The 69,726-nt window shown below is 57.6% G+C and overlaps 1 protein-coding gene across 1 annotated transcript; it reads right to left on the bottom strand.

Moving 5' to 3' along the window:
- Positions 1 to 9,503: 9,503 nt before the first annotated feature.
- SLC6A17 (solute carrier family 6 member 17) lies at positions 9,504 to 45,883 on the bottom strand. The gene is made up of 12 exons (XM_079761474.1): positions 45,582 to 45,883; positions 30,706 to 31,076; positions 27,389 to 27,546; positions 25,636 to 25,762; positions 24,779 to 24,960; positions 23,350 to 23,460; positions 14,342 to 14,583; positions 13,911 to 14,103; positions 12,969 to 13,161; positions 12,578 to 12,737; positions 10,683 to 10,845; positions 9,504 to 10,254 (listed from the first exon to the last, which is right to left on the bottom strand). The coding sequence occupies exons 2-12, from the start codon at positions 30,989 to 30,991 to the stop codon at positions 9,886 to 9,888; spliced, it is 2,184 nt and encodes a 727-aa protein (XP_079617600.1). The 5' UTR covers positions 30,992 to 31,076; positions 45,582 to 45,883; the 3' UTR covers positions 9,504 to 9,885.
- Between the last annotated feature and the right edge of the window lie 23,843 nt (positions 45,884 to 69,726).

Genomic DNA, 69,726 nt, shown 5'->3' with positions numbered 1-69,726 from the left:
GAGGCGTGGCCCTGCCTTGGGACCCCCTCCTGGTCCTGCTGAGGTGATGTGACCTCGCCCTTTGTTATGTCTTACCCACCTCCGGACCCCGAGCTCTGCAGGCGCTGCCTGTCACCTCGATCCCCCCCCCCCCCCCCCCCCAGCGCCTGCCCCTGAGAACTTGTTTGCTAAGTGACTGCGAAGCTGCCCTGCCCAAAACATTGGGCACTAACAGCTTTGACTGGCCTCATCCCAATAGCAATTCCCAGATTCGTTTGTGTTTAGGTCCAGAACCTCTTAATCTTTAAATTAAGCCTCTCTTTTTTTTTTAAAGCAGTTTCAGGCAGCCTCCATATATCCGTCTGGATGAGGTAAGGAGGATCTTAAGGCAGAAATGCAAGTGAGGGACGCACCTGCCCTGGACACCTGTGCACCGGCCGATCTCCAGGTCAGGAGTGCCTGGCTATCCTGGGACAACCAAGACTAGGGCCCGAGGCAAAGGGAAAAGCCCAGTGCAAGTTCAAGGGATTCTTATAAGCAAAAGTCTCATTAAGAATGAAACCAGGAAAAAAAAAGAAAAGAAAAAGAATGAAGGCAGAGCTCAGCCAGCGTGGCTCAGTGGTTGAGCATCAACCTATGAACCAGGAGGTCATGGTCCAGTTCCCAGTTAGAGCCCATGCCCAGGTTGTGGGCTCGATCCCCAGTGTGGGGCATGCAGGAGGCAGCCGATCAGTGATTCTCATCATTGATGTTTCTATCTCTCTCTCTCCCTCTCCCTTCCTCTCTGAAATCAATAAAAAAATGTGTGTTTTTTTAAAAAAAGAATGAAGTCAGAAAACCAAAATGACAATGATCTTTGATGATCTATACTGATATATGCAGAGGAGGTGGGTACCATCTGGACTGTAGTCAGAAACACACACTCACTGGCACCCCTTTTGCATCTAGTCCCCCCACCCCTCCGACGTGATGTCTGCATTTGAGAGTTCAGTTGGCTCTGAGTTTGCTGCGGCAAAAAAAGAAAAACCCCAAACGTGACTGGGAAGAGAAGACCCGGGCCTGGCCGGAAGCTGGAGCGAGGAAGGAAGAGCCACAGCGAGGAAGGCAATGAGCCGACGGTGATGAGTGGCTGTTACGGTCCTATCTGGTCGGGTACCTCTCCCCCACACCCCGTTCTTCACGCTGCCTGAACTCAGTCATCCCAGAAGGAGAGGTGAAAGCCCACCCTACTCCTGAGTCACTTGCTCATTCAATTAGCATTTCTTGAGTGCCTACTATGTGCCCGAAGCTGTTCCAATAAAACAAAGACCCCCTCCTCCCCTAATACTTGCCCTAGTAAACCTCTGCCTCTTGGAGTTTGCATTCTGCGGTGTTTGCAGATGGTGTTGCACTCCTCCAAGACCTTGGCATGTGGGGAGCTGGGTGGAGGGAGAAAGCTGCCCGGGGAAAGGGAGACCGGGAGGGGAGGTCAGAGAGCTGGGGTTGGGGTGAGGGAAACCTGGAAGAGCCAAGGAAACCAGAAGGCCCAGCCTGGGAGACGCAGCAGGAAAAGGCGCCCTGGGTGGGAGGACCCCGACTCCGCGCACTGATGGGCTCCTGGCTCCTGGCTGGACTGGGGAGCTCAGCCGCAGGTCACGGGCCTGCAGAGAAGGCCCCACCATTTGCTAAAGGTTTTATGCTAGAGCTCTGGGCTCACCTGTCACTGGGTCTTTCTGGAATTTTCTGGGGCACTGAGTATGCCGCAGTTGGCATCCTAGGGCTTGTCCCCCATCAGTTCTGTGCTTATGAATGAGGTCATGCTATTTCCCCAAAGCCCGGAACCCACGGAGGGCGGAGAGCCCCCTGCCTGCCTGCGGTGTGAGTCTACTGTGGATGGGTGGGTGCTGCCCCCTCGTGGTGCTAGGAGACCCTGCACCAGACCGCACATCCGCTGATTCTGGATTTCCTGTCAATCCCAGGACCTCAGGCAGCCCTGGCAGCATAACCCCCAGCTGGGACTCTGCCTGCTCCCTCCCTTTCCCATCCCTCCAGGACCTCGATAACTGACAGGCGTGCGCAAGACTGCGAAGCAGTCAAGTTGGGCGTTCCTAAATCTGTGTTTCTTTCCCTCCTTTACCCCCGTTTCTCCACCTTTGTCCCTGGTGCTGTGGTACATTCCGGTGGTCAGGAAGGAACACCTGTCTAGGAGCCAGGTCAGGCGGAAGTGTCAGCCACAGGGCCCCCCTCGCCAGGAGTCAGAGTGTGGCCAACGACCGGGGAAACCAGGTTTGCTTCCCGAGTGACCCGGATGGGGCTTTTAAACCTGTAGCGTTTCTAGAACCCATCAACCCCGGCCCTTGTTCTCAGAGCTGAGGCTGATCCCACTGGGGCGGGGCTCAGCTGCTTTGGGGTGACAGGAGCCGTCCAGTCTCTTCTTTGGGCTCTGCTGGTTTCGAGGGGCTCCAGGCCTAGAAGCAGGTCCCACAGCTGTCAAGGCAAGGTCCTGTCCATGGCTCCTCACGCCTCCCCCTGTGGGCTTTCGAGCTCCTGCCGGGAGCCACCCCCTTCTCCCTCAGGCCCCGGTCAAGGAGCCAGTGTCTTTCCCGGCCTGCCCTGCTCCAGCCCAGGTAATGGAGTTGCTTTATCAGCCATCACCACTGAGGGGAGGGCGATAGGGTCCCCCCACCCCCGTGGAAGGAGAAGGGAAGGAAGGGTGAGAGGAGGCTGCCTCCAGATTGCTTATTGGTTGATTTAACCCCACCCCCACCCCCAACCTCACCCCCACCCCTAGTCCCACCCCACCCCTGGAAACCGGCAGAGACCTGCAGGCTCCAACCCAAATGCTGAGAGCCTTCCCAGACCGGGTCTGGGGAGGACCCAGCGTGGAGCACAGCCCACGGCCCCGTGGAGGTCGGCTGAACGGCTCTGCACAGGGCTGAAGGCAGGGTTTGGGTTGCTGTGAAAACCCTAGTGAAGGTGCATTTGGGGCTCTGGGGAGCTCCAAAGATGGCCCTGATGGCCCAGCTCTTAAAGGGAAAGGACCAGAAGGGTGCAGGCCGCGCGCTCAGGCCTGGCCAGGACTCGGAGCCTTGCAAAGCGTGGACTTGGAATCCAGGGGCTGTGAGGGGCCCGAGTGCCTGCTCCCAGGCACATCCTCCTTGAGAGGTTTCGGCCGCAGGCGCAGCAGTGAGCTCTGGGGACTGAGCTGCGCCTGGGATTGGGCCAAGGGCAGCGAGGGACACAGGGGCCCACGTGGCCTCTGGTTCATGGGAGCCACAGGGCCAGGGCCAGCTACGTGGCCCCAGAGCCCTCCTTGCTCGGGGCTGCTGGGGTAGAGACCCAGCCTCCGTCCAGAGCGCACGCACGTACCTTCGCTCGGGGCCCAGCTGGCGAGACTCAGCACTCAGCACGTCTCCATCCCCATTCCTCCCACCTGGGCTCAATTCCAGCGGAACTGGTTCATTCCATTAGAACAGGTCATCGGTCCTGATGGGCCGGTCCCCTCCCGCAGTGTCCTGGGGACAGGGGGGCATCGACTGGAGAGGCGGCCGAACCCCGGCTCCTCGTAGGGGCTCACGAAGCCCAGGGGCAGCGTGGGGAGAACAGAGACCCAGCACCCAACCGGCTCCAGTCCAGGGCTGGAGTAGCCCTAACAAGGGTGCGTTGGTTGAGGGACAGACGCCGTCTCCTCACGTCCCAGGTTCCTTCCCACGGAAGACGATGTAAGTAAAGGACGCGATGGTGTGCCTGGCCCCGTGGCTGAGGGGCAGGACGTTCCAGGTCGGGTTATGAGGCCTGTGCAAGGCAGGCCCTGCCTCGTCCTTCTTTGTATGTGGTTCTTCTCCGTGCTGGGCACAGTACTCAGAGCACTCAGAGCGCTCCAGGCATGGACCCGATGAGGCAGTGGGATGGGGGGGCAGAGGGAGGGGGGCACCTCTCGTCCCTGGAAATGGCCTCTCGGGCACCCGGAGCCATCACAGAAGGAGTCTGCCACCCGGAGGGGAGCGACGCGCCCGAGGCCAGTGCGGACGCCCCTCTGGTGACACCCTGAGCCCCGCCTTGCAGCCGTTGTCCCGAGGTGCCAGCCATCCGGATGAGCAGGAGCGAGGCTGCCGTGGGCCCTCGGAACCAGTGCGCCTGGCCTCAGTTGATACCAGAAGAACCACTCAGACAAGCCCTGCCTGAACCCCTGACCCTCGACACCATGGGACGGAATAAAACGGTGTGTTAAGCCACTAAGATTTGGGGTAACCTGAACACAGCAATGTGCTTGTCTCGTTTCAATCCATTCATTTTTCCTTGTTTTACAAACTAGGAAATGTAAGCGCCGAGGCCTCGGTCTCCCAGGGAGCAGGAGGCCTAGCTGGCATTTGAACTTAAACTTGGGAAGTCTGGCTCCGCACTCCCTCAAACCCAAGCCCGTGTTAGACTGCCTCTCAGGGGGTTTGTGTGTCTCTCCTGACAGGAGGGTTGACATTTCAACCAAACACATTACCTTCAACCACGGGGTTGAATACATTTCCAAGGCGTGACATTTCCAGCACCAAGATGTTCCCCTGTTTGAGAGACATATGGGGACACTTGGGGTTGGAGGGGGGAGTGGGGGGAGAAGGGGTTCCCTTCCCTTCCCCCAACTCAGGACAATGGGAATGACTTATTTATCCTTGTGTAGCCATCGCGGGCACAGAGCCTGTTACAGTGGATGCTTAATAAATGTTTGTTCAGCCCTGGCTGGGTAGCTCAGTTGGTTAGGGCGTAGTCCCACGAGGCCAAGGTTGCTGGGTTCAATCCCCGCCCCCCCCCCCAGGGCACATCCAAGAATCAACCAAAAAATGCATAAGTAAATGGAACAACAAATCGATGTTCCTCTCTATCTCCCTCCCTTCCTCTCTCTAAAAACAAAACCAATTACAAAAATAAGTGTTTGTCCAATGAATAGTCTAATCCACAAAGGAGGAAGTCCGTGGTCGGCAAACTGCGGCTTGCGAGCCACATGCGGCGGCTCTTTGGCCCCTTGAGTGTGGCTCTTCCACAAAATACCACGGCCTGGGCGAGTCTATGTTGAAGAAGTGGCGTTAGAAGAAGTTTAAGTTGAAAAAACTTGGCTCTCAAAAGAAATGTCAATCGTTGTACTGTTGATATTTGGCTCTGCTGACTAATGAGTTTGCCGACCACTGGGGAAAGTGATGGAGGACAAAGGGACCAGGCTCTGGATAGAAAGGTTTTCCTGCCATCTGCTGGCCGTTCCTGGAACAACACTGTCTCCTCTGGCGGGAGAAAGAAATGGAGTCCCTGCGGGGACCTTGGCTGGCAGCTCATTCCAGGCTGGAGAGGGGTGCCGTGGGGGGTGGGGGGCCTTCCCCCTCCCCCGGAGACAGTCTGTGCTCCTTGAGGGCGAGGCACGAAGCAGCACTTGCCCCTACCCGCAGCTCCTTAGGTGCTTAATGAACACTTGAGATTGAAATTTGAGAAAATACATAATGACCAATTCCCCATTTCATCTGTACCTTCTGTTTGAAGAGAGGGGCCGCTCTCTCACGACTTAGAACATGGCTTGCTCCAAGGAGCCCTGCTACCCCTTACCTGGCTCTCACCCTGCCAGCCCCAGCCCTTCCCCGAGGCGGGTCTCCCCCCTCTCCCCCCCCCCGCCCCCCCCCACACACACAGCTGGCAGGCAGAGCTCTTCCTGGCAACAAGGCTCAAAGCCCCCGCAAAGCCCCGGAAATGGACACCAAGCACCGTCCTCACATCAATGGAGCCTCATGTTCCTCAAATGAACAACCTGGACAACAAAACCCTGGCCACCAAGCCGACCCTCGAACAGGGCAGTCAAAACCCCTGTAGAGCCAGGTCCCTTATAGAAAGGGACACAGAACAGTGCGCCAGGCTTCCCAGCTGCAGATGTCGACCTAGGAACCAGGAGGTCACGGTTTGATGCCCGGTCAGGGCACATGCCCGGGTTGTAGGCTTGATCTCCAGTGTGGGGCGTGCAGGAGGCAGCCAATCAATGATTCTCTCTCATCACTGATGTTTCTCTCTCTCTCCCTCTCCCTTCCTCTCTGAAATCAATAAAAAAATATTTTTAAAAAATTCTGTCTTCGGTTGGCTGAATTCATAGATGGGAAACCCATGGGTATGAAGGGCCAGCTGTATATTTCTTGGGGAAAACCCACGTATAAGTGGTGCCGTCCAGTTCAAACCCATGTTGTTTAAAGGCCAACTGTCTTCCTCAGACAGCTGTTGTGAACATCCAATGGGAGTGGACGTGTAGAGTCCTTGGAGGCCAATAGGCCTGCTACAAGGACACCCAGACAATTCTTGGAGAATAAATACAAGTCCCTCCTCCTCCCCCCCAAGCCCCAGCCAGCCACACCCACAGCTCCCACAGCATCCCATCCAAGCTTTTACCCCAACACTGCCCCATCCCGTCCCTGATCCTGGCAGGTCAGAAAGGCAAGAGGGGGTTGGTAAGAACAGACACTTTATTGCACACCATGGGGGGAGTAGAGGGGAAGGGGGCTCCAGGGTGACAATGCCTCGTCCCCTCCCCTGGGCTGAGTGGTCTTGACCTACCCAGGGCTCTGCTAGCCATGAACTTGCGCCAGGACCTAAAGTGATGCTCGCTGTATGCACTTGGGCCTGTACCAAGCGGCGCGCGGGGTGAGGCGGGACCCTGGGCCCCCCTCCCCAGCCCGTCATTAGGCCTCAGGGAAGAGACAGTAGGTCCCGTTTTGGGGCCTCGTGGATGCTCAGGGCGTCAGGTGCCTTCCAACAGGTTCAGTCTCCTCTGTGGGAGGCAGTGGGAGGGGTGCGGCTGTGAGGACGGGCAGAGGGGCAGCCCCTGCCCGCAATACTGCAGCCCTGCTGGCCTGGGACCACACAGCTCCCGGCCCCCAGCCCCACGGCCGCGCAGGCTGGCCCAGGAGGCGCCTCCCGGCACAAGGAAAGCAACAGTCTCCGCAGGTTTATTGCTGGAGGGCAAAGCCAAGCTCACTGGTATCAACGTGTGTGCCCACTGTCGGCCCGCTCCGGGCCTGGGCTTCAAGCTGCCTCAGCGGAGTCGGCTCCCTGAGCAAGAAGCTGGTGATCAGGCTGAGGGGCAGGGACGGGGACTCTCTCAGGCACACCCCGCCCGCCCCGGAGTCGCTGTCTCCTGCGGTGCTAGTGGGGGTTGGAGACCCTGTGCAGGGATGTAGGCCCACTTCCGGCTCCCCCAGGAAACCTAGGGCTGGCTCTTACCTCATCAGAGGCCCCACCTGCCCCAGCCTCGCCCCACTGAGGAGTGAGCAAAGGTGTGCGTGTCAATAGCGCAGGCGACAGGCAGCGGGTCCCTTCTGAACACGGTCAGGACCGTCTCAGAGACAAATGCAGGGCAGGGCGCTGTGAGGGTCCCTCCTGGGGGTCTCACCCGCTTAAGAAGCCCGGACTTCTGTCAGGATGAAGAGCTTGTGACTCCCGTGGAGACAGCAAGAAGGTGACCGGAAAATGAATTGGGGGGCTCCTTCCCCAAGCCCCTCCTTCCCCGTTTCTGGGAGCCCAGTGGTGTCACCAGCAAGATGGGCTGCTTTCCCCACAGCAGGGGCTTGCTGCAGCCCTGGAGGCCTGGCTGAGAGGAGGAGGGGGAGGCAGGGAGGGCAGAGGGGTCTTCAGGACATGGGGGACACTGGGGTTCACGAATCAGCACCCACACACACCCACACCCACGTATGTGCACACATCACACACGTACACGCACGCACACCAAGCTCTGGGCCCTACGACTAACAGCAGAGATAGTGCCGGCCAGGCCCGGCCGCAGCGAAAGGCTAGGAGCGCACCAGCCCGCAGGGACCACGCCCCTGTCCCAGGCTGGCGGGCTGGGGCCTGGCCCGGCCACAAGCTACAAAATTAAAAATATATCAAATATACAATGAAAATAGATCTGTGCAGCACTGAGGGTGAAAATAGTCCAGCAGCCACAGTATATTGGGTTGTCCTTTAACAGCATTTACACCCACATGTACAGATTGCATATACAATAGAAATAGAATACACAGAGGAGTATATATAGGATGTCTCTCCCGGGCCTTGCTCTTCCTGCTGCGGAGTTGGAGGGACTAGGCCCGGGGCCCGGGAGGAGGTGTTGTCAGGGGAGGGGCCTAAGGCGGCCTGTTATGCCCCAAAGGCTCATGTCTCTGGGGAGATGTGGGCCTCCCTCCCCCCTCACAGGAAGGGCAGGAGGGCTGAGAGGCCAGAAAGGGGAGGAGGGAGGAGCGAGTAAGGGAGATTGTGGGGCGGGGAGGGGGGGATGGATCCCCAGGCAAGGGGGGGCGGTGGCGCGCAAGAAACTAAGGGGCAAAGGAGGGAACCTGGGCCTAGCCTGTCCTCCCATTGCCCCCCAGTGCTGAGAGCAGTCAGAGTCACTAGTGACTCAGGACCTTCTGTCATGGCGCCCAGGCCTGGGCCCTCCCTGCCCACCACAGCTCTCATAGAGGTTTGCTGTCCCAGCCAGTTTTCCTTCCTTCCTACCTTCCATCCATCCATCCTCCTATTGGTGCATCCATCCATCCACTCAGCCACCCACCCATCATCCATCCATCCATTCACCCATCCATCATCCATCTATCTACTCACCCATCCATCCACCCATCATCTATCCATCCATCATCTATCCATCCATCCATCCTTCCATTGGCCCATCCATCCATCCATCCATCCATCCTTCCATTGGCCCATCCATCCATCCATCCATCCATCCTTCCATTGGCCCATCCTTCCTTCCATCCATCCATCCATCCATCCATCATCCATCCATCCATCCTTCCATTGGCCCATCCATCATCCATCCATCCATCCATCCTTCCATTGGCCCATCCTTCCTTCCTTCCATCCATCCATCCATCCATCCATCCATCCATCCATCCATCCATCATTCATCCCCCCATCCTTCCATTGGCCCACCCATCACTCTGCAGACATTTGTTCTCTGGTCAGGTCCTATTCCAGGGTAGGCGGAAGGGAAGAGTGGGGGTGGGACACAGACACCCAGCTCCTCCCCTTGGCAGCCTTCAGCGTCCACAGCACTGCCTGTGGCCCCGACCGCCATGGACGGGGTAGCTGTGCTTACATAACAGAGGCGGAGTGGCGGCCCCAAAGGGCAGTGGGATGACCTCTTTCCCAGGTGCCAGGCTCCCTGGACGAGGGCCCCGAACTCCAGGAACCCCGTTCCAGGGAGAAGCTGCCACTAGAGAGAAAGTTGGGTCCCAGGTGAGAGGAGGGGATGTGCTTTGCAATTGTGCTCCAAACCACCCGGATTGTGCTGTGGACAAGTGTGCTCTGGGACTCGAGGAAAAGGCAGAGGCCACCACTCGGCTCCAGGATGGGGCTGGGGCGGGGAGGGGACAAGGAGACGCTAAGCCCCAGTGGAAGCATGAGGGGTTCGGACCTAGCCATGGCCCTCCCAGGCAAGATGCAGGAGCACCGCCCCACCCCCACCCCAGGCATGGCCTAGGACATCGGAGATCCCACCGAGAGCCCCACCCTAAGCTGAGCCCCGGGTCCTGGCACATCTGTCCCATTCCCCGCCTTCAGCCAGGCAGCCTCTGGGATCCCCCGCCCCACCCCATGGCTGTCACCACCCCACCACCTGGCAGCACGAGGGCTCTGAGACCAAGATCTGCAGGCAGCAGGCTGGGGAGAGAAGGGAGGGGTGACCCTGAAAGTGGCCCCTGGGCGCCTCCCCTAAGTGGGAGTCAGAACTTGCAGACTGTTCCCCGTACTCGGCTGCCACGTGGTGAGAGGAACTCGGAGGGTTAGATGGCGCAGCCCCCACTCAGGTCTGGGGTGCGGCACGGGCTGGGGGATGAGGCCCTCTCCTGGAGGAGGGGGGGCCAGGCGGGGCGGGGCCGGCTGGGTGTGGGCGAGGGGCGGGCGTGGTGGGGGCCGCGGTCACAGCTCCGATTCCGGGGTGCTGGCCAGGAGGTAGCCGCTCCCGTAGCGTCCGTTGGGGTTGCCGCTGGGCTCCAGGGGCGACGCGCTGCCGGGCCCCAGGTAGGAGCGGTGGGTGGGCATGGGGGAGGGCGCCTCGCTGGGCACCTTGCTGAGGATGAAGCGGGTCTCGTCGTTCTCCTCCAGGTTGGAGATGTCCTTCATCATGCGGCCCTTCTTGTAGGACACGGACAGGGTGTTGGAGCCGTCGGACAGCAGGTGGAAGTGCCTCAGCACGAACACCACGGGGATGGGCAGCGTCGCCACGACGATGAGGAGGATCAGGAGCGCCATGGCCCAGTCCGGGAAGTACAGGTAGTGCTCGGCGGCCTGGGGGCGGGCGGGGGTGAGGGCCGGTGCCGGGCACTGCCACGCCTCACCCGCTCAGGGCCCCTCTTCCGCCCTCTCCCCACCCCACCCACCGTCTGGCACCAGCAGAGATGAGGGGCAGCAGGGACTGCTACTGGAGTGAGCCAGTCATCTGCACCCCAGTTTCTACACTCGCACAAAGGGTGGGTGATTCCATCCACACCAGGGCGAGAAAACATGGGTTGGAAAGATGGACAAGTGCGTTAGCCTTTGGGATAATGCCACCTCTAATGCCCTGGGTTGTTGGAAAGGTTACAGTCAGGTGTGCAATGCCCCCCGCAGGGCCTGGCACACAGCAATTGCCCCACCAGGATGGATCTCTATCACCTGTTGCATTAACGGCCTGGGAAGGTCCCCATGTCCCCAGACCCCGGGCTGCCACCCCTCACCTCCTCTTTGATCCAGGCGCTGTACCCTGGGGGCGTGACCCCCAGCTGGATGACGCTGGCTGTGGTGAGCACAGCCATGCACAGGGGAGACACGAACTTCCACATGTAGAAGTAGAAGCGGTAGGGCCGGAAGCCCAGCATCTCCGTCAGCTCCTGCATGAACCTGCCAGGGGCAGCAGAGGGCGGGAAGCTGGCACCCCCACTGTGCCTGCGTATTCCTCCACAGCCTCCTCCTCCAGGAAGCCTTCTCTGACCACCCCGCCCATTCTTCACATTCAACGCTCCTGGTATATCACCTGTGGCCGGCTGGCCTCTGGGCAGGCTCTGCTGTCTTCCTCTAAGATCCTCTGACTACATCAATTCACACCCCACCCAGTACATAATACAACCCGCAGGACACGCTCTGCCTGGCAGGCGGGCACCAGAGGGCTTTGTGCTCTGGGCAGCTCCCCCCCCCCCCCCCCCCCCCGCCCCTCTCACTGGCCTGGCTCTAGACTCCCCCTGCTGGAAAAGAGGGGGAAGTGCACTTCCCTAGTGTCCAGAAGGCTGCCCTGACTAGGGGGTTCTAACTACCCTGCCTGTGGGTGGAATTCTGGGGGGAGGGGGGGGGGGGACTAGAAGACTGTGCCCACGAATGGCATTTAAAAAATCATCTCTACCTTCATAACACCTAACCTAAATCTTGCATTTCTTCTATTATAAACGCAAACAACCACAGTAGTGTTAGTTCCTGTGACTGCCAGCAACTGATTAAATCTCAGATATGTTCCTATCACATTACAACTGAAGATACCTACTAATATCACTTGTGCTCATAGCTGCTTTGAAGTTACCATTGTTATTAAACCCTCAGCTAGATCTTGTAATGTAAGGCAGTAAAAATAAAGTAAGAGCCCGGCTGGTATGAACCAGGAGGTCACGGTTCAATTCCTGGTCAGGGCACATGTCCAGGCTGCAGGCTTGATCCTCAGTAGGGGGGCTGCAGGAGGCAGCCGATCAATGATTCTCTCTCATCACTGATGTTTCTATCTCCCTCTCCCTTCCTCTCTGAAATCAATAAAAACATATTTAAAAAAATAAAGTACACAGATATCACTACATCTCAGATTTGAAACAGTGTTTTGCTAATTGTCAATGTAACGAGTCGCCTGTACACTACTATCTATTTTATCATACGCATTTAAAAATAACATTCCGAGAAGGGGCACGGGGCTTCCCCAGGCTGCCGAGGTCAGCACCCCCAAGCAGCGTGTCCCAGCCCTGCTCACGGCTGCCCCCTGCCCTGTCCCAGGAAGTGGGTGGCTGGATCAGTGACAGGGAGAGAGCCCGATTCTAAGGCCAGGCCCAGACATCGGGGAGGGGAGGGCTGAGCCAGTGAGAGGGACCTGGTCGCGGGGCTTTCTGGGAGTACAGATTGGCTCTCAGGTGAGCGATGAGGCCAGGGGACCTGTCCTGGGCTCAGGCCACGAGACCTAATCCCTCCTTATTATTGCTGAATTCTCTTACTCACCGGACCCCAAACAGAGGGCCCAAACCACGCCCTGCCTCACACCCTGTGTAAATAGCCTTAACGCTGAGTAGGGCTGCTGAAGTCCATGAGTTCAGAGGGCTGGCACACACACTAGGTGCTTAAGCTTCACTGAATTCTGAGGAGCTGGTACCCGGGAAAGGTGCTGTGAGCATGAAGGCAGTTTAGGGTGACGGCGGGGCCTGAACCCAGGAGGCTCGCGCCCGCAGCCCGAGCAGCGCTGCCCTCCCTGAGTCTCAGTCTCTGCATGATCTGTGGGAGCGCCTCCGGCTCTGGTTCCTGACTCTGGGCCCCGGGCCCCCCTCGGGGCCGTGGGAAACAGCGCTCCCAGGGGAGCCACTCCTGCCCCCACCCCCACGCCCCTTACTTCTTGGTCCCGTAGATCCAGGCCACAGCGATGTTCTCGAGGATGACGATGACGGTGAGCGGCAGGGTGGCCGAGTAGTCGTCAAACATGGTGACAAAGTAGTTTCCCGAGCGCTGGACGAACAACAGCCCCACGAAGAATGCAAAGACACAGCAGCCCACTACAGAGAGCCGGAGGCCGGTGTGGGGGCAGGGGTGCGGTGGGCGGGCCCGGGGCTCTTGGGGGCACCCAGGCCCCTTCCGCCCCCCCCCCCCAGACCTACAGCCCACCCTGCAGCAGGCCCAGCTGTGTGCGTCAGGAGTGACTCAGCCAGAACCCAGGGTCTCTCCGTCAGAGCCACACCCCGTCGTCCCCAAGGGCGCCCGCAGGCGGGGAGGCTGCCGGGAGGTACCTGTGAACATCTCCTTGGGCACCTTGAAGGTGTCGATGATGGGCGTGGTGATGCCCGCCATGGTCCCGATCATGCTGCCCAGGCCCAGGTTGATGAGCATCAGGAAGAACATGACAGACCAGAACGGGGAGGCGGGGAAGTGCGTCATGGCCTCCGTGAAGGCGATGAAGGCCAGGCCTGTGCCCTGCACGGACTGCGGGCGCGGGCGGAGGGCCGGGCCTCAGTGAGGGCCCTCGCCCACCCTGGGAGCCCCTGGCTTCGTTATCTCTGCCCTCAGAGCTTTAGGATCCATTCCTCCCTCTTCCCAGGGGTCCCCACCCCCACCTCCATCCCACTGCTTTGGCCAACGGGGCTCAGGTTTGAGTTTGCATCAGAATCCTTCCCCCACAAGGCAGTAAACCGCCAGCCAGGTCAGGAGTTCAGCGGTGGGGTGTGGAATCTGCAAGGTGTACAAGGACCCCAGGTGATTCAGACGAAGACGCTCCCTTTTAGCAACGCACCCGGCTCATGACTCCCCTCCTCTGAGAAGCCTGCCCTGATTGCTCCCAGCTCTGAACTCCAGACCTGAATGTGGTGATCTCAGCCCAGCAGCCCCATGATCACAGTGGAGCCTTTAAACACACCGATGCCTGGCTCAGCCCAGGGACAATGATTTGATCGGTCAGGAGGTAAAGCTGGGTATCAGGGTTTTATAAAACCCCAGGTGATGCTGATGGGCAGGCGAGGAAGAGGACAACTGCAGTAATGCTGGGCCCCTGCTCACCAGGGCTCAACCGACCTCAGGGCAGGGGTTTGGGCTGATACCTTTCCTCTCACTCTCTGGACACATGAAAATAAGGTCCTTGCTTATCAAGTAAATGAATGGGTCTCTGGTGGCTTTCTGGAGCCCGCACCCAAGCTCCAGCCACCCCTGGCCTGTCCGCCTCCCAGCCCGACGCACACCTTGTCCAGCTCGTCCTCCAGCAGGCAGGGGTCAAGGCCCAGGGCTGAGAAATGGTCCTCCTTCACGGTCATGATGACCTTGTACATCTCCGCGTAGTCCTTGGTGGTCAGGTGGGAGAAGTTGACGTGGGGAGGGATGAGGTCCTGGCTCAGGACGTTGGTGTGGAGGTACCCCAGGATTTTCTCAGCATTCCTGCAGCGTGAAGGGGAGAAGACGAGGTAAAAAGGCCGCGGTGGGCACCTCCCCGGCACCCAGGCGGGACCCGCTGGTCATCAGCAGAGCATCTGCCCTTGTGGTCCAGGCTGGGGATAGAGACCTCCCCTGATGTCCATCCTCCAGCCCAGGGACAGGGCCTCCCCATCCACGGCCCGCCTGCCCCTGCTGGTCGGGGGGACAGGGAGGAGAAAGGGCAGGAGGAGGGGCCACCTACTCCACCACGCATTTCTCGTTCATGATGTTGGCCTTGAAGCCCAGCACAGCAAACACCACGAGGGTGGCCAGCACCGAGGTGAAGAAGTTGATCAAGGCCACCAGGGCGGCGTCGAAGTGGCAGTTGTTGTCCTGCTTGTTGTAGCTGGAGAAGGCGATGACGCCCCCGAAGCCCAGCCCCAGGGCGAAGAAGACCTGCGTGGCCGCCTCCCGCCACACCTGCGGGTCCAGCATCTTGTCCAGCTGTGCGGGAGGGGTGGGGCGGGGGACGAAGAGAGACACAGGAACAGTTTCATTCACGTGCAATGGAGTTCCCACCAACCCCCCTTTCCTCAGCCTCAACGGACTTCAGAGGCATCAGGCACAGTGGGAAAGAGCGGTGGCTGTGTGACCTGGGGCATGTGCCCTAACCCCTGGAACTGTGTCCCCCGGTAAAACGCAGATACCAAGAGCATCCTGGGAGAGGATCCCTGTCAGGCGGAGGTACGACAGAACAGACACACACACGTGCACAGGAAGTTCCCTGATCGTTTAACTGCGGTCACTGCCTACCACGGGGCTATCTCGCGAGGGAGCATCTCCGGGGCCATCAGACACGACGTGCAGTGCACAACTCTAGGGCCTGCCACTCACTTAGACTAGAGTGTGAATGGCGCCTCCTAGAGTCGTCCAGCGTGCAGCCTGAGAACTGAGAGCATCAAGGTCTCCCTGAGACCTCCTCCACCTCAAACCATAAACAAGGACACCACCCTCTTCCCTCCTGCCCACCTGCTCTCTCTTGTCCCGGAAATAAAAGGTTCACTCCTACACACCTACGTGTCCCAGGTCACAGAGGAACCCCACCTCGCTCACCCAGCCTGAAGCACAGATCCAAGACCCGTCCAGAGGGGGAGCCCCTGCCTGACCCGTCTGCTCTCAGGCCCCTCAGGAGGCTGAGCCACACAGTATCTATATGGCCTGGGGCAACTTCCCAAGCCTTTTCACATCCCGTCTCCTCTTACTGTTTGTTACACAGAGCGGGGACCACATGTGCCCAGCACAGGGCTTTAGAGTCAGACAGACCCAGCTCTAAATCTGACTTCCACCTTCACTGGGCTGAGAGGACTTGGCAAGTGGTAGTGCCTGTTTTATGAGCCTCAGTTTTCTTATCTGAAAAGTGGGAATAATAGTCGAGTCTCCCTCCCAGAGTGACTGTGAGAGTCAAATGTATAGCCAGCAGTCATGCCTGGCACGTAGCAGCATGTAATCCAGCAAATACCTCTGACCTGGTAGAGACAGCGAAGTCTGGGGGGCGGGGCAGGGGCAGGGATTGCTGAAAGAGTAAACTGAGGCCCAAAGGGGAAATGAGTTGCTCACAGTACTGGAGCTCGCTAGTCGGGGGCAGGGGAGTTTCTAAAATATAGATCACCACCTGCCAGGCCATGGTGCCCTCCTACCACTGTCTCCCGACTCAGGTGGCTGTAGAGCAGGAGGCGAAATCACCTGCTGGGGGCCAGGGGGGCAGGGAGGGAGGTCTGAGCGTGCAGACAGGTGAACACGGTTTCTGTTGGTCCCATCATGGAGAGCGAGGCCACCAGAGAAATGGAGCAGGCGCCTTCATTCCAACAATGATCCCGGCTTCCTTATTCAAACGCCCGGGGCCAGGCTGGTTTGGGAAATCGGGGTTCGTTTCTAATTTTATTGTCAAAAGGTAATATGGTGCGCATGCCACAGAGCTACATACTACCCTGAGCGGGGCTGGGGCAAACCTGTCATCAAACGCATTCTCGTTTTTTTCGCAGAATATGGCAGTTCACACCAGCACATCAATGAGGACTATAAATAGCCTCACAGCTGTTCAGGTCGTTTTGCCACAAAATGAGTTCCCTCCCAGAGAAAGAAAACCACTTTTATTTTTCAGGGCTGTGTGGGTTCGGGCATGGGGAATAAGGAACTGGGGCCTATCCATGCCCCTAACAGAAATGTGAAGATTAAAAAAAAGGAAAATCACCGTCATCCTCCCTGCTCTGTGGTTTTGCTGTCCATGGTTTTAGCTGCCTATGGGCAACTGCAGTTCGAAAATATTAAAGGGAAAATTCCAGAAATAAACGATTCCTACGTTTTAAATTGTGCGCCAGCCAAGCCAGTGTGACTCAGCGATTGAGCGGCAACCTATGAACCAGGTCACGGTTTGACACCCGGTCAGGGCACATGCCCGGGTTGTGGGCTCCAACCAGATCAATGATTCTCTCTCACTATTGATGTTTCTATCTCCTCTTCCTTCCTCTCTTAAGTCAATAAAAAATATATTTAAAATAATAATAATAATAAATAAGGAAAGTAAATTGTGCGCCATTCTTCAAAAGCATCATGATCTCCTACCTGTGGTCTTTGCCCAGGCTGTTCTCTCTGCCTGGAATTTCCTTCCTCCTACTCACTGTTTGAGATATAAACTCCTATTGATATCTCAAAACCCAGCACAAATATCGCCTCCGCTCTGAAGCTTTTCCTGACGGCCTCTAGCAGAGCTAGTCATGGTCCTGGCTCTCACCGCCCTCGGTAACACCAGAGTTATTGGTGTGTGTGCCATCTTCCTGTCTATACTTTGTGCTTCTGAGGGATGGAGCCCACTTGCTATCTTTGCATGAGCAGTGCCTGGCACATGAAAGAGAAGGACAGAGTTGGGGGCGGGGGAGGGGGAGATGCGGGCAGACAGGCAAAGCTGACCTGAGCTGAAGGCTTGCTGTTCCTGGACTTAAAGGGGCTCTTTCAGGATTGCTGGGTGATGGCACATGACATCAACAAGGTCCTGATCACAGTGTCAACAGAGAATGAACCCAAGGCCCGACCTTAGGAAGCTCAGTGTCCTTTTGGGACATCAGAGTGTGACTGCATGAGGGGAGGTGGGAACTGGCTTCCCCACCGAAGACGAGGCTCACACCCTTTTCGGGGTGCCCGCCCCCCCCCCCCCCCTAAACAGAGCAACAGCTTCCCGTCACTTCCTTGGCACCACGGCTGAGTCACTGCCTGGTGCAGGGAACAAGGTGTTCGTGGCATTTGGCTCAGTGGCACGAAGATGCTTTTTGAATCCACAAGCAGCTGCCGAGCACCCAGCCCGAGCGGCTCGTGACGGGAGCACACGCCCTTGTTGCCTGGCCCTGCGAGGCCCCAGCCGGTGCGAGAGCCAGACAGACTGCGGGACACCAGGTGGCACCGGAGCACCGGGCTCCCACTGCCTACGGGCGGTGTCACCTTCACGAGGGACAGAGCAATACTCGCCAACGCTCACAGCGCACTCTGTACACAGCAGCAGTCCTACACTCCCCCGACAACTGTGATGGAGCCACCATGCTCACCCATCTAGCAGCTGAGGAAACTGAGGCCCTGAGGGGGCAGGAACCTGCCCTCCAGCTGCTGAGCCATGAGCTGGGATCTGGCCCCATTACCTGGCTGAGCCCGCCCGTGGTGGCGAGGCTGGGCTGCCTGGTCCTGCTCAGAGCCGCTCTAGCTGTGGGAGCCTGCAAGTCCCACCACGAACTTCCTCTGGGACTTGCAGGGAGCCACCCCTCTTCTCTAACAATCCTTGCACACCCTGGACCCTGTGGCCAGTCCGCTGTCAGGACCGCCCGCATGCCCAGACCCAAGGTGGTGATGCCCGGAGCTCAGCTTGTGCTGATCCCAACCCAGAGGCTGGCGTGGCTCCTTCCATGGTGACTGCTTATAGGTAACACAGTCGTGTGGTTCAAAACCAACAGGCGGAAAAGGGTCCACAGTAAGGTCTCCCTCTCCTCACCTCAGTATCCCAGACGCCCTGCTCCCTCCCTAGACGTAACCATGACATGAGTTTTTGCATACCCTTCCAGTGATGTTTAATGCATATGCCAGCGTGTTTATACACACACTAGAGGCCTGTTGCACGAAGGTTCGTGCAATAGGCCTTCCTTCCCCTGGCTGCCAGCATCGGTTTTCCTCTGGCACCCGGGACCCAGGCCTTCACTCCGGCCGCAGCGGAGAAGCCAAGACTCTTCAGTCTTTGCTCCACAACTGTGCATGCAAATTAACCCACCAGCTTTGTTGGGTTAATTTGCATACTCACTCCTGATTGGCTGGTGGACATCACAGAGGTACAGTCAATTTGCATATTTCTCTTTTATTAGTGTAGGTATCTGTGTGTATTTCTCCCCTTTCCTCCCCTACTGTCCACACCGGAGATGTCCATGGAGGTAACAGCAATGCCTACCTCTAGGGCTGGTATGAGCTTAAAGAGCGAATGCATGGGAGGTGCATGTCACAGCGCCAGCACATAGGAAGCACTGCGCATTGCACAACACGCGATCATTCTAAGCACACGCTGGCCCAGCCCACTGCACGCTCCCGACCCTTGACCTCCAGGAGCCCTGTGTGCCGCACACATTCCCCACCTCATGCAGTTCCTCACACTCACTCCTGAGGCTCCAGCCCTCCTCCCTCATTCTAACTCAGCTGGTGACCTTGCTGCTACCTCTCAGAAAAATGGCACCACAGACGCCCACCATGAGCAGCTCCTCGCCACAGCCCCTCAGCTGCCAGTGTCTGTGCCCGCAGGCTGGCCCGTCCCTCCTGCTCCTACGGGGACAGGGTGTGCTCCCCACTAAGATCCATTTCCCCCCTGGGGCACGGGGTCCCATCTCCCCTGCTTATTCAAGGACACTGGTCGCCTTCTCTCTGACGGCATGGACTTCCCCTTTCCCGGATTTGTGTGGTGTGTGATCCAGTGGTTTCTAGCACATCTCAGAGCTGTGCGCTGCGGTACTATGATGATGAGACACTTGGTCTTCACCCACAGTCCCCTCCCAGCTCCTGCAACCCTCGCGTGTCCTAAGTGTGGAGAGAGATAGAGGTGCCTTGTGTTAGGTGAGTGAGGTGGCTTTTGGACCCAACTAAGGAGGGGGGCTGGTTGCCAGGAGAACGCACCAGTGATTAGAAGGTTGGAACTTTCACCCCCACCCTGACATCAGGGAGGGGAGAGGGACTAGAAGATGAATCCGTCCTCAGTGGCCAATGATTCCATCCATCATGTCTACGTAATGAATTCTCCACAGAAACCAAGGGGGACTGGGCTCAGAGCTTCCAGGCTGGTGAACAGGTGGGGATGAGGGGAGAGTAGCTCACTGCAGGGCATGGGAGCTCCCCTCCTGCCCCTGTTCCTTGCCCCAAGCAGCTCTCCCGTCTGCCTTTTCCTGAGTTATAGCCTTTTATTATAAACCGGTGATCTAGCACCACGTCTCTGAGTTCCGTGAGCCTTTCTAGCAAATTAATGGAACCCCAGGAGGGGGTCGTGGGAACCTCTTATTTCTAGCCAGCAGGTCAGAAGTCCAGGTGACATCCTAGGCTTGTGACTGGTGTCTGGGGAGGGCGGCCTTGTAGGACTGAACTCCTAACCTGGGAAATGTCATGCTCTCTCTGGGTAGTTTCAGAAAGGAGTGGAATTGAGCTGAGTTCTCAGACTCCCAGCAGGTTTCCAAGAAGCGCTTGTTGGAGGCATGAGGAACACCTTCCCCCCGTATAGGAAACGGAGTCTTGGAACACAACTTAACAGCCATTACCACAACAGGTTTTAGAAACATGGAGCAGCCATGACCATAATCAATGTTAGAGCATCTTCAGCACCCCGAAAAGAAAGCTGTACCCCGTTGCGGTCACTCCGCATTTCTCCCCCAACCTGCCACAAACCCAGCCCTGATCTGCTTTCTGTCTCTACAGATTTGCCTGTTCTGGATGTTTCGTGTAAACGGAATCATACGACATGTGGTCTTTGTGAATGGCTTCCTTCATTTAGCATAATGTCTTCAAGGCTCACCCACACATGAATGGGAACCGCACTCCTTCTGACGGCTGGGTAAGGAGTCCATCGTACGGATATGCCGTTCTTCACTTTTCCATCCGTCCACTGATGGGTATTTGAGCTGCTTCTGCTGTTTGGCTATTGCGAACAATGGTGCATGAACACTTGTGTACAAGTTCCCGTGTGGACATATGTTTTCAGCTCTCTTGGATGTGTGCCCAGGAGTGGAGCTGCTGGGTCACATGCTAATGCTGTCGAACCTTTTGAGGAACTGCCAGATTGTTCTTCCAGAGCCGCTGCACCGTTCTCCAACCCCGCCAGCCGTGTCTGATGGCTTATTTTTATATAAAATTCTGAAATAACCCCTTTGATCCCATGGCCCTGTCCAGTTAGCGCCCCACTTCTCATGTCGGTGCCCCGTTACAGCAAAACTCCTGAAAATAAGTGGTTTCTATCCCTTGTCTTCAAGTTCTCACCTTCAATGCTCCCGGGAACCCATTACTATGAGACTGGCCCCAGCACGCCACCACCTCAACTGCTCTTGTCAAGATCACGCGACCCCTCTGTGGCCAAGTGCTTCGGCCATTTCCCAGCCCTCATGACCTGATCTCTGGGCAGCTCTGGACGTGGCTGACCTTCAGGCCCCCTTTCCTTGTTGAACACATCCCTCCAGGGTCAAAGGCAGGAGCTGCCGCACAACTGCTCAGTGGGCAAGGTCTCAAGATGGACCCCACGGATTTCATCCGGACTGGAAGTCACAAGGTTCAGTGGGCCAGGGGCCACGCCTACTGGATTTATTTCTTTATACTTGGCCTCATGAAGACCCTGGCCCCTGCTCAAGTGGGATTACACTGTTTCCTGAACATCCAGGAAAGGGTGCTGGAAAGGAGCGCCCCCGCCGCTGCTGTTCAAAACGCACACCCACCATTCTGCACCCATTTGATTGATGATAACTGAAGTCTAACAAATGTGGAGCCACTGGGACTCTCATATACAGCTGGTGGGAGTGTTAACAGACGCAACCTCTTTGGAGCAATTTGGCCAACATCTAGTAACACTGAAGCTATGCATACCCTTTGGGATAGCAGTTCCGCTCCCAAACACATACACCCGGAGAGCCTGTGCATATGAAGACCTGTGCAATCATGTTTACTGTAGCATCACTAGCAACGGTGAACACTGGGAAGAACCTAAATGATGGTCACCCAGAGAATGAATAAATCCATTTGAGTTCAGTGCTACAGCGGAATACTAGACCGCGGCGAAAACGGATGTACTAGAGCTACAAATATCACTGTAGCTAAATCTCAAAAGTGTTGAGCAAAAATAAAAACAAGGTTGATATAATGTGATGCTGTTCATGTAAAGTTTAGAAGTATGCACAAATGGCTATGTGTTGTTTATGGACATGCATATATGTTTTACACAAAAAACAAACAAACACCTTTAATGTAGTAGCAGGATAAACCCCAATTCAGGATAGTGCTTATCTTTGGGGAGGAAGGGTGTGGGATCAGAGTGAGCTGTAATGATACGGCATCTGTAATATTTTATTTCTTAAGAATGTTTACTATATTATTAAGTACGTGTGTTTACTAGTATATGCCTGAGCTGAAACAACAAGATGTTTTAAAGAGCGTCCGAATCAAATGGGAACAGCGCTGGGCCCGGCAGCCGGCGTCACAGTCCGGTTCCCTCGCTCCTGGAATTAAGCCCCCGGCTTTCCTACCACCAGCAGGGGCCCATCTGGAGACCTGGTGCATCTCCACATTTACCACCATCTCTGGAGTCTGTCCTCTGCTCACAAAGCTCAGTCAAGTCAAACTGAAAGACTCAACTGTTCGCATTAGGCAGATTCCAGAAACAGAGTTGAAGTCATTCATAAAACAGCCGGCTTTCTTCTTAGGGCTGTTTCCCCCAAAGAAAGCAGAATTGTACTTTTCTCCTTTGTCAGACACCACGTGTTCACAACCACCCGCGCCAGCCACGTGGCCCGAGTCACACTCATGCCTCCGGAGATTCACTAAGTGCTTCGTAAAGTGGACCTCCGCGGTGGTTCCCATGGAAACCTCAGAAGTCACTTCCCAGCATGCCGAGGGCCGGCTCCTGCGGTCTGGCGGCGAGGGAGCCGTGTGTCCTGCACATTGCCACCCCGACACCGGGAGCTGTGCACAGCTGCGCGCTCGGGGGAGTGGGGAGGGGATGGGGTTTCAAACCCACTGGATCAGGACTCTTCTCCCCGTGTGATCTGCACGAACTTTCTGTGAAACTGTGTGCGTGTGTGTGTGATACACATGTGACATGGCACTATTGAGGACCAATGCTAAGACCTGAACCTGGGGGGGTTCTGACCCAGGCCCCGTGGGCTGCGGTCTCACCAGGCCCCTGCTGGTGGCTGGTCAGCTGGCATTTGGGGGTGGGCTTCTCAGCCTGCCCACGGGGTTACTAATTCCATTGCTTGGGGTACCTTGAAGGACACCCCAACCTGCATTTGACATTCTCTTGCTCCTCAGTGGACTGGCACATGCCAGCTGTGCCCAGTGGTCTAAAAGGAAATGGAGAGGCAGGGACACACGGTGGGCAGAGACCACCGGAGGAAGCCTGGGTGACCAGCTTCAGGACGCCGGGGCGGGCATGTGAAACAGGCACAGTGGTCCGGCCTGGCCCTCCCCGGGCCACGGGGAGGAGTAAAGGAGCGATGTGGATGGAGTCGCTGAGGGTAGTCACAATCCATGTGGTCCATTGTCTTGGATAAAACAGTCACATTGTTCTCCTGACCTGGGTACAAGCTGGGGTTCACGGGGGAGCTTCCTTCTCTGAGGCACCTTCCTGGTTTCTGCTTTCACAGATGCACCCATGAATCCCCCCTCCCTGTCCCCGTGCTCCAGCCAAGCCTGACCTCCCTCTAGCACGCCCGATGCTTCTCACACGCATGCTCACGGGGTTTCCTTTGACTGCAATGTCCTCCTGCCGCTCATGACATCCTACCTGCTCCCAAAGGCTCAGGTCCCGTGTCACCTCCTCCCTGAAGCTGCCTCTGATTTCACCCCAATGAATGTGATGTCCCTTTCCTTGGGACCCTGAGGGCAGGGCCCATGCTCCATCCTCAGGGCGCCCCTCCAGGGCCTGACCCCCAGCATGTCCCCCGGAGTGCTATGCCCCACGAGGCTGATGGACCGGTGGAGCTGGGGTGCCCGGATGCCTACCTTGGGCGTGAACATGTGCAGGATGCCATCGACGGCCCCTCGCAGCAGCAGCCCCCGGACCAGGAAGCAGGCCAGCACCACGTAGGGGAAGAGGGAGCTGAAATACATCACCTGCAGGGAAGACAGGGACCCACCGTGGGACAGGGCCCTCCTGCAGCTGGCACCGCCCCGCCCCTCACAGCTGGGGCACATGAGCCTCCGCTGATAGCTGCAGAAAGCAGAGCCCGGGACCCTGGGCACGGGGCCAACCCCACCGCATGTCTGGCCCGGAGCCAAGGCAGAAACAGGAGCCCAGAGAGCTGGAGTCAGCATGGCTGGGCCCGCACCCCTCCACCCCCCGGGGCGCCCAGGGGGCGAGGAACCCTTTGCTCTCCCTTCCTCCGTTTTTTCATGTCTGGAGCCTGCGTTTCTGTCCCTGGCTCCAGCGGACCCCCTGAGGGTCTCCCCTGTCCTTAGAGGCCTTTGACAGAAGGCCTCCAGGAGGTTACAGTCATGGCTCCCAAGCAGAAACATCAGAAGGAGGTCCTGCCTCTTGCGATTATAAATCATGTCCTGTTTTCTAGCATGTGTGTTTCCTGCGCATTTCCATATCCCCATGTGCCTGGCACAGAGCCTCATGCGAAGAAGATGCTCACGCCATGTTTGCCGCACTGAACCAGATCCGGAGGCCTGCTGGGCAGGCGGTGTGGCGGTCAGGAGCATGCGTGTCCGCAGCTAGACACGTACGAGGCACGTGATCTTGGGCTATGTACTCAGCCTCGGCATGCCTCCATCGCCTCATCTATAAAATGGGTACAATAATTCCTAACTCCTAAGGTGGCTGTGGATCAAAGGCATTCATACACTAAGTGCCACAAAGTTTCGGCTACAATTTTGGACTTTAGAGAGGGAAGAGGAGGTGGCCGAGACCACGCTACTGCTCCAAAGGCTTGGCTTCCCTGCTCATCGAGTCTGGCAAAGAACCTGAGGCCCCAGCCAGCCAGCCAGGGCTCCAATTCCAGCTCCAGGACAGAGCCTGACTGTATGACCTCAGGGCGGTGCTTTCTCCTCCCTCGGCCTCAGTTTCTTCATCTGAACAATGAGTGGATTGGGCTGCAGGGTCCCTAACGCCCTCTCCAGCCCTGGCAGTGACACGTGACCAAGCAGCATGAGCCTGTTTGGAGGGGGATGAACTGCGGGGAGGTGTATGGGGCTCGGCTGGGCTGCACTGCAGAGACCCGTGTGGAGCCACTCCGAGGGGCTGTCCCCCGGGAACGATGCTGTGGCAATGACACTCCCTCGCCTCCTCGGGAGGCTGTGGCCTCATCCCGAGTCATCCAGAGGCCAAGCCCACCCACAGGACCCTGCGTGGGGCGACCTGGATCTCTTGGCTCCCTGCCCTCCACCCTCTTCTCAGGCTGTGGGGTCCAAGTGCCCCCTCCCAACTCACCTTCCCCGAGGACTGGATGCCCTTGACCACGGCCATGCCCACAATGGTCCAGGCCACGAGGAGGCACAGGGTCATCTTCCAGTTGAGGCCCCCGCTCTCCGAGATGGAGTTGGAGATGTCCAAGGCCTCTCGGTACCAGAAGTAGGTGGTGGCCGAGCTCTTTTCACACTCCGCCTCCACCACTGCAACGGCAGCAGAGCCTCAGTGCCCCCCTCCGTGGCGGGGCCTGGACGCCCACCCAGGCAGCAGGGCAAGGGGGCAGCTGATCGAAGACCCCGAGGACTCCTGGGCTCCCGACAGGGCCAGGGAGGCTTCAGGTTGCGTTAATCTATACGCCCGCTCATGCCACCCCGGCCCACGCCCATCTGTGGGGGGCAGGAAGGGTAAGGCAGGACTGGGGGAGGTCCTGAGCTGGGAGCAGAAGACCTGGGTTCCCTCCCTTGGTTACATCAGTGGTGTGACCAGGGGAAGTTGTTCTGGGCCTCGGTTTGCCCATCTGTGAGGCGGGATAAATCATCCAGGCCTTGATGGAAAGCGCATACAAATTAAAACTGTTTCCGGAGAGGATGGTATTGGTGTAGCACAGGGTAGTGGATAACAACTAAAGAAGAGTCCCCATATGCAGAGTTTTACCTGCACTCGCTAGTTCATTCAATCCCATTAAGAACTACAGGCTGGTGAGAGGGCATCCGAAGGGGAAAGGAGGATCAGAGAGGGCAGGTGTCTTCTTCAAGGTAACACAGCAAGTCAATGCAACCCCAATCCGTGCCTAAGCCTCTTCGGCTCATTTGACTCCTTTCTGGGACAGGGCTGGCTGGGGTCCCCAGCTGGTCACATTCAGGGGCCCCCGTACTTGCCTGCCACGGTCCCATTCCTGACGACAGGACATTCGCTCCAAGGCAGTGGGTACTGGAAGGACTTGAAGAAGTAGAAGATGCTCCAGCCGATAATCACATTATAATACAGCCCAACAAAGAGGCAGACCTGAGGACGAGGGCCCATGGGCAGGGGTCATGGGGGCGGCAGGGAGTCCCCTCCCTCCCCACTCCCACCGGAGGCTGGGCAGAGCGCAGCCTTGGAGGAGGAGCAGCGGGAGGAGATGGGGCAGCCAGGGTCCCTCCTAACCCTCCCTTCATCTGGTATTCGAAGAATCCACCCAGGAATGCTTCCCATATAAAGTTCTCTCCTTTAAGCAATAAACGTGTAACATGTTAATCCTTTCCAGTTTCTCTTTCTTCTCGGAGGCTGAGAGCACCACCTACCCTTTCCCGAGGACTCAGTTTCAGAGCTGCCCGGGGACGTGGGACCGCCCAGCTCCGCCTCCCCAGTCACTATGCCCAGGCGGAGTGCCTTTTGAGACTTTCTGGATGCTTCTTATTGGTTCCCTGTGCCCACCCTTCTCTCGGGACACTCCTTTCCCTTAGTACCGTCTGCAGCCGCCTCTACAGGGACGTCAGTTCTCATTTCTCATCTCTAGGAGGCTGTCACTTCCCATTTCTGGGGAACAACAGAACTACCTTTGGCAGAACTGACTGGGGCTCCCAGGCGCTTCTGTGAAAGCAGAGCTTTCTCGCGCTGCAGGGACGGTGACAGCCCCTCCACCTCCCGGGGCGGCGATATTCTTACGCACCAGCGACCCCGCTGGTCGGGGAGACAGCTGAGGGCCCCTCGCTTCATCGATTTCACCTGATTTCACCCGAGCTCTGGTGAGCAGGAGCGGACGCTCCCATGGCACATGTTATAGGAGATACAGAGGGAGAGGGCACCCGCTCCTTTACATGCGTGCTTCCAGTCCAAGGGGACCCCCGTCCCACTCATGGCAGCCCCAGAGAGTGGGCTGTGTGCAGCTGTGTGCACCTGTGCAGAGGCGATGCCCGGCGTGAGGCAGCTGCACTGACCCTCCCCGGGCTCTGCCTGCGCCAGGTTGGGCCGGCCCTGCTGCCACGTCTGACAGCGTCCGCGGTCCCTTTCCGAAGCAGATCCGTTTTGTCCCAGGTGAGCGTGGGCACCGGGGCCTTCTCCCTAAGGGAGGCTCGCTGTCCTCCCAGAGCGCTAAGCCGGCCAGTGGGTGAGCCGAGAGCCTCACAAAGCTCCCGTCCTGGGGTCTCCTGCCTCCCGCTGTGCCAAAGCCTCACCCCTCCGGCCGCTCCTGTCTGACCCTCCCCCAGCCCTGCCCCTGAGCACAGCCACATGGCAAGGATGCCCGTGCCCAGGGCTGCCTTTTCCTGCCACCCTCTTGCCCGGCTAACATACTCTTTACCCAAGGAAAGGGGAAGGCCTTCCCGCGCGGGGAGCTGGCGGGCTGGTAAGCAGAGCGGAGTACCGGGGTGGCCTACCTGTCCCCGAACTCCAGCAGCGATGTCCCTGCACCCCCTGTGACATGTCCTGGCCTTTCCGCGTTCCTAACATCCCCCAGTGTATACCCTGCTCCAGGCGAAACAGCTTCCAGTCCAGAAAATAATGGTCCCAAGACACCAGCTGGGAGCAATTCCCACACCGAGGGCTCCTTCCCTGCCCTTGACCTGGCCCAGGACTCCTGTCTGGAGACCCTGCACCCAAGAGCGGCTCCTCTGCCTCCCAGGAAGTGCCCGGGGCCAGCTCCCGACTCACGATGCAGCTGGAGAAGCCGATGCCCCCCAGGCGGGGACACACGTAGTGCCACACGCCGATGCTGCCCCGGCGGATGCGCTGGCCCACGGCCAGCTCCAGGAAGAAGAGTGGGATCCCAATGATGATCAGCAGCACCAGGTAGGGCACCAGGTAGGCACCTGGGAGGAGAGGGGGGGTGAAAAGGCGTCTGAGGCTGGCACCAGGGTAAGGAGAGCTGGCAGCCAGTCCTACCATCCTGCCCACATCTCCGATCATCTCAAACCACCCCGGTCCTTGAGCTCCTCCAGGGCTCATCCGTGTGGCTGACCACTCCGGTCACCCAAACCCTCCCCCTTCCCAGGATTCCCCACCTGAAACACGAAGGGAGGGTCCAAGGTACATCGATGCCTCCCGCGTACAAGGCTAGACCCACAGACAGACAGGCAGGCAGGCGGGCAGACAGACACTGTACTGCCTCTCAGAATCCACATATCCAGTCACACGCCAGCAGACACACTGGCCCAGTGATGTACTCTGGGGACACCTGTTCACCACCCTCCCACCCACAGAGCAGCAGCCCCGGTGGAATGGCCCCGGGGCACAGACCCCGCGCAGGGCCAGATGCTAATGCGGCAGACAGGTCGGCTCCAGGGAAGCGGAGCTCAGAGGCTCTGCAGGGAGACAGGTCTGACCAGCGTGGCCGTGAGTCTATAGCTGAGTGGGAGGAGCGGGGATAAATGAGCAGCTCAGGGCAGTGGAGCTGGGAGGATCGTAAGGAGAGAATGGAATCGCTGAAGATTCCAGATGATGAATTAAACTCTGTCCTGGGCTTCACAGCAGACAATCTCGTTTCCAGTGACAGGGCATTTAGCAGGAAAATTAAAACCTTGTCTGGACACAGACGAGCGATCCCATCGAGAGCTGTGCCAATGACCTAGTCCTGTTAGCAATGCTGTGGGCACAGCCCTGCCTGTCCGCCTAATGGGGCCAGACCAGCGCCAGTCACCAGTGCCCTGATGGTCACCCAGCACCCCCGGACCAAGCCCAGTGAGCTGGGAGTCTCCAATAGACCCTCCAGCCTCACCGCTCTGCCCCCATCCCATGACATCCCATATGCTCCCCAATATGTGCTCAATCTGCCAACAAACCCGAGGGATGGGCATCTCCTGGGCACGAGACCTGGCACTGGGCAACAGTCCGCTGTTATCTAATCTGTACCAGGCACACGCAATGAGGGGCATCAGGACAACAGAGGGTCAGACGCTCTCCTGGGAGCCATGGCAGAACCTGCAGGTTCACATGAGCAATGTCAGTACATGCACATGCACATGCGTGCGTGCGTGCGCGCACACACACACACCACACAGAACCAACTGACCATAGAGCTAACTGGGAAAGGCTTCCAGGGCAGGCAACCCACTGAGCCTCACACACAGCAGCCAGCTCACTCACACACATGCACACATCAATGCCACGTGTCCCTGACCAGCACCCCATCACGCCCTAACAGGAGGGCGGGTCAGTCTTATAACCTATTCTGTCTCGATCCTGGGCTCAGGAAATGGGTGAGGAGAGACATGACCTGCAGCACAGCAAAGGGACACAGCCCACTGGTTGTGTATTTCCCCCGCATGTCCTTGGGTGGCAAGATGTGCAGGGAGAAGGGTTTCGGGGTGTCAGAGAAGTAGGTTGGCATCTTCTGTGGCTGCTTTTCTCCTCTCCCCGAAGGACCAGGGAAGTGCTGCCCGAAGAGGGGTCCTCAGCAGACTGGCCACCCGCCACCTGGCACCCTTCATTCAACCCCGTCCCCCTCGGCAGGCCCAGGCGCTCCCTTGCCTGCTGGGCTCCTCACCAGCCGAGGCCACGCTAATCAGCACAGTGCTCTGGGGACGGGGGCTGGTGGGCAGCACTTCTGGGCCCTCACAGGTGCTTTTTCATATCAGCCCTTGCTGAAGTCACTTGGAAATGCACCCTCTTCCACCTTAGCGAACGCACCTAGGGACACACCTGGATTTCCTTTGACGTTCCAGGCCTTCGAGGGCCTCAGGCCATCAGCCTGAGCAGCAGGAAGCACTGCTCAGGGGCTAGCAACTTTAGCAGAGGATGGCTGTAGGGACTGGATCCCAGGATCTCTGAGGTCTCCTGGGTCGCTAACAGTCTATGTCTCAGTGTAGTTTTGGGTCTCATTCTGGCCAACCCCAGGGTTATTCCTGGGATTTGAAAGACTGTCTTGGGCTGTTGAGACCCAGTAGGGGTTGAGACCCAGACTCTAGGGAGAAGAGGTTTGATATCAGAGTAAGATCCTCTAGGGCAGTGGTTCTCAACCTTCCTAACGCCGCGACCCTTTAATACAGTTCCTCATGTTGTGGTGACCCCCAACCATAAAATTATTTTCGTTGCTACTTCATAACTGTAATTTTGCTACTGTTAATGAATCATAATGTAAATATCTGCGTTTTCTGATGGTCTTAGGCTCTACAGCAGCGGTTCTCAACCTGTGGGTTGTGACCCACAGGTTGAGAACCGCTAGCAGGGTCACCTAAGACCATCGGAAAACATAGATATTAATATAGAGGAACTATATTCACGGGTCGCGGCATTAGAAAGGTTGAGAACCACTGCTCTAGGGGATTCAAACTCAGTGAGCAGCACGAGGACCCCTCCTAGGTATGGTGATTGCATGCACAGACCCTGGGGCCAAGCTGTCCAGGCTTGAATCCTGATTTCATCAGCAGCTGTGTGACCTTGAGCAAGTTACCTAATCTCTCTGTGCTTCAGTTTTGTAGTCTCTTAAATGAGGATGATAATAACATGGGGTTGTTGAGGGGATTCAATGGTTGAACCACATGAAACTGATGCTCTGATTATTCCAAGATGCTCAGCAGTGTCATCTATTTCAGCCTAATATCCAGTAAGTGCTTAGGATGGGGCCTGGCACCTAGTAAGCATGTAATATAATGGCCAGAAGCTGCTCTTTACAATGTGTAAGACACCGTGTGACAAGCACTCTACATGCAAAGCTCTTTTCATCTTCCCAGCTCTCCTGTACGGCAGGAATGACTATTATTACCATTTTACAGATGAGGAACCAAGAGGCACAGTGAGCTGAAGCTGCATGCACAGAGCTGACCGGCTTGGCAGGGACTTGAACCCTGGCCATCCAGGTTCTTGATAGCTCTTAGCGCTTAGCAGTTCCTGGGGGTCTTACTCCACAACCCTAAGCTCCAACCTACAAGGGTTCCCATTCTGCCCAGGGCGGGGAGAGGGGGGTGTTCCTTTTCACCCCTCAGCCCAGCCCATTCGCAGGGCACCCCAGGGCCAGCAGGCCTGCTTCTTACCGCCTCCGTTTTTCTGGCACAGGTAGGGGAACCTCCAGATGTTGCCGAGGCCCACGGAGAAGCCGATCTGGGCCAGGATGTACTGCAGCTTGCTGTTCCAGGCTGGCCGGTCCTCGGCGTCCAGGTCCTCCTCCGCCGCCGCCTGCTTGCCGCCTGGCCCGCCCGCCACGTTCAGGACGCTCTGCTTGTAGTCCACTGGCTCCTCGAGGGCCAGCAGGTCGGCCACCGACTCCGTGACATGCTCGCCACTGTGCTCACGCTGGGTCACCTTGCTGTTCTTCGGCATCGGTGACACGGGGGCTGCTGGCCCTGCTCCCCAGCACTCAGAGAAGGGGGGACTCGACGGCTGTCAGCACCTTCTCATCCGGGACCTGTGGAGCCAGGGGAGCAGGGGAGGGTTAGCGGGCCTGACCAACTAAATCAACTCCTTGCACACACACGGAGCTGGTCAGTGGCATGAACTATCGAGCGGGCCCTCCTCCCCGTCGGGACTCAGTTTCCCCACAGGCCTTACCTGAGCATCCTTAGGAGGAACAATTTAACCAGGCAAGAGAGGCCACACCAGACACCAAATCCCAATCAAGGGTTGCCCACGGCAGCACCGCTCCGTTCCCACATGCAGATCCGAGTGCTCCAGCCCACCTGGGCTCAGCAGGTTGTGCCAAGTCCACGCTCTCTGTTCTGCTGAGCCCGAACCCCCTGCTGGGACCCGGGAAGCCAGTGGCTACCTTCTCGAGGAAGGTCTTTCTATTCAAAACAGTCGTGGGCCAGCGGCATCTGTTAGCAATGCAGAGTGCCAGGCCATTCCACACCTGTTCAGTCTTTCTCTGTATTTTTACGGGATCTCCAGGGGACCCAAAGGGACATGAATATCTGGTGGGAAAAGGGGTAGCGCTCTCACACCAGTCCCTGCTCCTTCGCAGAAGCACTCACTGCCCAGGCTCGGCTAGGATTCTGGCACCTGGAGGTGCTTGCTTGGTGCCAACGAACCCTGGGTCATCGCTCACCAATGACATTATCTGAGGGCCACTGCGGCCAAGAGCTGGTTCTCCATCCTTCAGCGACAGCGTTACAGCAGATAATGTCTGCACGAGGGGCGGGGGAGGCAACGCGCTCCCCTGTCATCCCTCATCCGTCTTTCATGCTTCCCCTTAAAAAAATGAAGCACCAAGGAAGTGAATCCTTTGAAGGATCCCCACATTCTGCTGCATTTCAAAGCGCTTCCTCATCAGAGAATGTAAAAGTCAACACATGGACACCTGGCCTGCAGTTGCCCTGCGTCCTCCCAGAGATGTAAACGGCCCGGCTCTGTAATTGCTAAACCACGGGAGGAGCTGCCGCTGGAAGCCGGCTCCTGTCTGTTCCCCTCGGGTATGCCACCTGAGCGGCCGGGCAAGGTCACGGCACAGCAGAAGCGTGCCCGGCTGCCCTCCCTGCTGGCCTTGGCCCACACCTTCTGAGTGACTCCAGCAAAGACTGAACTTCAAGGGGACCTGGCCAGCCGAATCCTGCTAATGAGGCTAGGAGGCCTGGCCGATGGGGACCACTGTCCACGCTGGTCTGCAGGGTTAGCCAACCAACCCTCCCAGGCCAGGCCTTGGACCACATCAGTGAGGACAGTGAGTCTTTAGTGACTACCCCTTGCCAGCCCAGGAATAGTCAGGGTCTTGGGCTTTGGGGAGACTGGGACAGAGCCAGCTTGCCTAGGAGACCCCAGAATTCCCTAGAATACACCTAGCTCTCTGTTGGGACTCTGCAGCAGGTCAGCCGAATAGCCCACTGTGTCCTGGAGATGCCCCAAGGTGGGAGTGTGTGTCCATGGACCCTCAGTCCTCAGCCTCCCTGGGCAGCTGTCCTGCCCATGCTACACAAGCAAATGCTGCCCAAGGCACTGTGCCACGAGGAGGCCTGCGATCTCACCCAGGCTTCCAGGCGAGACCCTCCCCCCTCCCCCCTCCCCGCCCGCAGGTCCCTGTCCCCAGGGTGCTTAAATGGAGCGAACCTGAGGCACCCGCAATGGCTGCTTGTCTAGCTGCCCCACCTCCCCTACAGCCGACACCGAGAATTTTGATTAAAACTGGAGCTGAGAGAAGGGCCAGGTCCTGCTGGAGACTGCAGTCGGCAGGGTGCCTCAGCCCCGAGCCTGTCTCCGGGGCGCCTGCAGCAGGATCTGATCAGGGCGATCTGCAATGCATTAGGTTTGATTTACTGCACATCCTGCCACAACTGAAGCAAAGCAAGGGGGATTCCGCAAGTCTGCAGAATTTATCTTGATGCTGACCCATTGGAGAGCATGCTTCCCCATAAATAGCCGTGAGTGGCAGCTCTGGTCACCAACATGAAAAAGGGCTGGGTGCGGGGGGGGGGGGGGGCACATCATTTTAGACGAGCAGGGCTCAAGGACAAAATCAGCACATTGTGGTGAAGCCAGAGAGAGATACCATAGCAGCATCAGGGAAACCACAAGAAACAGCTCAATACGAGCTAAGCTTCTCCCCTCTTCTCAAGACACCCTGCCGTGCCAGCACCCTGCACTGTAGGACGGGGCCCAGGGGCCTCCCGTGCCGTCAGGTCTGCAGGATGCAAAGTGCTGGTGTACGCACAAGCTGAGGCTCCGAGCCGGGCTGCAGCCACGACTGAACCTCCCAACCCAGTGAATGTGCTCAGATGACAATGCCCGAGTCTGGCACTTAAATATGAAAGCTTGAGGGACCCCAGCACCGTCCTCATTTTATATATGGGGACACTGAGGCCCAGAGAGAGCGAGTGAACAGCCCAAAGCCACTGGTCAGACTCCTCGGGGATGGGCACAGGAGGAAGGCGGTGGTGGTGAAGATCAGGGGCCTGGAAGTCAGACAGACCTGGGTTTGAGGGCTCCCATTTCATTCATTCATTCATTCATTCATTCATTGCTCCATTGCTCACTTGACATACATTTTCTGAGTGCCTCTGCTCAAATGTGTCCTCGGGGATGCCTTTCCGGAGCCTAAATTAGCAGCCCTCCAGGTTGCCACCCCCGCAGCCACCCCATGTTATTTCTCTCTACAGCAAGGATCACCCCTCGCCCTTATGTGTCTGTTTCTTTCTTTAGCACCTGGCCCTTCTAGGAGAAATAGGTAACTTCCACAAGAATAGATTTTTGGCTTATTTTGTTCGCTGCTGGATCCCTCGCACCTAGAACGGAGGGAACACAGACATTGCCCAGGTCGCACAGCTGTCAGCACCCAGGCCTCCTCATGCCTGTGCTCTCTCTATGCTTTTAAAGGGGAGGTGGGGCCAGCAGCGACTTGGAACAACCCTCCCCCTCCCGTCCCCCACACCTCTCCTGGAGTCCCTGTGCTAAGGAAGGTCAGCTTGCAGACAGTGCATGGGAATCCAACGTGGACCCAGCCAACGAGCCCAAAGCACAGCCTGGGACAAGCACCCAGGTAGAGAAGGACCCAGAATTCCTCTCTGGTCCTCCCTTTGCAGGTTGGGGAGACAGCCACCATCTAGGTATCAGAAGGCCGGCGAGGTGCAGGGCACCTCGGCACCAACTCTGCACACAGCACCATCACCCCGACCTCTTAGGGTCTCGCTCTCCCTGTGTGCGAAATGGGTCGGTCTGGGTGATCTCTGAGGCCCTGTCAGCTCTGCATACATCCCGGGAGCGCCCCCCCCCACCCGCCACCCCCAAGCACGTGGGTGAGTGAGGCCCGCGTGCCCAGGCTCTAGCTGCCGCACCTGCTTGGGCCTGTGTCATGCCACCCTGTCAGCTGAGAGCTCGCTGCCTGCTTTCCCCAGGATGGTGGCTTCTCCACTCAGCTCCCCCAGGGTCCCAACTTGGAAAATAAATGATTCCCTTGAGTTACGTGGGGCGCCGTGGGGACACTCTGACAGCCAGCCCAGCCGGACTGGAATCATCCCCCGGAGTAGCTGGGTGGGCTGTTCAAGTTGCTTTCTCGAGCAGCACGGGAGACGAGGGTCCGTGGCGTTCTCTGAAAGGAAGGCCTCCGTGACTTAAAGCACAACGCAGAGGGGCTCCAAGACCCAGGAGGCCGCGTGCCACGTCTGTCACCTAGCAACCGTGCAGCTCGCAGCTCAGAACAGCACGTGAGAGCAGCAGGCCTGAGCCACTGAATTGTGCATCTTCCTAAAAAGATAAAAACACCTCCTGCCCGGGGTGGAGGTGGGGGTGCGGGGAGGGCTCCACCACTTTGCAAGCACAGTACTCAGCAAGGACCTCAAGGGGTGCAGGATGGCTGCTCAGCCCAGGCCAGGGCCAAGCAGGAGTCCCTCCAGCCCACAGGCCCTGCTGCAAGGCTGAGGTCCGCCCTCTGAGCACCCACCTCCTGGGGTGGGAGCGTCTCTTCCTTGGGACGGCTGTACCACGTAACTCAAGGGAATCATTTATTTTCCAAGTCGGGACCCTAGGGGAGCTGAGTGGAGAAGCCACCATCCTGGGGAAAGCAGGCAGCGAGGGGACTACAGACCCCACAATGCCCTGCTCCTCTGAGCCCATGGGACGTGCCTAGCTTTGCTGCCCTTGGGTCTCGTGGCTCTGGAAAGAGTGCTACACCTTCCCAAGCCAAAGCAGGGAGAGCCCCCAGGTGCCCAGGCCCTAAGGCCAAGGTCCCATTCAAGAGGAATTGCTTCGGGAAGGAAGCAAGTTGAGTCCTGTTCTCTCTGAGAACTTGATGGCTTCCCAATTTCCATGCGGCAGCGGGTTTTGGCCCCAGCAGCTCTCCTAATTGCCTCAGAGCCTCTGGGCTTCCACTGAGCCCAGAACAGGTGACTCCTGTCACAGGCATACAATGTCCTCCAAATTATCTTTGTTTTACTGGAACCTCTGGCAGTCACCTGACAGGCCCTGGCCTTGGCTGGGGGGCCGCCCTCCTTGGGTTTCTCACCCGGGACACACAGGCAGGGAGCCCAGCACCATTCTTGACCTCGCATCCCGCATCCTCCCTCCAAAGTCACCTGTCAGTGCGTTCGGATCTGTCCTCCTTCCCACCCTGTAGGCTCTGGTCCAGACCTCCCAGCAGGCTCCCGGCTCACTTTCCTTCAGAGGCAGCTTCATGAAATACCACACTGCCTGGCTCCGACTCCCGGTGGCATTTACAGCTCCTCCCCCAGGCCCCTCCATCTCCCGTCCCCCGCCTACCCACCTCTTCCTCTGCATGAACCCCTCCCAGGCCCTCCCTACTGAAGCCACCAGTCCTTGAGGGTGCAGCTAGCTCAAGGCTCACTGTCCGGCCTCCATGACATGCCTGCGATTCTCTAAGAGAATGTCCTTTCTTTCCCCTTCACAGCCGGCTCCTTGCAACACTCTTTCACGTGTTTACCACCTGCCTTTCTAGTAGAGCTGCTTGTTTACATGGCTGATTCCTTTTCTGGGTGTCCTGCCTGGCACATGCGGGACAGAACGTGGTCCTTTTGGATGTGCCAGAGTCCCTGCCTTCCCACCCTCCAGGGACAACCTGCTTCCTAGGTTGACACCCTACCCACTGCCTTCGCCTTTGAAACATAGGGGCAGGCCTGGAGAGCCAACAGATCTGACTGGGGAGACGGTTAAGCCTCCCAGGAGGTCTGCGCGCCCAGCTGGGGGGCCCCGGTGGAGCGCAGCCTGCAGCACATATGTGGGGGACCCCGGGGCTGGGGCGCCAGCTTTCTGCTCCTTATTCGTCTGGAAAAGAGGGAACAGTGCTCACCTACCCACTAGGCCTGGTTTCCACATGGACAGGAGGGGAAAGAGAATGAAAAGCTGATCGAGAAGCCAGACGGAGCGACCATCTCTAACTCCATTTCACCAGCTTGCGGGGTTTGACCCCATCCTTGCTTCTACCAGGCCAAATCCTGGCGTCTTACTATTACACGTGCTAATAAATATGACATGATGAGCTGAATGAGTGGATAGATGAACTGATGCTTGAGCTCCCCCCCCCCCAAATTTTCTAGAGTCTGATGTCATGTCCAGCTTCAATCCCTCCTCATTCTGCTGCCATATTCTGATCCCAAGACCACCGGATGCCCACGGATGCCCCAGAGGAAGTTCACAGCGAAGGGAAAAGAAGTCTGGCCACTGCTCATGGACTTTTTGCTTCTTATAAAGGAGCCACCCACTTTCTCCCCCGGTAGGCAGCACCCATCCTCACCTCCGGGAAATAAACACCAGAGAGGCACCGTCTTGGCACAGAGCGTGCCAGGGGGCCGGTGGGCCCCTTCCTAACACCGGCTCGGGCACAGCGGAGCCTTCTGCAGCCGTCCTGTCACGCTCTCCAGGCGCGGTCTCTGCAGTCGGTATTTTGTTCTCTTAGTCAAGGCGGAAGGGAAGCAAAAAAAAAACGGGCAGATGGTCGGGAGGGGTTTGGGGCAGGGACTGGCACTGGAAAACGTGGGCGGGGCCAGTGCAAACCAAATCTTTTGGTTCCGTTTTCCCATTTCACGTGGGGGAATGCGTGCCGGTGCGGAGGTAGCAAGACCAGCGCCGTGGCCGCCCCACAGACGCCTTACCCGCGCACTAGAATTCAGGTAGAGTGGGCGTAGCCACAAGGCCAAGGACAGCAGCAACACGCAGGCAATACTTGTTGAGGACCGACTCTGTGACAGCCACTGTGTGGAGCAGCTGTCATCTCCTTTAACCCGCCAGTAAGTGTGTGAGGAGGGTACCACTGCGACAACCATTTTACCAATGAAGAAGTACAGGTTTAGAGGGATGAATGCCCTCTATTTCACTGAACTTAAGGCCCTCTGATGCTGCTACTTCCAAAGGTTAATGGAAGGATTTTACGCAACTAAGTCACCACCACCTCCTGACCCACAGCCGATTTGAGACGTCATTGATCGCACATCATGTCCTGATTCTAAGATGTGACAATGTGCAAAACTATGCATCTTGGAAGTGAAAAAATAAGGCACACAGTCAGAAAGTGGAGGCCCTGGGTCCCCACCACCATCTGACCCCAGAACCACAACACTGTCACAGAAAGGGCCTGGGTTTGGGACCTGGGGGAACCTGGATTTGAGTCCGGCCTCTTACGGTACTAGCTGTGAGTCTTTGGGAAAGGACGCAGCCTCTCTTGGTTCCAGCTTCTGGATCTGAAATGATGGGGTTGAGGCTCCGACCTCACAGGGTTGCACGAGGATAAAATGAGATAACGCAGGGGCACACCACAGCCCAGCGCCGGGTTCCTGTGAGGACACAGGGAAATGAGCTCCACCAAGAACAGAGGCGCATCCACCCACTGCCCCGCAGTGTCCTGGAACTGACGTGGAACAACACGCAGGCGCCTGAGGACGTGAGGGCTGGTGGCGGGATACAGGGGCTTGGTGCTCTAACCGACCTCCCGCTCCCCTCTCGGGCTGGAGGAGACGGGAGTCCAGAGACTTCACTGAACTAGAGATTCTGCTGAGAATAAATATGGGATTCTAAAAATCCCTGTCTCCCTCCCTCCCTTCCACAAATATTTACTGAACACTAACTACGGACCAGGCCCCAGTAGAGCAGGGAACAGAGCAAACACTGTTCCTGCCCTGTAGGATGTATCGTCTAAGAGCAGGAAGCGCCGAGGCCCGTGCCTGATGACTACAAGGACCAGAAGAAAGGGCCTCATGCCTAGAGCAGCTGAGCAAGGGAAAGGTGGGAGGTGCTGGGACTGGACGAAGCTGGAACCCTGAGCAGGCAGGACTCGGAGGCCATGGGAAAGGACTCTGGGTTTCCTTTCAAGGCCAACAGGAAGCTGTTGGCAGTTTGAGGAGGGGAATAATGTGACCCACCTGCTTTAAAAGGGATCACTCTACAGTGGAAAAAATAACCTTGGTAGAGATTAACAAAACAAACAAATAAACAAATAATGGGGCTGTGGGGGGAGGATTACCCTAGCACAAGTGAAGAAACAAGGAGGGAAGGTAAGAGATGGTGGTGACCCAGCCAGGGTGGTAGATGAGGTTTAGGCTTTAAATAGAGAGATAAACAGATGACTCCCAGGTGAGGAAGGGCACACCAGGGCCCACACAAGTAGCCTGTCCCGATTTGGAAAGCCAAATATTTTTAAAAGTCAGATGTGAAAATTCAAGGTCCAGGAGTGACGAGTGAAGGCCTCGCTCCCTTCTTCCCTCCTTCTGGGAGGCCCTGGGTGGTGACAGATGGGTCCCCACAGCTCTGCCCAGATCCTCTGACCTGGATTTTCTTAAAGCCACTATTTTCTCGTGTCTCAGAGAGAGAGGCGGAGGGAGCCAAGGGCCTCCAATTACCTGTGCTCCCCAGCAGACTGCTGAAGAGCACTTGAAGGAATAGGATCAGGAACCCTTAATTACAGTCCCAACAGGATGTCTCTCTCCCGAGAACCGGAAACGTTTGTCTGTTTCCTCGCCAGCCTTCAGGGCTGCGTTGCGGAGGGCTGGGCAGAAAAGCCCTCCTATCAGGAACAGGTCTCGGGACACAGTGGAGGGAGCAAGCATCTTTGAAGACCTACTATGCTTACATATGTTATGTATCCTCCCCCCTCAACAACTTGGGATGCAATGTAATTCTCATTTTACAAACAGAGAAGCCAAGGCTAAGGCAAGACAAATACCAGGAACAAGATGACCCAGCCAGGAAGTGGGAGAATGGGGATTTGAACCACGGTCTCCCAAACTCTGCAGCCCATGCTCTTTCCAATGCACTAGTGCTTTCCGATCTTTTGCATGTCTGACCACAGAGAAGAGCCAACGGGTATGGCACACTGGGGTCCATGGAGGGGACCCACCACCCTAGGCTGCTCCGGGCTACTCCAAAGGATGAAGGCATCCTGATTACGGCCACACACCACCCATCTGTGGCTCTGGTTAGGAAGTTCCCCAACGTACCATGCTGCTCTGCAAAGCAATACACCTGAGTCTCATTCAGCAAGTCAACAGTGGGCCACGTCCAGCTAGCACCATTTCCCCCTGAGGTCAGGACCTCCATACCTGGCCAGGTCCTTTCCCAAAGCCAATGACATAATGCAGTTTGGGGAGCAGTTTTCAGGGATTTCTTCCAGTCATTCTAAAGGACTCCCCACATCACCAGCAGACAGGCCATCTCTGCGGTGTGCCAGGACCATGGACAGCGCCCACCAGGCCCTCCTGGGAGTCAGTGAAGGGCTGCCCAGCACAGAGAAGCCACTTGCTGTCCCTTCAGACACACCCAGAGGAGGAGGTCTGTGTCCTCTCTGAATGCTCACATGGAAACACCTGATGAGGCCATGCCACCAGGCGACTGTCCACATCTCCTGAAAGGTAGCTTTATCACACAGCACTCCCCACCTGAAGTGGGATTTAACCAAACCACTGGAGCTCAGGCGTCTTATAATTAAAGGGAAGATGCAACCAGCAGGAATTTGGGGTGTGGACCAATGAATTCTATTTGCAACTGAACTAGGTGGCAAATTAGCGGTGCATGGAACTCAGCAGAAATTCTAATTAAACCAGCAATTAGACATGATGGACTACAGTGAGAGGCAACTTGTTATCTTAAATGAGCCCTCCGCTGGCTCTGGAAGGCAGAGTGGCAGCTCGGTGGGACCAGTGTGGCCGGGGAGATGACCCCAGGCCTGGGAGCTGGGGCGTGATTTCCTCTGGCCCCACGCCTGCCCCATGAGGCCCCATGAGGACCTCAAGTTGGGGACTCAGGCTGCCCGGAACTCACCTGACCCAGAATTGTTCTCTAATGAATATACCTGGTTCTGAACGTGAGAATAATGCAGTCCAATAACTCACCTGGTCACCTTGTACCTGAGCTCCACATGTGAGTTTCTTGTGCAGTAAATATCTAACTATGTTTTTGAATACCTGGATATATCCAGAGATGAACAATGTTTTTATTTTTTAAGTTGGTCATTCTGGGTGGGGAGGGGTGGTTATCAAAGGCATCTCCACAGAATGGATGCCCATGAAGCAGGGGTGTCTGGAAAGGCCTTGGTATCCACTGGGTGGGGGGGGGCATTAATGCCTACACTGATCCACCCTCACTTACAGGACCTTTCCACCCAGATCAAGGGTGGTTTGGAGGTGCCAGGCAGGCTAGGACAGTGTGGGCCTGTGCCTCGGGGTGATTTCTCAGAGAGAGAAGAGATGGCGAAGCAGGAGGAAGCAGATGCCAAGTTTCCCAGAATGCCAAGGACGCAAGGGGCAGAGCCCCCGAGGTGAGAAGGGTGGGTTGTCCGGGGGACAAGACGAGGGAGCAGCAGCATCCCTCTGAGCAGCCCATGCGGGCAGCTGCTGCCAACAGCCCTGAGTGTGAGCAGTGCTGCTCAGGTCTCACCAGAGAACAGCCCTGAAGTGTGAGCCGTGCTGCTCAGGTCTCACCAGAGAACAGCCCTGAAGTGTGAACAGTGCTGCTCCGGGTCTCACCAGAGAACAGCCCTGAAGTGTGAACAGTGCTGCTCAGGTCTCACCAGAGAACAGCCCTGAAGTGTGAGCAGTGCTGCTCAGGTCTCACCAGAGAACAGCCCTGAAGTGTGAGCAGTGCTGCTCAGGTCTCACCAGAGAACAGCCCTGAAGTGTGAACAGTGCTGCTCAGGTCTCACCAGAGAACAGCCCTGAAGTGTGAGCAGTGCTGCTCAGGTCTCACCAGAGAACAGCCCTGAGTGTGAGCAGTGCTGCTCAGGTCTCACCAGAGAACAGCCCTGAGTGTGAGCAGTGCTGCTCAGGTCTCACCAGAGAACAGCCCTGAAGTGTGAGCAGTGCTGCTCAGGTCTCACCAGAGAACAGCCCTGAAGTGTGAGCAGTGCTGCTCAGGTCTCACCAGAGAACAGCCCTGAAGTGTGAGCAGTGCTGCTCAGGTCTCACCAGAGAACAGCCCTGAAGTGTGAGCCGTGCTGCTCAGGTCTCACCAGAGAACAGCCCTGAAGTGTGAACAGTGCTGCTCAGGTCTCACCAGACGCTTCTGCAAGGCCCTGGCTCACACTCTCCAGCAGAGAAACCTGACCCACCCAGTTCCCACCGCGACTGGTGTCCTGGCTCTGCAGATGCATGAGGCCTCCTCCAGGCACCATCCAGTCTGCTCCCGCTCTCCCCTCACTGCCCCAGCACCAGCCCCGGCCTGACAACCTAAGAGGGATCCAGTCTGCTCCTGCTCTCCCCTCACTGCCCCAGCACCAGCCCGGCCTGACAACCTATGAGGGAATGAGGCCAGGGAGGCAGAAGTCCTGAAGAGAAAGCCGGACGTGACCTTCTTCTGGATTCCCACCACGTGCAAGCGCGGACCGCGTTCCCCAACCTTGCCAGTTTAGGTCTGTCCGTTCTCTACCAACTTCCTGTTGGCGGGGGCTCGCTGCCCCCTTTCTCAGGGCATGAGCTCAAAGAACTGGACACGCATTTAGACAATCTCACTTGGATAAATGCCTCGGCGGTCAGCAAACATTTGTAAATAACTAATAACGGGACATATCACAGCGTGGTCCAGGGCAGGAAGTCTGGAACCTGACAGACCTGAGTTCTAATTCTCAGGTTGCCACGCACTACTCGGGTGACCTTGACCAAGTTATTTAACCTCTCTGAGCCTCAAGTCCCACATCTGTACAACCGCCAAGAGCAAGATCGGTCTCCTGGGATGGTAGCAAAGATTAGACAGGATGGTGTATGAATAAAGCACTTAGCACAGCGCGGAAGCCTCCATAAAAATCAGGATATTGTCGCTGGGTGCCAAGACCGGGGTGAGCTGCTGGAATACAGGCCTGCACCCGCAGCTCCTAAAAGCTCAGAGTAGGCATCCCCACAGATCCCCATCCCACCTGAGTTGGGGGCGTGTACTAACAGCTCTACTCACGGTACTGTGCTTCCGACCTTTGAGAGCCTGGGACAGCAGCGGTGGGGGGTGGGGGGAGGCTGATGTAGGAGGGCTTTGCAGGGCTGAGTAACGGTTTATTTCCCACCCCAGCGATCCAGGCTCCAGATGTGTGGCTGTGAGGACTTCCTGAGCCCAGCCTGGGAGCGGGTGATAAGTCAGACCTGCTTCTAGGGAGAAAAGCCCCAATTCATCCTCCCTTTAAATATTCTGCTGCTTATCTTAGCAGCTTTGAAGGGATTAATGATGAATTGTCCTCCTGCAGCAAATCCGACAGGCATGAGGGAAGGGAAGGTGCCCAGACAGAAGGCGCCTGCTTCTCAGGAGTCTCTAGTACCTTGGAATTTGCCAGATCCAATGGGAAGGACATTGATTTCCAGGGTGAATGTGCCCCTCCCGCACACACATGCACACACACATTTCCAGGAGCAAGCTAGAGTCCCCTGGGTCAGCTTGCCTTTTTGCTGCACTGGGGATCCCCCTATTGCCTCCACTCTTTAAAAAAAAAAGAAATATATATATAGAGAGAGATTTTGGAGAGAAAGTGAGAGGGAGAGAGGGATAGAAACATCAGTGATGAGAATCATCCATTGGCTGCCTCCTGCATGCTCCCTCACTGGGGATCGAGCCTGCAACCTGGGCACGTGCCCCACCTGGGAATCAAACCGTGACCTCCAGGTTCATAGGTCGATGGTCAACCACTGAGCATTGCCTCCACTCTTGAGGCAAACACATCTCAGCGCAGCACCAAGTCCACACACATTACAGAGGAGGGAGCCAGAGCCCGAGTCCTTCAGAGAAGGCAGGGAACACACTGCATGGTCCTGCAGCTTCCACGCCCCTACAGAGGGGGCAGGTGAGGAGGAGGGTGGCAAGACCTGCTCCAAGGGCAAGGACCCCTGCAGTCCACCCAGCAGGCACGGAACTTGGGACCAGGCCACAGCCATGGACCATCTTAAGGAGCCCAGGTCTGTGCTGGAGTCTCACCCAGGAGCCATCGCAGCCAGCCCAGGGCACCCCGCAGACCCAGCCCAGGCTCCCACCAGCCCTGCGCTCACTCGGGCTTCCCCATTCCGGGTCTCCTGGAAGAACGGAGGGACGGAAGTGGGTCAGTTTGCAGCTGAGTTGCGGGTGCTTCTCCCACGTGTGAAACCCTGTCACTTTCCTTGGTCTCCACCCTAAGGAGCAAGGACAGGGCGGGGAAGAGCCTCTTCTGTTAAGGCCATAAAGAAAGAGGCGGGAACTCACACTTAATGGGCACCCACTCTATGTCCACACTGGGCCCAAAATAAGCCTGTGGCGAAGGCACCAGAGGTGTCCCTGTTTTTCAACCGAGGAAACCAAGGCTTCAGAGGTAAACGGACTTGCCCAAGGTCACCCCACGCTGGCTCATGGAAGAGCACTGGCCATTCTGACCACAATCCCGGAGCCTCCCCTGCAGCCTCTCGGCCACCTCCCCACCCCACCCCGACCCTGCTCGCCTTTCCCAGGGCTCAGAGCCCCAGAACCCTTGCCCAGGAGCCAGGCGGCCTGAGTCTGCTTAGCTCCCTCTGAGGACTTGCCCACTTCGGGTTGGTGGCCCCCAAACACCGGGCGCTGTGGCTGTTCCCGCTCACAAGTCCCGGTACCGAACTCCATTCAACTCACAAGCAGCTGACACCATGCTGCCTGTGACTCAGGCCAAACAAACTCACTCCAATCGGAGCGAGTGGGCACGATGTGCCTCCTGCACTGAGTCACCTCCAGGCTGAGCTGTCGGGATTCGCTGAAACTCACCACCTACTTAGCCACAGCTGCTCCATCTGAGAAAAAGCCCGCAGAGGAGCTGGAGGCTCCGATGGTCCCCATGGCTGGGCCACGGCCAAGGACAATCAGGTGTGACCTCAAAGCCCTTCCTGCCTGGATGATGCACCCACCTCACCAGGCCCTGGGATAACGTAAGCACAGCATCAGATAGACAAGCCCCCACAGTTACCCTCCACACACTCTGACCTTGGTCTCCAGACATCAGTCAGTGAATCCTGCACAGCCTAACAGGATCTAACGAAAGTTTTTATTGATTTTTTTTTTTTGGAGTCATTAAGGATCTTCTTAGTTTCTGGAAATTCCTGCTAATGAGGGCAGTGCCCTCCAACAAATCTTCCTATCTTTCCAATCCAACCCCACCAGCTTCGTGTTCACAGCTGAATTGCCCCAAAGACAGGTCTGGTTAGAAACTTCCTAATCCAAAGAACTAGTTAAAGCATTTCTCAAAGGAAAGAGGAGTAGGATCAAATTGGTTTAAAAAAATTCCTCTTGACAGCGCCTTGGTCCTGTAAGGTGAGTGGCCTCGGATTTCTGGACACTGGGAGGCCTGACAGGGCTGTTTGGGCTTTAAAAGGAAACACAGGCTTCCTCCCACTGCGCCCTGGAGAACAGCGAGCATCCGAGCCCCCGACGCACAGGTATAAACGTGGCGGAGGCCACTCTCCCGAGGGGGCGCCCTGGAGACCTGCACCCCGCGCACGTCCCCCATCTCCGCCATTCCGCTCCGATGCGCTTACCTCGAGGGAGTATGGGCTTCCCGCTAGCTCGGAACTCAGCGAGGACCAGCCCCAGGACTGGGAATTAAACACTCATCTCGGGCATGAGCGCTTTGCTTCTGCCAATGATACTGTCAAGGTCACGGGCCTGAAGCGAGCGGCAGGGGCTGGGGTGTCCAGCCGCGCAGGAGCCAGCGCGCAGCTCCAGGCGGTGGGACCAGTGGCCTCCTCCCGGGTTCGCAGGCGCCAGCCTGGCAGCTCCGCCTCAACACCTCCGGAGTTCTTAGGCCCATCTAAGCCCCGGAAGCTGGCGTCAGGTGTCCAAACCCTGAGCTCGGCGCTAGACACCCCCGATGCGTGCGAGGAGTGCGCCTCTCGGGCTCCGTCACCAGGCAACGGAGGTTGGAGAGTGGGGAGGAGCCCGGGCCCGCGCAGAGCCCGGAGGATAGCCGGGCAGCGCCGCCTCGCATCCCGGTTCTCGGCCTCCCTGGCTGGGGCGGGGTCGGAACAGCTGAAGTTGCAGGGGCTGACCCCGCAAAGCCGGGCAGGGCGCGGCCGCGACTCACCTGTCCCTGGTGGAGCGCCCGGACTCTGCCCCTGCACTCCCTCGGAGCAGCTGCGGTCCCCGACGGGCGGCGGGCGCACAGCCCCTTCCTCCGGCGGCCCGAGTCCAGCGGCAACGGGCACCGGCCGGGGCAGAGAGGGGACGCGGAGCCGCGCGCCACCGACTCTGCTGGCTTCTCGCTCCCTCCCTCGCCGCCAGTCCCGGCCCAGCTCCCGCCCGTGGTGCGCTCAGCCCTCTGGGGAGCGGCCCGGGGACTCGGGCCGCGGCAGAGGGAGCCCGTGGGGCTGCGGAAGCCAGGACCGAGTGCCGCCCTCCCTGCGCTCCGGTCACGCCGGCTCTGCAGAGCGGAACGAGCTGGGCGGAGCGCGGCGCGCTCGCTGTTCCCTCGCCATCCGAAAGGCCACCCTGGCGGCGGGGTGCCGTGACGCAGGCTTGACTCACGCGCGGGCCGCGTCAATGCGAGGCTTTGGGGCCGCGAGCGAGGCTCTGATGGCCGACGCAGGAGGAGGGGGCGGGCAGGAGGAGGGACAGGGGCTGCCCCGGCAGCAGCCTCTTGAGGCCCCTCACGGAGGGGTCCAGACCCTGGAGAGGAGTCGCTGGGGCTTCTGCCCTCAGAGCAGAACGGGACCCCCATGGCCAAGGCCCTCCCCAGTCCTGGGCCTCCTTTCTTCATCTTTCAGGCCCCCCTCTTTCGTCCCCTGCATGAACTCAGCCCACCAAAGCGGGCTTTCTCCCTGCCCTAGCAGCCTGCACCTCCATGTCTTTGTTCCCTCTCTACTCCGCACTTGGAATGTCTTCTCTGCCCCCACGGTCCTCCCATCCCATCTCCCAGGAGGACCATTCCCTGTGCAGCTGAGCTCCTAGTGCATCGCTCATCTCTTGAGCTCCTACCTAGGCACGGGTTGCAGGGGCTGAGATAACAGAAATGGTGGCAGGGCCTCTGGGAGAGGTTTGCCCAGACAGCCACAGTGCGAGGCAGGAGGACTAAAGACCCTAGAACCGTGGTCGGCAAACCGCGGCTCGCGAGCTACATGCAGCTCTTTGGCCCCTTGAGTGTGGCTCTTCCACAGAATACCACGGCCTGGGCGAGTCTATTTGGAAGAAGTGGCGTTAGAAGAAGTTTAAGTTTAAAAAATTTGGCTCTCAAAAGAAATGTCAATCGTTGTACTGTTGATATTTGGCTCTGTGGACGAATGAGTTTGCCGACCACTGTCCTAGAAGATAAGGAAAGTGGGGGACAGTGAAGGGAGAGGGAGCTCTGGGCAAGCCTTATGGAGGAGGTGAGGCAGGATCCTGGCCTCAGAGGTGGGAGGGGAGAAGGGTGACCCTTGTGGAGGGGACAGCATGACAAGAGCAAAGATACAAGAGAGTGGAGGTATGCGGGGGGGGGGGGGGGAGGGCAGGCAGGGGGGTGAATGCCTGAGCTGGAGCAGGAGTGGGTGAAGGTAGGCAGGCAGGAGCCATGCTCCAGAGCCTTGGAGGGCTGTTTACAGAGTCTGGAATGAATTACCTCTGCTCTAGAGCAGCAGTCGTTAACCGGTGGTCCGTGAGGTCCGTAAGGTTGGTGACCGCTGCTCTAGAGGACGTTAAGGGGACCTTGGCATTAGACACAGGTGTTTGGGAAGGATGGGAGGTGGCAGCTGTCTCAGTGGTCCCTACTGAAAGGCAACAGGACTGTGGTCATGAGCTCCGGAGGCTCTGAGATTCTACCCTTGCCGTCTAACAAGTGAGCCTGACAGTTTCGTGGATGCTGGCAGGAGACATGAGACTCCTGGGCCAGAGACAAAGGATCTTATTCCTCAAGGCTCAGCAGGAAGCTTGAGCTTCAGTCAAATCAGCTTACCTTCACCCTGAGTCCATAGGAGGGACGTGGGGCTGTGCTCAGGTAATACTGCACCGGCTGGGGAACCCCAGCTTAGGGAAGCCCAAGCTTTTATAGTGGGCTGCCAGCAAACCTGCCCAACCTTGGCCCCAGAAGTTGTTATACTTAGTATCGTATTATCCCGGACAGCAAACAAACCTGTCCTCCGCTGGGACTATCTCCAACTTCCAAAGCTGTGTGCTATGCAAACACCCTCAAAGGACAGCCGGGAACAAAGAGCCCCCAATGCTCCCCTTTAGCAGCACCAAGATGAGTGGATCCTTCTCAAGCTCACAGTTGCGCCCCATCTTTAGCAGGTCCTTCAAGGCCCTCCGCATCCGCAGCTCATTTCACACCGCTCTCCCACGGCCTATCCTGCAGCCCACTCCCTGCCCCAACCTTCTCTCAGCTCCCACTCGCCCACTCCTTCCTGACTCAGCCCTCAGCGCTGGTGCCCTCTCTGCCAAGAAGCCGCTAGGTCCCCGCTTTTCCTCTCCCCTCACTCCCTGCCCACTCACCACAGAGTTCATCTCGGACCCCAACTCTTCATGCCTCTCCTGACCATGGAGAAGAATTTGGTCAGCCTCACCGCTGGACATGTCTTCTCCTTCGTAGCCTTCGTCACAATGTAGGTAAGTGGTTAATGGTGAGACCGGCTGCTGAGTGATGGTCACCTTGGCTGCTGTGGACATTCCACAGGGCAGAGACTCAGAATGGACTCTCCATACAGATTTTCTGAAAGAATACAGAAAGTGTGGTTAGAAATATGGGTATCGCCTGGCCGGTGTGGCTCAGTGGTTGAGTGTTGACCTATGAGCCAAGAGATCACGGTTCAGTTCCCAGTTAGGGCACATGCTCAGGTCTCGGAGCTCAAAGCCTGGTGGGGAACATACAAAAGGCAGCCAATCAATGATTCTCTTTCATCATTGATGTTTCTCTCTCTCTCCCTCTCCTTTTCTCTCTGAAATCAATAAAAATATGTTTTTAAAAACAAGAAATAACACATTGCAGAAGTGGCTGCAGTTTGAGCTACATGTGTGAAAGTACAGGGTTGCGTTAACAAGTCCTCCCGCTTCCTGTCTGGAGCGAGAGGACAGACGCTGCAGAGGAATAAAGAGCAAGCAGGAAGGAGCAGGTGAGGGAACTCCCCGGGTCCCTGACCTCGCAGGCCTGGAGGGAAGCTGTGGACTCGGAACAAGTGGGAGAGAAGGCTGGAAGGTGAGTTGAATTCTCTGCTGTGGAGGCCTGGCCTGTCAGCCTGGAGCCGCCACTTCTGTTGGGAGGATATAAGGGAGCCGCACCAACGCAGGCCAGCCCCAGTCTGTCCCTTTACGGGGACTCGGGGGTTAGAAAGCTGCCCCGGTGACTGAATCCAGAGTCCTTACTGAGCAGGGTGGGGTGGCCCAGCTGGGCACACCCCTGCGTGAGCACCCAGAACACAAATCAAAAGGAGGGATGCCAGGGACCCTCCGCTTCGCCAAACGACTGGCCTGCTCTCTCTCTGAGACGGCGTGATGTACAGTCAGATAAACACAGGTTCTGATCCAGCACTACCTTACCAGGTGGCCTCTGACCAACTACATCATATCTCTGACCTTCAGATTCTTTATCTGGGAAATGGAAATAATAATCCGTTCTCTAACCTCATGGGGTCGTTGTAAGGATTAAATGAAATAAGACCCTGTGTAAACTCAAGGCCATATTATGACTGTTGCTATTACCAGTAACTCATAAGATGGCCCAGGCATTACTCTAAATATCCTACACTTAGGAACTCACTGAATTATGAAATAGCCACTTACCCCAGGGTGGGCTGTGTGTGTGTGTGTGTGTGTGTGTGTGTGTATTCTCCTCTTAAAGGCTGAAAGCTTCATTTAAAAAATAATTCAAGCCAGGACGGCAAGGCTCAGTGGTTGAGTGTTGACCTATGAGCCAGGAGGTCACAGTTCAATTCCCGGTCAGGGTACAGGCCCAGGTTGCGGGCTCAATCCCAATAGGAGGGTGTGCAGGAGGTAGCCAATCAATAAACCTCATCATGGATATTTCTATTTTTCTCTCCCTTCCTCTCTGAAATCAATAAAAATACATTTTTTAAAAATAATTCACAACTAAAAAAAAAACAAAAAAGGATTCAGGAATGTGATGTATGCAAAATTAACATGTAAAATATCATAACGTTCCAATATACCAACCAGTGAGGAAATATAAGAAATGCTTTAGTTACAAGAGCAAGAACCAGAAAAGAACACTTGGAATAAACTTGAAAAGATGTGTAGTATATCTTACATGAAGAAAGCATCTGAATGCTACTGAGAGTTCGTAAAGGGCATTTGGACGTAAGAAAAGAAATGATATTCTTAGATTGGGAGAGAAAACATATAAATTAATTTATAGTTCTAAAAGGACTCGATGAAAATAACAAAAGGGTTACTTTTTTCTTTGTAATCAGACAAGCAGCTTCTAAAATTCATTAGGACAAAGAAACAAGCAATTAGCCAGGAAATTAGCAGGGGAAGTAATGGGTGTGATGGGAATTCGCCCACCAGTCGGTAAGGCACATTGGGAAGCTACAAGTTTAGGTTAGTGCGGTCCTAGTCCTGAGAAATACGAAGCAGAACCCTGAGTCCACAAGTGAACCCAGATCCAGTCATTTAGATCACAGAGATTATGTTTCATCTGTAAAATGGGGTAACAGCAGTTTCTACAGCACTGGATGTGGTGAGTGTTAAATGAGATGACATACACCAGTGAGTGCTCAATAAACAAGTTACCATTAACATCTCCTTGCTTTTCTGGAACATCCGTCCCTTCCAAGGCTTGCTCCATCTACAATGTCTTCTTCCTCCATTGAGCAGCTTGCTCCCAACACAGGAGGAAGAAGTGGCTGAGGCTTTGAGTAATCACAGTAACCTCTAATATTTACTGAGCGCTGCAGGGACATTTCTCTTGGTGGTTCTTGGGGGAGTGGTGCAGGAGGGTGTCCTCAATTGCCCACTGCCCAGCATCCTGGGCCCCCAAACTCCCAACTAGGAAGAAGGCTTTGTTTGTAAACAGAAGGGGGTCTGCTGGCGTAGTGGGGGCAGCAGCTGGGACTGGTGTGGGGAAGGGAATGTGCTGGGACACAGAGGAAGGGCGGGGGCTGGGGCCCCCACTCCAGGCTTGGGAAGGGAGAATCAGATGTAAGCCCTGCCTCTCCCCAGGGCCAGCACAGAGCTTTCTGTACCTGAGTCAAATATAGACCCATTTCCATAAAAGCACCAGCCTGCTTCTATAAATACCTCAGCCAATTTTCTGGGGTTCTCATGTGACTTTGATGCTTACCTCGCCTGCGGGGACCCGTTGCCATGGCGACCAGGCCACGTGACCAGCCACTCTTCATTCAGGCAAGTTGCCGCATCCTGGATTGGGGGTGGGGAGGTGAAGGGGGGCTGGAGGGAGGGCCAAGCACAGGGAGACTAGATGAGCAATGACTAAAGATCGTGTCCAGTCTTGAGGGAACATGGCAGGATTCTGGCTTTACTGCAAGGGTGCTCGCACAGAATTACTGATCCCCAAGCTGCGTGTCAGGGAGGGACATTTTATTTGTGCAGCTATAGACACTTTGTCTTTGAGTCAGTGGAGCAAAGGTTCACGGCTGGAAGGCAGCTTAACAATCCTCCAGGCCACTACTGTTATCCGATGAAGGAAGTCAGGCCCAGCAAGGTGGAGTGACTTGTCCAAGGTCACACAGCAAGCTGGTTACAAAACTGTGTGTGTGTGTCATTAACAAGCTCCTCTCCACCTAACTGAGCCTCAGCTCTGGGCTGAGGGTGACACTGGGGAGTGGAACTTTAGATACCTTTGCTCCCAGGTTACCCCACCTGGCTGGACTCACAGGGCCTGCTAGACAGGTGCAAACAGCCCATTTAGTATGTACCAGGACTCAGCCCTTCCCCCATCTCCCTGGCAAATGAGGAAAGAGGGTAATAAATCTTGAGAAGTCCCATAGTGCTGGGCAAAGGCAGCTGTCATCCCCGGTAACCTATGGGAATCTTTCCGATCAGAACATCCCAGATGTGCCCCCATCTAGCCAAACCCTTCAAACATCACTCATTCTCCGTCCTTCCTTGCTTGGTGCTGGGGATGAGACGGAAAGGCAGAAAAAGCCCCTCCCTGCCTTCACACCGTGCCCTGCTTAGGGCACATGGATAAGCAAATAGAAGAGAATCTTGTTAACCAACAGCTGTGCTCCCGGGATGTTCGGGGCTGGACATAAGGTGGGTCACGGAAGTTGGGAAGGCTTCTGGAGGAGGTGGGAAGGCAGGCGATGGGAAGCATTCTCAGAGGTGCCTGGTGGTGGCACAGGACCTGGGTATTCGGGCAGGGACAGTGCTCTGAGGTTGGCCAAGTCCTGGGGTAGGAGGCTGCCGACCTCGGGCTGATTCAGGTGATCCAGTCACATGGGCTCGAGCAGCCAGCCGTGAAGGGTCCAGGAGGAGAAGGATTCAGATTGACAAAGAAACTCTTTAAGAAGAGAAAGAAGAAGAAAAAGGTAAAGATAAAAATTATGAACAACAAATACATATCTATCAACGAGTGAATCTAAAAATCAAGTGAATAAAAAATCTGATGAACAGAATCAACTGGTGAATATAATAGAATCAGGGGCATAGAAAGGGAGTGGACTGTCTCCCACTTGGCTTCACTCATCAGAAGCCTTTCTGTCCTTCAAAGCCCCATGTCAATGCCTCTGTCTCCTGCTGTCTTGCCTGATCCCCTCCAGCCCACAGGATGTCCTGGGGGCTCTGCCAGCACTTATTGCTGGCCCTGGTACCATCCTTCAGCACAGAGCACACCCTGCCTTTAATAGCATCGATAGTAAGAACTCTCGCTTGGAACACCAGTTACTGCACTAAGAACCTCACATGCATGAGGCTCAGAGAGGGTGAGTAACTTGCCTGTGGTCACACAGCTAAAAGGTAGTGAGGGTGGGATTACCCAAGTCCACCTGGTTCCACTGCTTCTGCGTCCTGTTAACGACACTCTTACTTGACCACCTTCACTCTTTCCAGTCTGTATATAGAAAAGGCTAAGTGACTAGCCGACCGGCTGACCGGCTGGTAGGTATAACACACACTGACCACAGGGGGCAGACTCTCAATGCAGGAGCTGCCAAGCGACAGCAACTTTGCAGAGTGCCCTCTCCCACTCCGGGACCCCTCAGGGGATTTCGGAGAGCCAGTTTTGGCCTGATCACCGCAGGCCAGGCTGAGGGACCCACCTGGCAGAGGGAGGGACCCCGCTCACTCCACAGATGCCCTTCGAGCCACGGCGCTGCCCCAGTGTGGCCGGCTGGGGAGAGACTGTGGGAGGTTGGCTCCAGGGCGTGTCCGGCCTTTCTCGCCCAGTCCGCCCCCCCCCCCCCCCGGCGGCTACCTTCTAATTAATTTCCTTTCAATGTGCACAAATCCGTGCACCAGGCCACTCGTGAGTTTATAAGCCAGTGTGGGGTGGGTGGCAGACAAAACACGGATCCTGGAGTCAGCTAGGATGGGCTCAAAGCTCACCTTTGCCACTGACCAGTTGAATGGGTGACCTTATACAAGTCCTTAACCTCTGCAAATCTGTTTCTTCATCTATAGTTGAGAGCCATTCAGTTGGATGATACATACAGTGATGGGCCAATCTTACAACAACCAACATTGCCACCCACATACCCCCAGGGGGCGGGATGCTAATCAAAGTGCTGCTGGATGGGACTGGAGTGCAGACCCGCACCTGCACCCTTCTAACGGCTCCTGCGCGCCCTTTCCTTGTCTTCCTGACAACAACACTACAAAGCAGGCACGTTGAGTACCCCCAATGCACAAACCAAAGCTTCCAGAATTAAGAAACTAGCCCAGCCGGTGTGGCTCAGAGGTTGAGCATTGACCTATGAACCAGGAGGTCATGGTTCAATTCCCGGTCAGGGCGCATGTCTGGGTTGCCAGCTCAATCCCCAATGTGGAGAGTGCAGAAGGCGGAATCCATCCATGATTCTCTCTCACCATTGATGTTTCTCTCTCTCCTTCTCCCTTCCTCTCTGAAATCAATAAAAAATATATTAAAAATAAATAAATTTGACCCAGATCCAGCCGACCATGATTCCATGCGGCCTCTCCACAAGGTAAGTGATGGCGGATTCCTCTTCTACTTATGCTCAGGGACAGTTCAAGCAGGAATCACGGACCCCATTGCACGGACGGGGAAGGGAAAGCCTGAGGGCGTTACGTGACTTGCCCAAGGTCTCAAGCCAGCTGGTGGGAGAGTCGGGTCTGAACCCAGGGCTCCTGCACCCCGCGCTGTCCTTTCTCCCTCGCTCCCTGCTGCTCCTGCTGAGATTCTCAAGGTGGAGACACCGAGACTCTGGGACCTGGGCCAGCAAGTTGGCCAGAGGCCTCGGCCTGGGCCCAGGAAGCCTCCAACCATGGAGGAATTTGCTTTGAAGACAAAGGATGACTGACTCCTGGCAAGGAGCGTCCTTCTTATTTCTGCTCCAGAAACGGGAAGCTGCCACGACTCGGTGATAAATCTTTTTGCTAACGATGATGCATCCGCTGGGCTGGTTATGTGCAGTCTCTGGATGTGCTACAAGTCAATTACTGGGACCAGGCTCTCAGCACTGAGCAGAGATGTTTTCATCGAGTGGCTGTACCGGAGCCAGAACTTCCCGGGGATCCAGCTGGGAAGCGAGTCCACTTCGAGTTTGGGGCGGGTGACTGCACAGAGGTGAGAGGATGCCCAGGAGCCCCATGGGAAGGTGTCCTCCGGTCCCATCGTGATGGCTACCACGCCTGGAGCCATCACAGGCCACTGGGCCAGGCAGGATTAATCTGCCCATTTTAGAATCACCAGTCTAATGCGCCCTCACTCTCAGCTGCCTGGGTTTGGGGAAATGAATTCCCATTCCAGGCCAAACCCTGAGTCTCAGAAGCACTTCCCCTGTACCCTGGGGAGCTCCTTATCTGAACCCTGAACACTTACAGTCTTCACTCTCCCCGCCCCCCCCCCCCACGCCCCCAAAACCTCTCTGGCATCGCAGCTTGCTGAGGCTGACCCCTGGAAAGGCTCTGGGCCAGCGATCCGGCCTTCCCTCACCCCCACACCCTCAGTGAAGCACACACGAGTCCTCCGAGGCCAGACATTTCAAACCTGATACCTTTGTTGCTCCAAGAGTGTCTTCCTGTGGTGTTCAGTGTTTCAGAACCGAAGTTTGAGGTCCTAGCAAGGACCCTGGCCTGGACTTCACATACTGCTGTGTGACTCTGGGAAGGTCTTTAACCTCTCTGGGCCCCAATTTCCTCATCTGAAAATGTGGCCAATGGTTCTTTCTAGGTCCAAAATGCTAAGATTCATCCTCTGGGTTTCCAAGAAGGCAGTTGGAGACGGCTGGCATAAGATGAGGGGGCTGGGGTGGAAAGAAGTAGGAAGGGAAGAAATTAAACAGAGGGCAGGGGTCTGAATCACAGAGAACTTGAATGTCATGCTTAAAAGCTTAGGTTTTATTTTAAAACTAACGGAGAACCAGGGAAACATTTTAAGCCTGGGATCAGAGTTGCCAGATTTAGCAAATAAAAAATGCCAGACATCTAGCCAGATTTGAACTGGGCATCCTGTATTTTATTTGGAAACGTGCATGGTACCAATAGAGAAAGCCTTCTGACCAGAGTGGGAAATGTATTGGAGGAGATAAAACGGGGAACAGAGAGGCCAGTTAGGGGGTTGTTATCATATGCCAGGCAACAGTCCCAGAGTTAATACTCGCTGAGTGCTTGCTTTTAGCCAGGCACTATGCTAAGTATTTTGTGTGTATGAATTCATTTAATTCTCATAACAAGGTGAAGACTCAAGTATCATTCCCATTTTATGGGTGACGAGACTGCAGCACAGAGAGGTTAAGTAACCTGCCCAGATCACACAGCTAGTTGGAGGCAGAACTGGGGTGGAAGTCCCAAGCCCACATGCTTAACCACGGAAATACTGCCACCCCTAGGGCCATGAGAACCTGACCCCAGGCCATGCAGTGGGGACTGGGTGACAGAAGCAGTTTTGAAGCCCCAGCCCCTGGAGTTGGGGGGCGGGGGGAATACTGTGACCAGCAGAGAAAAGAGAAGGGAGGCTCAGGAATGTGGATGTATTCAGATCACATGTTCAGATCACTTGATATGTTTCAAGCAGGAAGAGGGGTGGGTAAGAAAAAGAACCATTGCTGTACACCTGCCAGACCCCAGGCAGGGGTGCAGTGACCATCAGGTATGGAGGAGGCACAATCAACGTGGGGTGCGGGGAGAGGCGTGAAGGAGGACCCAGGGTTCTGGTTTGGGAGGGCTGGGGTAACGGTAACCAGAGACAGCATTTGCGATGATGAGCATGAGGGTCTGGGCCCCAAGTGGGGGTGGGGGGTTGGAGAGAAGATGAGCTCAGTACAGGACATGCTAAATTTATAGGGTCCAAGACCATGAGGCCATCGAGGCCCAGAGAGGTTAAGTGACTACCCTGACGTCACACAGAGGGTAGATGTTAGGGCAGAAACTGGAACTCTATCTGGGATGCCTGGCACAGACAGAGCCCTAATCTAGGTTAGAAAACGGGAGAATGGAGAACACAAGTCGTGGTCAGTATTTGGGGGCCACTGTGGGATGCAGGCTCAGGTGCGCCTGTGCACTCAACTCTGAGAGCAAATCTTACCCCTTCGGCTGACACTCGCAGCGAAAGCCGGGGGGCCGGGCAGGGCTGAGTTTCAGGCTCTGTGAGCCAAGGACAGTCTTTCTGCAACAGTTTCTCCCCATCTGTAAAAAGGGAACAATATCCACAGCAACGTTATTATAGGCTTAAAGGGGGAAATAAACGGGAAGGCGATGCCCCCGTGCGAATGTAGTTTGTGACTGTGCTATTGCTCCGTTCTCCTGCCTCTGCCACCCCTCGGTAATCTCTGCAGCCCTCCGTCCCCTCCACCTTCTCTCCCCAGCTCCACCTGCCCATGTCCTCATCCCCTCCCTCTTTGCAGGCGCTGGACAGAGCCTGGTCCAGAAATGTCTGCAGAGCAGCAGCCTGGAGCCAGCCTGTGGCCTCTGTTCCACCTGCTGGGCTCCTCCCACCCCCACCCCTACCCCCACGCACACAGGACAGCCACCACCTAGGATGGGCTGGCCTGCCTCCTCTCCAGGTGACCACCCATGGGGTCCCCTCCCTCCACATCCGCCCCACCCCCCGCCCCCAGTCCCCTGCCCCCCACAGGGAGCCCCGCCCGCTGTTGCCCCGGGAACCACCAGAGGTGGCAGCAGGGATGACAGGAGAGGCCCAAGGGGACGGGAGGCTCGGCCCTGATGGCCTGGAAATGTACAAAGCTGATCCCTGGGGGCCAAGGGAGAGTGTGACGTCAAACTGAGACTGAAAATACTGTCTAGAAAGTCACGCGGCACCAGGCTCCGTGAAAAACGAGCCGCTCTCTGCCAGAGGCATGGAGAGTGGGGAAGAGACACAAACCGGCTCCGCCTGGGAGTCTCCGGCCATCCAAGCTGCCCGTGTGAGCCCCTGGAGTGCCTGCTGAGAGGTCTCAGGGCCACCCCCCCATTCATGGGCCCGGGCACCTGCACCTCCCCCACTCCAGAGAGCAGCCAGCGCTGTGAGGCCTGAGGGGCCCAGGAGTCCTAGGGGGGGTCCCACGCCCCCCCCTCACCCCTGGGGCACATGGTTCTCAGAGACCAGACTTCCAGCCACCCTCAGACCTCCAAGTGTCCCCCTGGGACTGGTGTGAAAGGGGCAGAGGACCCCAGGCCGTGAGGGCAGCCAGGGGGTTAGGGCTTTCTGACAGCCTGCAGGGCCAGGAATGTCCAAGGCAGATGGCCCCGCCCCCATTCCTGCCCTTACCACCCCCCACCTCCCACCTTCCCCCACCCCCACTTCTGGGCTCTCCACAAACTCCCAAGAAGGGAAAGTGCCCTCAAAGTGACTGTAGCAATAAAGATGAGAGAATTTAAGCTGTTTTTAAAAATGAAAATGTGATTCTTACCCTCTACACACTTTCACATCACTGTGCAGTTTCTGAATGGCCCCCATCCCCGCTTTGTAACCCCTAACTCCAAGCTGTCCACTGTCTGAATCCCCCACTTCCCTCCCCACCCCCAGCACCGTGACCTCGTGACCTCGCCACCAGAAACCGCTGCTCTCTCCTCTGAGCTTCTCCAAGGCGGCCTCCCACACGCCCCGCGGGCGTCACCACTGCCTGCCTCCCACGCAGGCTCTGCCAGGCAGAGGCGCCTCAGCCCCACTCAGCCCGGGAGGGAGGGCCTGGCTCCTGTTCACGGTATCCCACTGAACAAGGTTCCTGGGGACCTCCACGGTGCCTGCTGGTGCCGAGAGCACCCCTCTTCCTACCAGAGCAGCAGCTGGGAGCCCGGGAGCCGAGGACTGCTCAGGACCCCCGGGTCCAGCGGGAGAGCCAGCTCCCGCACAGCTTCCGAGGCCCAGCGTTAGCCCACCCCCTGGCCCACACCCCACCATGGACTTGAGCTCCGGGGGCGAGGGAGGATCTGACTGCCCTCTCAGGTCCCTGGCCCAGGGGAGGCACCTGACACACAGCTGCTGGAGCCCTCTCGGGTACCCCAACTCTGCCACCAAAGCCCCCCCACAGAGCCCCTGTTCTAGTGTGTGTGTGTGTGTGGGGGGGGGGGGAAGTGGACTTGGACTTGGTCAGGGAAGGAAGCGGGCGGGAGCTGGGGAGCCCGGAGGATGAGGCCCCGTCATTCAAGGGGAAGCAGCAGCAGTGCCTGAGCTTGTCATGAGAGGAGGGACCAGCGGGCATCCCCCAGGGCTCCCCTGCCCTCTCTGATGGACAGTGGCTTTGATCCTGGGGTCTCTGGCTCATAAATAACGCCCAGGCGCGGTGCCCTGGGACTCCTCCAAGGCGGCTGGCTGACAAGCCGGCTCAGCGGGCTCAGCGGGCAGACTGGCCCTCTGCAGCGGCCGTGACAGTTTAACGGCGGCAGCAGACAGTAGTCACTGCAGATTTATCACCCTCCGCGAGGGCAGAGGGAGCTGCTGAAGGCTGCCGGGGAGCCCCTAAATCACCGGGACGGAGAGGCTGCTGCCGGGGGCGCAGGGCGCTGGGCAGGAGCCATCCTGGGCCGGGGCTTCCTGCAGGCTCCTCAGTTACAGTCCTTCCCAGAGAAGGGTTACAGCCGGGAGCCGGGCAGCTCCCGGGAGGAGCCGGACCGCAGGAGCTGAGCCAGAGAATGAGGGTGCCGAGCCAGCTGGCCGGCCTGGGCAGAGCCCCGACAGGAGGTGACAGGGACCCAGCACTGTGAGAGGCAGCTGGCTGCCACCCTGACCCCGCCTGGCCGTCTACCTTCCCGGCAGCATGGCCACCTGTGAGCAAGGCCGCTGCGGCACCGCTGTGCGTGGAGGGCAGGCCCTCCTGGGGTGCGGGCGGTTCCGAGGATGTGTCAGCAGGAATGCCTGTGTGCGGTGAGGCCATTTCCCATCGTGCCCGAGCCCGGGGCTGGAAGAGGCACCGAAGGATCAACATCGCACCTGTGGCAGGTGGGGAGAGGTAGGGAGAGGCGGGGATATACCCAAAGGGAGTGGATCTGGGTCCCTCCTATCCACGCAGTGAGTCTGGGTAAAAGCAAGAGAAAAGGACCCAGAGAAACAGGACAAGAGCTGGTGGGGTGTCATCCAAGGGCAGCTACTGCTGAAGGGATGGGCGGGAAGGGAGGGCGCAGGGTGGGAGGAAGGGGACAGGAACAGAGAGAGACAGAGCTGAAAGGAAGCGCCCAGATATCCACAGCACAGCCAACTCGGCCCCAAACGTGGCCAGAGAGAAGGGGAGGGACAGGGTAGAGAAGAGGTACAGGAAGCAAAGCAGAAAAGAAGGAGGAGGAGAAGGTGACCCTAGAGGGGAGGAGGGGACCAGGCAGCGGCGGGAACACCATCTGTGCCAGGCGGGTTCTGCAGCTGTTCCAGCCTCAGCCGCGTCCCTGAGCAGCAGCTGGTGGTGCAGACCCCTCCCCCAGGGCAGCCAGCCCTCTGGTCGCCGCCCTGCCACAGGCTGGCAGCCACCCAGGCCCAGCTCAGGGCACAGGTAGAGACCCAGGCGGGGACAGGGACCGGGAAGGCCAGCACGCCACCTTGGAGAGTTCACACAGAGACAGGAGGGATCTGTCCTCAGACAGACGTGGGCTGACTCCACATGCATGCACCCCTGCAAAGCCCAACGCCACCATGTGGCCCTTCCCTGCCCCTCCATCTCCCATCGACACCCGGTCCTGACGGCATGAGGCATCACTTGCACACAGGGGTCTGGCCGGCCCTCGGGGTCCTGGGCTCACTCTGCAGCTTCCTTTCTAGCAGACAGGTCGGCTCGGCTCCGGCAGCCTGAACCCCACAAAGCCCGGCCTGGACCAGACGCTGCCAGAAGAGCAGAGCCGAGATCTCCCTCTGCAAACCAGGTGCCTGTGTCTGTGGCCGCGCACCGGCTGTGTCCCTGGGTGTCATGAGGCAGCCAGCAAGTTCAGGGGCTGGGTGTGCTGAGCCAAGCCACAGTCCTCCAGGGGTGACCGGGGAACCTCTGAGTCTCAAGGAAAGGCCCTTTCCCATCCTTCACTGGCTCGAATGCCACCTCCTTGAAGCCTCCCTGGGACTCAGCTGGAGAGACCACTCCCCGTCTGTGTTCCCACAGCTTCTGGACTGACCCCAACACTCCAGCTGGCTCATTACCAACGATGTCACTCACGTGTACAAAACACGTGGGACAAACGCTTCCTGCTATGATGGACAGACCGCACTCGAAGGTGGGAGGGACCTATGGCTCTCTCAAGCTCCTGGAACACTGTAAGCCCCTTCCTTCTCCAAAATCTGCAAGAACTGTCATCCTAACGAACAATTCCCAGCCCCATCATGCAGGATCATGGGCCAAAGTGACGTCGCTAGGTAACAACACATCATCACCTTCTGTCAAGCGGAGGCTCTGGCCAGACAGTAAGGGCTTTCCCAGCCCCGCCGCTGCATCGCGCAGCCAGGGACAGCAGGGGGCGCACTTCTCTCTAACCGGCTGCTCAGCTACCTACCTGAGTCCCTGGCACACATTAGGACCACCGCCCATGTTCACTGATGGGAGAATGAAGGACTGATGAAATAGCACACGAACCAGGAGACCGAGACTGATGAAATAGCACACGAACCAGGACGGGGCGAGGAGAAGCCGACTGCTCTGCGGACAGGAGCACAGACCTGGGAACCTGGGGTGTGGCTGTCCTGAGGTGCCTCCCGCGTGAGCCCAAGTTTCCTGTGGGGACGTGGGTGTCCTTTCCTGGTAGGAGAGAGGCACTGTGGCCCCCACTCCAAAAGGGAGCCGGGAGCCTTCGGCGGCTTTGCTGGCGCAGGTTTAACTTCCCTTTGAAGCAGGGAAGGGGCTCCAGGGCGGGCGGCCACGAGCTGGGGTTCTCCACACAACAGGATTCGAACCCGTGGCTGGGGCATGAGGGATGGCTCTACCTCCAGCCCCCCAATAGAGCCTGACCTCCAACTTCAGCTGCGAGGGGACAAAGCCTGTCACCCCACAGGGGAGGTGCAGCACTGAGTGAAACCGTCCTTGGGGGGGGGTGACAAGCACGTTCTCATTAGGTGCCAAGCGCGGCGCGTCCTCTCCTGGGCTGGGTTTTGTGGACAGGAGGCGGGGCGGGGGGCTGAGAGGACAGGGTCAGTGGGGGGAGGCAGCCAAGGCACAGACGACAGGACAACGCTCCTTCCTCGTTTGGGACTGGGGTCCTCCTCCCCTGAAGCTCTGGGGACAGCATGGAGGTGGCTGCTCTCAGCCAGCACGGACACTCCCACTAACTGGAGAGAAAATAAAGGCCACCACCCCACACATGTGGTCCGTCCTTCCTGCCAGCTTCTCAGCAAAAGAAATAAAACGGCCCACTTACTTTTTATCGCTCACAGATTTCCTGGGAAATGAGCTATTAGTTCCCTTAATGTAAAGATAACAGGCTCATCCCCCTTGCAAATGGCACAGCCCAGCACCTAGGCTCCCAGAGCCAGCAGGAGGCCTCCTGCAGAGGGCGAGGGCCTGGGGGCAGGGGCAGGGGCAGGAGCTGGCTGCAGCCGCCCAGCACTGAGTCCTTTGTGCCCCGGGAGAGGCCATGTATGTCCTCGGAGACCCTGACTGTCCTCTCCTCTGGGCTGATGGGGACAGGAGATGGTTGTCAGCTGCACAAGGGTGTCTCTCGCTCTGGGTCCAAGGTGAGCGAAGAAAGGAACACTTCTGGGGACCCCACTGGGTCAGCACCCTCTGTTGCATCAGCAGTTTTCAGTCCAACTTGAGTCTCCCAGGTCAAGTCTTTCACATACAGTCTGACACAGGGACGCTCCCGAGGAAGGTGTTATCTCATTTCAGGAAGGAGCGAGCATGGAGAGGACCTGGCGGACGTCCCGGGTGGGTGGCGTGATTTTGCCAGGGACCCCCTCCCCCCATCTCTGGCTCTGCTGATGTGCTGGGCCAGCACCCGCCTCCTCTCCCCGCTCCTCCTCTCCCTGCTCTTTCTTTCCCTCCAGCTTGGACTGCACTTGAATGACTGTTGCCAACATCCCTGGACTTTCCAGACCTTGCCGTCCACAGCACCCAGCCCTGACGTCCCCTCCCCACCGCCAGAGTCGCTCCAACCCGCACCCCTCTCTTCTGGCCCTGGCAACCTGAGACCCCCATGGACACCACAAACTCAGCTGGCCCTCTGTCTCCCCTAACACCATGGTCTCACTCTCGGCAGGTGACCCAAATCCCAGTGCAGAGAAATGAAGCTCTCAACTCAGGAATGACTTGCCATCTTGCCCTTTTCCTCACCTACCGCGTGCTGCCCAATCCAGCCGCACCTCTCACTTCCTGCTCCCCTCTCCCCTACCAAGCGAGCCCCCTTCTTATTTCCGTTCTTCCGCCAAAAGCCCAAGTCCACAGCCTGCTACCTGTGGCTCGGAATTTACACATCAGCTCCTCCGTCCAGTTCCACCCCCGTGGGTCCATTCCTGCCACAGCCGAGGGGCTTCCTCCGTCAGCGAGGGCGGGTCACTCCTCTGAGTGAGCACCGTGTGCTTTCGTCCTCTGCTTCTGGAGTCAGAACCAGCTCCTCAGTCTGGCCTCCAAAGGCATCCTGGCCTGGCCCTGCTTTCCCCGACCTTCACACCAGTCACACCCACCTGCCACTTCTTCTACTTGCTTGTCCATTTGAACTCTTCCAACTTCCTGCAAAACACTGTTTAAAAACTGCTTCCTCCATGAAGCCTTCCTTGCTTTCCCCACTCCTGGACGGAAGTAATTCACCTCCCACTGCAACTCCCCTTGAACATCCCTGTGTGGGTGCACCCAGCACGCATCCGTCTCACTCACTGATTCTAGGAGGCAGCGAGGGGGTGTCATCCGTCTCTGTATCCCCGTCTCCAGCACACAGAGCCTGGCTCCCAGAGGCCTCACAGGCAAGTCTGTTAAATAAAGAATAAAATTGAGCCATGCAGGAGGATGCAGGCTGAGGAAGATATAAACCTGCCCGCAGCCTCTCCCTCACCCACCCCTTCTCTCCGAGAGACGAAAATGCGAAATTACATTAAAAACAAATCAAAGTGATCCCAGTCTTTACCAAAGGCTCTGCCATAGTATTCTTTAAATAGCCAACAACTCCCTGGGTGCACTGAAACAGGATAGAATGTGGAAATGTGAACACAGGACCCCGGGACTCCGTGATGGCAGAGGGAGCAGAGGGTGAACGAGACTTCCCGCTAGCACCTGGGAGCTCCCAGCCTCTGGAGGGGGACCCTGTGGTGGACAGACCGGGGGAGGGACAGGGTTGGGGACGCCAGGAGCAGCGCTAATCCAGGAAGGCTTCCCGGCAGAGGTTTGAGTAATCGCAAGGAGATGAAAGGAAGGTGGCCTGCTCTCTCCCCTGCTCCGGGACTTCCGAGGAGGGACAGGAGCCAGAGCCCTGGGCCTGGAGGAAGCTGGGAGCCAGCCTCTCCGCAGGCGCGTCTGCCCAGGACGCTGGCGGCCCCTGGGGAAGGCATGTCCGGCTGGGCTCCTAGAAGCACAACGCAGGTTCCGTCTCCCCAAGGCCGCTGGCCACTGGCAGGCAGGTTCCCCTGTGACTCTGAGGGCCACGGCTGCTGGGTCGCACTTTTCCAAACCAGGCCCCCTGGGCTAGAGTCCCTGTGTCCTAATGGGCCATGAAAGCAAAGGCTTCGGAATTAAGGGTCAGGGAAACTGAAAGAGGTCACCACCCAACCCCTCTTCTGTGCTTGGGGGCACCCACCCGGCCCCCAAAATCATTTTTGGAGCTTGGAAATGTCCCATGGCAAAGGCTGCCCCCCACCGCGCCACTCAAGACCCCATTCAGCCTGTGCCGCCTCCCGCAGCTGTGAGCAGGGACCCCGCTCCTCGGAGGCATGTCCTAGGGCTGCTCTGTGCCGTCAGGTCTGGCCGGGACAGGACAGGCAGCCCCTCCCCAGGCTGTCCTCCACGGTGCCTGGCACACAGTAGGTGCCATACAGGTAAATGAGGCCCACTGGCTGGCACTGGCTGTCTCGGCAGATGCACCAAAGTGGGTTTGTGGCCGCTCCAGTGAGGACCCCAAAGCCTGCCCCAGGTCTCGGGGAGCTGAGGCTGGGGTGGACGGCCCGAGCCTGGAGCTGCCGGGCAGCAGATGGCACAGAAGGAGCCAGCCCTGCCCTGCCCTGCCCTCGCTGACGGTGTGGGGCCCAGCATCTCTCCAGGCCTGGGTCCTGGCACCCACCCCAGGTCCTGCCCTGCACTGCGGTCCCCCAGCCCCAAGACGGCAGACACTGGCTGGGGCGGCTCGGAAGCCCCGCCCAGAGACCACGTGGGACTCAGACTCACCTTCTGGAAAACCTGGCGGGGCTGCGTCCCGCTGTGACCGCTAGATGTCACTGGTGACCTCCCAGGCCAGCTCCAGCGTCGGAGGCCAACCAGCAGCCTGGGGCTCCTGCCCGCTTGGGGCCTGGGACCCAGGACTGGGTGGGCCCCGAGCCTCATTCAGAGAGAGCCCCGCCTCCAGCTGAGGCCAGTCATGCCTGCCGGCCTCTCTGCTCATGCTCCGGGCACAGACAGCAGTGCCCACCCTGAGCGGGCGCTGTGCCAGGGGCTGAGGCACGTCCCTGTCGGGGTGGGGGCACCTACACACACAGCGGGCCCCTGAGCCTGTGCGTACATTTACCCACGGAGGGGAAGGGACCACTGCCCCAAGAGGAGGTGGGGCCCGGTCGGCAGCTTCACCAGGAGGGGCCCGGAGTGGGTCGGGGAGGAGCGGTCCCAGCGAAGGGCGCGTGGGAGCGGGCGGTGGCCGCGGGACCGGCGGGGCCGGGGCAGGACCAGGCAGGGCCGGTCACCTTCAGAGAAGCGTCTGTTCTGGGGCCAAACTCCTCTGCGCTGAACACGCCACACCCTAAACCCCCGGTGCCACCGGCGTCCCCCAGGAGCAGCCCACAACTAGGCACACACACGCATACACGTCATCACGCACGCACCCACGCACGCACGTACCCACGCACGCAATCACACACACACCCATACCGACGCACGCACAGACACAAGCACACTCACAGGCATGCAGGTATAAATCACTTAGGTACGCATGCACATACAAAGTCATGTGTGTGCACAGGCACGCACGTACATGCATACACACATGTACACACGCGCGCACACGTGCACACTCTGCCCACCTAAGCAGGGGCCAGTGAAGAACTCTCTCCCCGCACTCCCTCCGAGCGCTCCCAGGGCCGTCGGGACACAGGAGCCCTGCCCAGCGCGAAGCTACCAGGGGTGCGTCCCTCCGGCCCAGGCTGCCTGGCCCATCATCTCAGAGGGGTGCTCCCCCCATGGCCCACAAGTGCACCCCCTCGGCCCGTCTGCACCCCGGGCTGTGATTCCAGCTGATAGAAAAGACTTGGCTTCAGGCTGTGGCCACGGTGCTGGGACATTCCTTTAAACTAACGAAATGCACCCTGAGCTCCGGGGGGTGGTATTATAACCCTCAGGGGCTGGCACTCAGCAAGACGGCTCTGGGAGAAGGTGCCGCCAGCACAGCGGGCCCTGGGAGCCCGGGGAGGCGCGGGTGCGCAGGGCGCAGGGCTGGTTACTCACGCACACGTCCCTGATTGCGAACCACAGACATGCTTCGCTCACTGAGTATGTGCCTGGCGTTTGCACTGAACTGCAGGGGTAATCTCTGCTCTGCTAATCAACCAGGAGCAAGAGGCGGTGCTCAGACTGAACTTGGACAGGGTGGGTGGGGCCGTGCGAGGGGATGAAGCAGGTTTCTTCATTCCTAGCAAGAGGGACAGGCCTGAGAAGCTAGGGGGACGCTGAGGCAGGAGCAGCCTTTGCCAGTGCATCAGTGGCCCTCAGGAGGACAGAGGGACCGATTATGGAGGGCCTTCTTCCAGGCCAGCTGAAGAAAGCCCCCCCAGGAGGGGGAGCTGGCAGCACCCACTCAGTGTCAGAGAGCAGGGGTGAGGGGGATCTGTGGGGCCTCACTCGGGGCCACGGACCGGCAGAGCCGAGGGCTGGCCTGCCTCACCACCTGTCCGCCAGTCCCTGAGTAGTTTCCCCTCATAAAGTGCTTCCCGAAAAACCTATACTCTTGTCTTGGTTGCAACAATTAGAGAAATAGACTTAGTCTCACCCAGGCCGGATCAAGTGGAGAAGCAAAGGGGCTCCTGAGTCACGCAGAATGCTGGCAGCTACAGAGACGCAGCTGAGGGCAGGGGGGCCCTGGAGGGCTGACATTGACGGGTACCCCCAGGAATGGCTTTGATGAATGCTCTTCTCCCGCCAGGGGTGGCTGCTCCTTTGAAGAGCCGCGTCATCAATCAGAGTGGCAGGAACCTCCACCACACGGCAAAGATCAACCACGACGCATGAAAAGTGAGGACCGAGGAGGTGCCGCAGAGCCGCCTGAACTCCCCCGGCTCTCACCGGTCCTGCCAGTCCGCAGCCAGGTCTGATGGAGGAACCTGTGGCCACGGGAAAGATGCTGCCACACTGGCTCCAGAGGGGCTCCTCGTCGCTCCCGGAGAGATGCCACGGCTGGTCCTTCAACAGGGCAGCTGTGCCATCTTTCCGCCTGGCTGTTGGCCTCGGGTGCGAAGGCCGGTGCTTAGATGAGACCAGGCTGGGTTCTTTGCCAGACAGGAACCAACGGCTCCCACATGGGGTCGGGCGGGAATTCCATGCATCGGCAGACAGGTTCTTCTCTCCCAGCTGTTTCAGGGCCACAAGGTGGTTGGTGTGGGAACCCCCTGAGCTGTCCAAAACCACAGTGCACCCTCTCAAGCTCCCACGGATACCCGCCCCGCCCACCTCCCTGCAAGGACGAGGCAGGGGAGACGGGGGATGGGAGATACGAGTGCAGAAGGATTCAGGATAATATTTCGGAAGACATTTCTGATGTGAGGCTGGGATGCTGCTTCCCGTAAACTTTTAGCAATAAAGACAACGAGCCCTGTTTAACCGAACCCGTTAGCCAGAGGCAGGGGGATGGGCAAGGTGACCTTGGCCTGCAGATGACCTTGACAGGCCTTCATGGTGAACTCAGACAGGGGTGCCCGGACAGAAAGACCCCTGAACTCTTGTCCACCAGGCCTCACCCTAACGCAGCCGAGATGTCATCATGGCTGCCCAGCAGACAAGGTAACCAGATGGCCCTGCGGTAGGCAGCCCAGCGGAGGCCCCTGGGTTATAGAATCATAGCTTACCAGAGGGGGAGGGGGCTGAAGGAGCAAGCCCTGATACCCCACCAAGAAACTGGGGCCCCGAGAGGTCACTCGCTCACTCCAGCCCTATTTCAGGGGGGTTCCCATGCCCGTTGGGAGCAGGCCTTCTGGGAGAGGAGCCGGCGCCAAGCCCAAGGAGGCAGGGCCAGCCCGCGTGGGGGCTGAGTGTGGGGAGTGGTCCCCAAGGCCCCGGCCAGGTTTCTGGGCCCCAGATGAAGAGCGAACCACTGGTTCCCCCTGGAGGAGACCAGTCAGTCACTCGGTAAAAGTTTATTTTTATTCATGTCTGATCTATTTCACATCCGCTCCGCTATTTTGACACACGTACAGGAAATGTGACTCCCCGTACGGCAGTATTTGGTTGACCAGACCCGGGGAAACTCAATAGGGTCACCGAGGAGCAGAGGGGAGCTGCAGAGTCAGGAAGGAATGCCAGAGGCCCGAGGCCACCGTGGCACCTGGGCCAGCAGGCTGGGGACAGGGGTCACGGGGAGGTCGATGCAGAAGTCCCCCTGCCCGGGGACAGGTCCCAGGGCCGCCCACCTGGGAGCCTGGGTGTGTTCTGTCTGCCCGAACAGACAGGCCAGGCCCTGTGGGGGTCGGAATACTGTGGAAGGTCAGGGAGGGCCACCTTCCCCCACAAGGGTCAGGGAGTATCCTTCTCAGCTCGCCCAGAGAGAAAAGTAAACTCGATAACATGCTAATTTGGGGGGGGGGGGGCGTTTTTGCACTTAAATTCACGGACATCCCATTCCTACAGGTGCCCGGTGGAGGCAGGGTCATGCGTGGGCCTTCCTAACTCATAGGGTGGAGATGGGGCAGATGGTGTGGACCCGGGCGTGGACAGACTGGCCACGGGACATTCTCTCCAGATGAAGCCACTGGGATCGTCCTAGGCCCTACTCGCTTAAAAACTAAACGGTAGCCCAGACACGGTGGCTCAGTGGTGGAGCATCGACCTATGAACTAGAGGTCACGGTTCAATTCCCGGTCAGGGCACATGCCTGGGTTGCAGGCTCCGTCCCCAGGAGGGGGCTTGCAGGAGGCAGCTGATCAATCATTCTCATCATGGATGTTTCTCTCTCTCCCCCTCCCTTCCTCTCTGAAACCAATCAAAATATATTTTTTAAAAAACAAGCACACGGTAGCCTGCCCTCTGCCTCTGTGTCCAGGGGCTCCTGCCCCCTGGCTGTGGGCACGGCTGGCCTGGAATATGTCGCTGCCTGGGTCCCCCCCTGTCCCAGGGAGCTGGCTCAGCGTCTCAGAGCACCAAGGCGGAGCCTCCCGGTCCTGCCTGGAGAGGGCATTGCCAGAGCCAAGAAGCTGCCAGGCGCCCGCCCTCTCCCCCCCCCCCCCCACTCCTCCTCTGGGGGGTGCGGGGAGATGGGGGCTGCACTTGGCCTCACCTCACCCCGTCCCCCCACCGCCTCCCCGTAAATCCCGGGACACAACAGGAAGGCCCTTTAACTAGCACATAAAAGCGCTCTGGCTTTCAAAGGCCCACTCTGCATTTACGGGAGCCGGGATGTTTATGGGCCATTTCCAGTCCCCTTCCCCTGACCCGCTGATGTGGCTTGGCTTCTAGCTGTGCTGTGGGGGGATTGTCACAGCCCAAGCCCAGGGCCATGGGGCAGGGGAGAGGGTGAGAGACCCCTGAGCCTTGGCCAGCCTCACAGCCTCCCCCCCCCCCCCCGGGGCCAGGCAGACTGCTGGGCCCCCCGGCTGGCCCTCTGCCCCTCAGCGAGGGTCTGGCCCTGGGAGGGACTCGCCCGTTCGGGAGGTGGGCAGACAGACGAGCTGTCCAGACCGGGACTGACATGGATCTTCACCATCTGGTTGAGCCCGAAAGACTTGTGAGGATTTGGGGGGGGGGTGTGTGTGTGTGCATTATTGAGCATCTCTCCGGTGCAGAGCGAGAACTCCCCAGGCCAGCAGCCTTGCAGGAGGGCCTCTGATCCCAGCCCGTCCGGGGACCTCTTGGCTGTAAGTGGTTGGGGGTTTGTGGGGTTGGGGGGTGGCCTCCTAGCCTGGGAGCTGCCAGAAGCCAACTGGAGGGAGGAGCGGCCGGATCTCAGCCTGCTGCTGCCTTCTGCCCAGAGACACAGCCCGCGAGACAGCCTGGCCCCGCAGCCCCCAGGGTAGGCACCGGGACCCCTCCCTGGGGTCTGCCAGCTGTCCCCTCTCTCAGGGCCCCCTCCCACCTTCTCCACGGCCCCTCCCTCTTCACTCTCTCCTCTCCAGCTCTTTTTCTCTGCCTTTTTTTTTTGGGGGGGGGGGAGCAGTTTTCCTCTCCCTCCTCTGCCTCCCTTTTCCGATTCTTTAGCCTCATCCCTGTAACCATTCTCCGACCCATTCCATGTTGTGTTCACCTCTCCTTTCTTCTCTTTTCCTCCCTGTCTCTTTATGTGATTGAACTATTTGTCTCTCCTGGACAAGGCTGTCGCTCAAGGTCTCAGTTAACAACAAAATCACCTAATATTTCAGGTTCCGTGGA

This window comes from Cnephaeus nilssonii (assembly GCF_951640355.1).
Source record: "Cnephaeus nilssonii genome assembly, chromosome: 21".
NCBI classification, from domain to species: domain Eukaryota; kingdom Metazoa; phylum Chordata; class Mammalia; order Chiroptera; family Vespertilionidae; genus Cnephaeus; species Cnephaeus nilssonii.
The sequence above is the reverse complement of the archived record's forward strand: the minus strand, read 5'-3'. Positions and strand labels throughout refer to the sequence as shown.

Excerpts from the sequence above, each read along its gene's own strand:
- SLC6A17 (XM_079761474.1), bottom strand. The coding sequence starts at position 30,991 with ATGCCGAAGAACAGCAAGGTGACCCAGCGTGAGCACAGTGGCGAGCAT. Across the intron at positions 13,162-13,910 it reads TGGAGGACGAGCTGGACAAG|TCCGTGCAGGGCACAGGCCT; the intron begins GTGTGCGTCGGG and ends CCGCGCCCGCAG. Across the intron at positions 10,846-12,577 it reads TGGATCTACGGGACCAAGAA|GTTCATGCAGGAGCTGACGG; the intron begins GTAAGGGGCGTG and ends TGCCCCTGGCAG.